At 46.8% G+C, this 72,089-nt stretch overlaps 1 protein-coding gene and 1 long non-coding RNA gene across 2 annotated transcripts; both read left to right on the forward strand.

The window, feature by feature from the left end:
• Nucleotides 1-10,608: 10,608 nt before the first annotated feature.
• Nucleotides 10,609-11,573, forward strand: LOC135390026 (uncharacterized). The gene is made up of 3 exons (XR_010421666.1): nt 10,609-10,931; nt 11,011-11,203; nt 11,428-11,573. It is a non-coding gene; the product is annotated as an uncharacterized LOC135390026 (long non-coding RNA).
• Nucleotides 11,574-11,586: 13 nt separating this feature from the next.
• On the forward strand, nt 11,587-18,123 carry LOC135390027 (uncharacterized). The gene is made up of 5 exons (XM_064620051.1): nt 11,587-11,631; nt 11,691-11,729; nt 17,585-17,659; nt 17,796-17,855; nt 17,973-18,123. The coding sequence occupies exons 1-5, from the start codon at nt 11,587-11,589 to the stop codon at nt 18,096-18,098; spliced, it is 345 nt and encodes a 114-aa protein (XP_064476121.1). The 3' UTR covers nt 18,099-18,123.
• Nucleotides 18,124-72,089: the final 53,966 nt, after the last annotated feature.

Genomic DNA, 72,089 nt, shown 5'->3' on the forward strand with positions numbered 1-72,089 from the left:
TTTGCTTTCGTGCACTATGCGGATCGCGAGAATCGAGTGCGGATGAAGCATTCCACTTTGCGTGCCTGACGTGGCTATGCAAGTAAGTACGCATAAGCCTCAATAAGTGTGCAGTAAGTGCGCACACGCACAGCGGATCCGGGGTGACAAAAAAAGCTCATCAGCGCATACTCCAACCTCCGCATTTTATGGTTACAAAGCACTTCCAAACATGCAAAGGGCTTTGATGCACTTAGCATCCAGTGAGGATACCGGCTGTCGTTACACAAATACCGGTGGACAAGCGAAGCCCCTCCCAAGATCACCGAACAGGAACTTTTTCCTTCTGCAGTTTTAATCTTGGCCATCGTGCGACCACCGTCGAAATGCGTGCTTGACCTGCCTGTTCTGACCCCTGGTGGTGGAATGGAGCAGTTCGTGCAGATGGCGTATCTCAACGACGCAACGGTAGATCGCCTCCATCGCACGAGCCATTGTTTTCCACTCCAGTGGCGATCCGAGAGGCTGTTCGCCTCGTTGTAACATTATGCGATGCTAATCGCCGGGCTCAACTTCCGCGGATTTTTGCTTTCCTCGCTCGACTTTCCCGCCGATCGTGAACAAAAGGCGTCGTGGTCCTGAGAAAATGGCGGTGAGATGGAGGGTGACGAATCAATCATGCATCTTGCTTTTGGAGCCGATTGAAAAGGTTCTGGATGGCGTGTCAGGGTTTCGAGGAGGAAAGCTGCCAGGCAACAAGCATAGATCAGTTCCGTGCCTTCTGAAAAAGTGAAGTGCTGAAAGACGTACTTATACGAGCTTGGTACCAAGGACATATCATCCTGACGGTTGAATACATCGTGCGGTAAAGAAAAAAAAATCGTTTTTTCTTCCTTTTTTTTTTTTTTTTTTTTTGCATACACGTTGTTCCAAAAGTCACGCGTCATCACCCTGCGATGTTTTGTTCTTGTGGGGGGTTTCGGAGGTTTTGTCTTAGCAGCAGGCCCTCCTGCATACAAAAATGACAGCTTTATTCCGAAACGTCATGAAAAAAAGAAAAAAAAAAGAATCGTATTTCAACCTATATTACATTTGTGGTTCAGGTTACCGTCGGTACCACGAGGGGGCCACTATGTGCTGTTTTGGCGCTGTGTTACTAATTTTTGCATTTTGTCGTTTCATTTCTGCTACATGTTTGTACAGTGGTAATGTCTTCCGCGACTAGTGCATTTCACTTCAAACAACGCTCCTTCAAGAGAGTGCGTTCGAAATTCTTGTATATGACCGAAGTTATCTTTATTTTGCTGTGAGAGCTTGCAGCGCTGGCAGATCCACAGAGAGGATTTGAAATTTCCCAATATGGCGATGTGTGCGACCACTTGTGGCACTGCAGTCGCCTCGCTGTAATGTCACAGATAGGATGGGTGCGGAGCACGGAGCCTGTAGCCGTTTGAAAATGGTGTTATATTGCTTTGTTCCAAGGTGTAAAACCTACGCTCGCGCAAAAAGACGTTGGTTTCCACTATACCATACGTCACTACTACATCCTACAAAAGGCCTCGGAAGGCATTACTAATCAAATTAAATGTTGGGAAATAATTACATTAGAAGTAGACAGACAAAAATTGAATCATAGGTAGCACGTACGGTGCGACCAGCTGTTTCATGTCGCTTGATGTGTGAAAGCATTGCGTGATTTAAAAAAATACTTCGGCATGTATTTCCTTGAGGTAATTCGCCAGGGCACACAGCGTAGGTTGTTGGTGCTGCTTTGGCCAGCTCCCCAGTACCTCCTCAACAGGTCTTCTACCTTCTCTAAAGGTCTGTTGTCAAGTTTACCAAGGGCGTTCTTCAGTGCTCGTCGACTAGAGTCGAAGCGTTCAATCACTTTGTTCTTTGTAGCAAGCACGTCAATATAAGGAGGCTTCGAGTATGCAGTCGACAGTAAAATGTTCGGTGGCATATCTGCCTGTGGTAGCGACACAATGTTTCCTGTGCATGTGCAGCAGCATAGCAACTATGTGCTTAAATCAGTAATTTCTAGGAAAGGTAGGGGCACAGGGAATCTAAGGGCAACCCCTAGCATTATCATGCAAAACCCAACAGCAACAACAAATAAATCGTGACTATGACCTGGCGTGATTCACCACTGGTGAGCAGTACACTACCCCATTACACGCCAAACATTAGATGCGAGACATGAGAATGAAGTTAAAGATATGTGCAAGTACAACAATTGAGCTCTCCTCTACTGGCTGCGCTGTGCTACGTCACAAAAAGGAAGGTGAAAAAAAAGAACACACATAACCCAAACTTCTATTGCCCGTGGGGAAACAATTTAGAACAAAACGTTGCCGTGTACTGTATTATGGTTTTGTAAGTATGCACTGCCTTCAATAGACGGGGGGGGGGGGATATGTTTATTCACAGAATAGACTACGTTGTGCTTCTTGAGTTAATCGAAATTAAGACAGCAGTTTCAGGGCCCGACAGAGACTACAGATTTCACCACTTTGGCGGTTCACACAACAAAATGCACTTTACAAAGAAGATTTAAAAAAAAAAAAGCAGTTTGATTCATCGACAAGACATTTGTGAATCACCGGATAATCAAAAGTCTTTCAGAAAGCACGAATGTGAGGCACGCCCCACACCAGCTTATTTTGCAATGTTGACGCTCCGATACTGTCTCCCAGGTATTACCCTGCTTGCACGTACGTTCGCCATTGACCTGCACCAAGCATTCTCGCGACACCTTTCGTGTGTACTGTGGTGCACTGTTCCTAAGGCTAGCGGAGCCATAAAAATACGGAACAAGTAAAGTACTTTTTGTGCGAGCACTTCCGAGCATCACTCTCGTCTAAAGGAAGGCCCCCGCGGACGCAGCACAACAGTTGCCTGCCCGCAACTTCCTAAAATCACTCGTGGAACTCTTCCGGGTCGACAACTTTACGGACTCCTAGAGTCGCTATCACGTTTCTCATCTCGGTGAACACCGTAAACAAAGACACTTTTTTTCTCTCTCTCTTGCGTTTTTAGCAGGCTGTCTAGCTGCCCTTGTTATTTGTGCCTCTTTTGAAAACCGAAAGTGGCGCCTTTCCACAGTGCACACCCTTTCACGCTTCGCTGCGGCAGCACTGCAGAAAGAAGAAGCAACTCGGTGAGAGACCCGAAGAGCGCGATTGTTGAGAAAGTCACGTTCTTTTTCGTTTCTTCCGCTCGATAAAAGAGGGCGTGCTTGCATGCAGATGCACGTTTTAAGCGCACTGCCGCCAGGGAACTAATCTGGCGATCGGTTTTTGGAGAATATTCTGAGAACGCCCATTTGCTTTTGTGGCTTCTCTTCTGCGGAGAAAGGATGTTATACGAAGTGCCTGGCTGGCCAACTCTTAGAAGAGAGAATTTAAGTACACGTGGGGGCGTGCAAAAGCCCAGTGTGACTTGAAACCGTGCGAGAGTTATATTGTGCACGCTTTGAGGAGTTCCGATGCTTCGGCTCTCAATGTTCGTAGGATTTCCTCTGAATGCGTGATCGTCCGGAAGCGGATGAAGCGGTATAGTACTGTGACGAGAGGGTAAAAGCCTTTTGCATCCAGCCGATAGAATGTACGGATGTGTCCAGGGAAGTGAAATGTGATGCATACAATGGAGTTATCCCATATACACCTTCTAGATAGCAGAGAAGGTCTCTGCACTCTTTCAATTGACGTCTCGGACCTGCCCCTTACTGTAGCTGTGTGCGATAGATAGGGACGAGGAGGCACTTTTCCAACACTCTGGGCATGTGCAAAGTATTACAGGAAAGGTGCATAGGCCTTTCGTTTTCACAAAACAGTCACAGGAAACGCCGGTTGGGGTTGGGTGCATTTTGCGGCTTTTTTCACAAAATCGCCAGCGCCAATACCTGTGTTTAGAGGGTGCACACTTTAAGAACTGAACTTCACCATATACCACGCTCATAGCCGACTGACACTGAGTGAAATCGTTTTCTCCCTCCTGATTTGTTAAAAATTTAATATCTAGATGTCTCCTTGGCACTTTGTATTCAAGGTAACTGTCCCGAAATTGTGTAGGCGCCGCTCTGTCCTAGAGCCACAACGCTGGTATTCTGCGCGGTTGTTTCCCTTGAACGTGCCATGTAGTGACGTTCTCTTTTTAGAGTGTCGGTACAGATCACGGTAGAGTACGTGTTACTTACGGTGCCATCCACGTCAAAGAACTTTCTGTGTATTCGCACGCGCCACAACCCCACGAAATATTCGATCTTGTGGAAGAAAAAGCGAAAAACCGCTCATGGGGTAAGAAGTTCCGCCTCGTCTTACGTTGAACATTCACGCGGCACCGGAATATCAGCAATGGTGGCGTACCGCGTTCATAGCAGACGACACCATCTGCCCTGTCGTCTGCTACGAAATATCTTGAGGCTGAGTCGCAGGATATCCCCCATGGTTAGAACGTATTGTCGAGCACTCTCACCGTCAGGTAGTAGCGGGAAGCTATGACATTTTGCACGCTGGAAGATTCTGTGGAAAGTCGCTCTTGTGAAATGCACGGTTTGTCACTAGTTCTCCACATCAGAAACAGATCTGACCCTCACGAGCAAACGTTCAACATTTTCCACGCCCCGCCCGTCCTCTATAACTTCCCTGCAATGAAATCCCTCAGCGTGAATAGTGAAACGCCAATGCTGTACAGTGCACTGCGTAACGCATGATAGCCACAGCGTCTTCGTTACTGGGCAGGGACCCCTTATGAAAGAAGCGCGCCTAGTATATTAAACGCGCGTGTGTAATGACCGGAACGCACGCGCAAGAAGGCCGACCTCATGCTGCTTTGTTGTGTGCAAGGCCGCGGCTAAACGCTTCAGGGGTGATGCATATGAGTATTCGCCGCACGAACAATGTTGCACGTAGCCGAAGGGATCATTGCACAAAGCGTTCTGGTTACTCAGGGATGCCCTTGTAGTTGGACAAAACAGAATTCCTACACAGGGTACACGTTTCGTTATTTAATTTAATTATCGTGTCTTCCCACGGAATCGTTCCCGGTGGACCAGCGGATAATAAAGCGTTTTATCTGCGTTCTCATCCTAAGGCCACGGTTTCGAACCTGGATGAGGATGGCAGCATCTTTGTGGCCCGAACAAGTTGCTCAGACGTGTGGGGTGCCGACAACCTTGCGTACGCAAACAAACAGCGGTTCCACGCTCCACATGCGCAGAACATATATGCGCATAGCGCGTATATACGCAATGTGAACACGTCGATACCTCCTAGCGTACGCTACGACTAAATCTGTCTGATGACAGAACCTCATTAGACTCTCACAAGCCATAGCCAGAGAGAGATATATATATATGATGACGATGATATGGGGATGTCATAGCCAGACTTGTGCCCATTGCTCCAAAAAAGTAATTCATTACCTTACTCGTCCGGCAAACGTAATTGATTAACGTTACAAATTACTCGACTCAAAATGTAATTGAGTAAGGAGTATAAAAGGAACGCGTTACTCGGGTCATTACTTTTAATTTATGCAAAAATTAGCGTCTTGTATGCTTGGCAGAAAAAAGTAGAGACCTAACTCCCAAGAGATTACAACAGCTCAAATAGCGCGAAAGACTCGCGCGTGAGAAGAAAGCAATAATATTTTGCATGTATCAACAAATGAGTCACATTAGGTTGCTATTTCCGCACTAGCACAGTCACTTCTCAAATTTTTCGCCTTTCATTTTGTCGTGTTTTCTTATTAAGATAGCAGCGGCGACACTGAAGACCCACTTCACAGTAGCTCTTGATAGAAGGGCTGGTGTTGTACCTGAACAACACTTACCGTCTAATCGAGTACGTGGTGAGAACTGACAAGGAAGCGTTGCCGCCTCTGGGTACAGCAACACAACACCGTAACTGTAAGCAGCCGACCGTACGACTGCCGTGTTTATGCCCTGTCAAGACCCTTTGAGTTGACGTTCTCAAGCTGACGATGAGCTGTCAAGACGTTCACCCTTTGAGGCGTCACCAATAGAAAACCTAAGCGACTGACAACTAGTAGGTCACTAGGAAGTTGCACATGACTCACTAGAATTCCGGAAGATCACCTATGTGACACAGCACACTAGGGAAGAAGGTGTAGGGAGATTAGGAGAAGGGGCCATAGAATTTCAGAAAGCTATTACGATTGTTTCCGCTTATACACTAGAATAGCCCAATAGAGACATGCAGGAAATTTGACACAAAGCATTGGTATTATGAGTTATGCTTTACTTCAAAAGTAACTTACTGATTACTCAAAATTGTAATCGGATTATTCGAAAAATTACTTGTTCCAAAATGTAACTGATTACTCGAAAAATTACTAAAAAAAAGTAGAGATGGGACGAATCCAGAATTTTCAGAATCTGAATCCAAAAAAGGTTCTGCGAATCCACCAGTCTTACGAATCTCGAATCTCTCGAATCCTTTCTTATAACAGAGTTTAAAAAGCCAGAAAAAAAAAACTTCTACTGAAAAATGTTTTGAAACGGAATTTGATACATTTGTTTAATGAAACACAAATTAAAGAATAGTTCACTTTCAGGGGAAAACATACTGATATACTTTTTCTTCAGTGTAATTCATTTAGCATGTTGTTCATGGACTACATGAAATACATAAACTCTCGAATCTGTATTCTTTCCATAAAACTAAGAAACAATCAAAAACAAAATCATGTTACCTTTAAAGTTGTAATGTTAGAGTTCCTGACGGAACTTTTTCGTACCAGATCAATGTAAACAAACAAACAAGAAAACACAGTTGAGAGTTTTAAATTAATGTAGATTTTTGTTCAAGGACACTAGCACTCCCACACGCTCAGGGTCTAGCCTACTGCGTTTTTTTATCAGCTATGACACCCAATGTGTTGAGGACTCTTTCTGACATTACTGTCGAGGGGGGTGTGATCAGGAATTTTTCGACAGTTTCCTCAAATAGGGATATCGGGATATATTTTTGGTTGTCTCTTCAGTACTTGAAGATGTCCACAGAGGCGAATCAGGCTTTCGGCGGACTCCGAAGGCGCCAATTTTAAAAAGGAAGAAACAAACGTTGTTGGTGGATTCGAAAGATTCGATTCGCTATTTTGGGAACTGGGATTCGGATTCCCGAATCTCGAATCCCTCCCTAGGAGTGTAGGATTCGCGAATTCGGTTGGCCCATCCCTACAATAAACTAATTAATTACAGGTAACGCTATCACTTGTAACAGGTTACGTACAAGTGTGGTCATAGCCAATCACACAAAATAATATCGTGCTCTCTATTGATTTCTTGAAAATGAGAGGTGTATGCTCCTTTTTGTGAAACTTCGCATCTATGTTGTTGGCCACGAAGACACGTACGCCAAGCTCTTTCCTCAAGCCATGCGATACACCTGATATCATCGTCATCATCACCATCACCACCTTCTTATACGCTTATGGTGACTTGTAAGTTGCACATGTGACTAAGATTCGTAAAAACCATGTTCATATACATTAGCTGTCGGCCTATAGTCGGAATCGTATACCATATGGGAAGGCGCCCACTTCACAGCAAGACATCGAAGCACGCTTAACATATAGGTGCGCTTACAGTTTTCTAAACTTTAGAGTATCGTAAGCGCACCCATGAGTACAGTGTTCGAGAGCACATATGTATGCGAGCAACGAATGAAGTACATAAAATGGAACTCACGTTCGATAAATCACCGACGAGCACCTCCACAATGTTTTGCGGCTCGCAGTTAGTAGTCCGCAGTTCGGCGAGCGCAGTGCAACACCAGAAGTCGCACTGAGAGGAGGTTTCAGTTTTTCGCTGACCAGCCTCTTGCAAATTTTGTACGAATGGGTATCATCACTACCATAGCGTGTGTGATGCAATAAAGAAACCGTTCATTTTGGATTTCTTTGCGTCAGTATGAAAAGCGAGCTCATGAAACTTTGTTTTGTTTTGTATTTGTTGTTTTGTTTTTGTTCGTTTGTTTGTTTGTTTTTGATTTGATTTTTACCATGCATTGGCTTCCCGGTGACTCTGCCTGCTGCTCCAGAAGACCTCTACAGGCCTTTGTGGATTGTAGGTTCAGTTCTGAATCAGTTGCCTGGTCAGCATGCGCGGCATGAATCCGTAGTCTACTTTTATTTTTCCCCACGTTACCGACATCACCTATTGGCCAGTCCTGTTTCGTGCGCAATTATCATTCAGATTAAATGCGCACACGTATTAGCCGGAACACCGTCGCATAATATAGCAAGAAGGTCGGCCTTGCATCTATGTTTAGCGCAAAGCCGTCACGAATGGGTTCGGAGCAGATGAGCAGCTCATAACAGCGGGAACGGATGCACAGATGGGCTCATTTGCTGTTCGTTCTCGCGCATTTCTGGTCTTTTGTTCCGTGGTTACTCGACGCGTGGCTGAGCACATTGTACACGGTTCGATACGTCTGCAAGAGTAATTTGTTCACACGTTCGTTATTTTTCTGCTTGTTTCCTTTCCGTGTAATTACTGAAGCAGTCGATTCACATGTTGTCGGAAGAGCCAAGCACTTATCCTTCCTTTCACAGCATAGTTGTTTGTTTGTATCTCATCGCATTCGCATGTTTGAGTTAATCCCTTTCGCTCATGCGGTGCGCTAACGGTATCCCAGGCGATCAACGAGGAGAGGAATCGACTCAGAACGTAATCCTCCGGTTAGACAGTGGCTAAAACCGTTCTAGCCCAGTTTAAGCCGTGTCTTCCCATTTCGCCTAATGCTTCTTAGTGGATTATCTTGCCGTCCCTTAGCAAGTTCACCGGCCTTGAACTGCAGGGGGGTCGCATTTGGCCTAATGTATGCTGCAGACAGTCCGACTTCGCCTACTAATCCATGTCACGTGAAGAGAGAAGGTGGTCCCCTGACATATCGCCAAATGTCACTTTCGCATATTCATATAACTCTACAACCATGTTTACCTTACTCAAGCATAGCCTTGAGTTGACTCTTTTTTAGTTCTTACAGAAAAGTCAATGTGGGAAATTCGTTATTCTATATAGGAACGTCAAAGTTAATTACGCATCTCCACATAACAACTTTGCTTGCCTGCTCCGTCTGCTCCACCTTGATTGCCTGCTCCTCAACCCTTTGCTTTCAAGCTCGTGGTAATCATGGACGATGAACTTGTAACGGAAATACTTTTTCGATACCGATTTAGAAAAAATATCGCTATCCGTTCTCCGGTACCGAAAAAGCATTGTTACGGCTGTACGGTACGGATTACCGAACGGATTACTGTAACGGATTATTGACGTGGCCTTTTTTCTCGTAAGTTAGGTGTCGTAATTGTGGCACAGTATAAATAAATAAATGTTTGCCACAGGAGGGCATACCTTGTTGTGGCTTGACGGGGGGGGGGGGGGCGACTGTTGCGAACGGAGAGACATCAAATTTATGCGTCATGTTTCCAATAGCACTGAGGGATCCCAGACGAATCCAGGACGAAGACGAAATGACGATAGACGTTGAACCACTGCAGTGGTTCATCGTCTATGTCTACGCAGGGGGCGCGCAGATAATCCCTGTGGTTGTGTCGTGAAAATCTGGAGCCAAAATTATTGGAGCCTTGAAATGATTTTCTTAATACGGCTACTGCGAGGAATGGAAACTCCCTGGTAGGTGAACGTTAGAAAGGTGTTTGGATACTTCATAACTCAGTTTCCTCCTTTCTTGAAAATCAGTACCGCACAAATGCCGACCAAATTTGGTGTTCAGTACCTCCAAACAACAAAGAAAAGCGTGCTGTGGCCACGGCTATAAAGGGCCAAAACGACTGACAGCATTTAAGATTGTAATAAAATGCGTTATCGAAGCCATTACTTCCACCACAGGAAGACCGAAACTGATTTATATATATATATATATCGGCTGTCGGACGATGCTGTCTTTCTAAACTGTTCGAAAAATAAAATTGATCTGGAAAATACAACGCTTACTATAATTCACTATTTCACACAGAGGGAAACGATGAAGATAAATTATGAAACTGTCCGGGTGGGCTCATGGTAAAATAAAAGGGGGTGAGCAAATGTGCGGTCTCAGCTCGTAACTGGTGAGCAAACGTCCGGTGGGCAATTGTCCGCTTTCCATCGTGCAAACCTTCATTTGCAAATGTAAAAGGTCATTCTTTTGGGCAAAGTAAGGTTGTTGTTGGACGAGCGCATTCATTTCTTACAGACCTCACCATTGGGAAGGGACGTGTAAGTAACGCCCACTTCCAGACAGTCCCGTTTCGCCTAATGAGATTGCATGGCAGTCCTATTTCGCCTAACGCCTGTCGCCCTTCCGGCCTGTTTAATTCGATAATCCGGATTAGGCGAAATGGGAATAGGCGAAGTGGGATGTAACTGTTTAAACGGGAGTGAGACACCCTTCTGTAAGTATGTAACTTTTGTCCGGTTGGCACGTGGCACGCGAAAGCGCAAGCGTTCTCGCACAAAAACAGTGACAATGATCGTAGACTACCCTAAGCTGTGGCCTCAACTCCGTCTGAGAGCGCCGTAAGAGAATGAGTGAGGTTGACGTCACGGATCATGAGGTTGACGCTGTGTGCGCGTTGGGAACACAGGGGGGCCAGAAAGCCGCCATTTTTGTAACTACCCCCAAGCGGTCGCTTTCCGCAAAATCGCCATCTTGTCGTGTTCAACGTCACGGAACTATCGCCCAATCACATCTCGGCTTGGCTTGTTTTCTTTATTATGTTTTGTTTCTCCGTCTCAGCTGATCCGTGTCATCTGCTTCGCCGCTTTCGACGTCCGCTTTGACTTCGCGTGTTTGGCTATTGAATTGCGTTTGCTTGCCACACATGCCACTTCTGTGACAGGCCATGGTAGTGTGTTGTTATTCCGGTTGCGCTAATCGTTCAGAGTTTGCAAGTAAAGAATCTGGCATAACGTACCACCAGTAAGTATATATCCCTGTGCTCTCGGTTTCGATTCGTCTCATTATGTTGCCTTTGTTTGTTCTCGGCGGTACGTTTTAGCTTTCCCCGAGACGAGTCCTTACGATTGCAATGGGTGAATGCGATCGGGAGACCGGATTGGGTGCCAACGAAGTACAGCCGAGTGTGCTCAAAACACTTCAGGAACGAGGACTTCGACAGAACGTCGCTAACACGCGTGCGCCTGCGGGAGGGTTCCGTTCCTGTCGCACATCCGTCGGTTCAAGTTCACCAGGTACGTTTCGCCATAATTATGGTCGATAATCAATTGCATATAGCCACACTATGGGCCCAGAGCTTGGGTACAAAGGGAATTAATGCAAGGGACATGTTAGCGGTCAAATTTGCCAAGTATTTGCTCGAGGTCAGGCCCTTTGACCACAAAATACGTTCACCAGTTCTTTTGTGTCTTTGGTGTTTAAAAGTCTGGTAAATACAACTCGTTCGTTGTCACGTCAGGAGGAGCATGACTTGCCAGCCAGACGGGAACCTAGCGGGCAAGAACCAATAGGCGTGTGCACGCCTGAACCCGGCACGAGCAACGTGAGCCTGCCTGAGCCTGACACACAGGAGGAGATTGAAGTGAGCATGGCGTCTGGATCTGACACTCGAGAGCCAATGGATGTGGGCCTGCTCGAACCAAAGACACCAGAGCGAATCCATGTGAGCACATATTTGAAAGCCTTTCAAATGTGATGCCGAACAATAGTATGCCGTTACAGGTAGACAGAACTACAAGCACACCTCTTGCGTCTGCTGTGGTAGGTATCATTTTTTTAGCATTAACCGCACAGTTTGTTTCACGAGTAAATCTTTATGGGTTTGTGCTGCCTTCATGTTTTTATTTGTTTTATACGATACATCAATTTGTCAGTCTTGCTTACTTAGTGGAGTGAAAGATGAACTGTATCGCATGCTAGTCCTTGAGTTGGTTAGCAAGCTTCCTATTCATTGTCATCCCCAGTTGACCATTAGGTCTTACTCAGAATTGAGCCACTTGCTCTGTGGCAGTGGTTGCCCAAACACTGGCCTCCCTTTCTCTTCTCCAAGTGTGTCATGGTTCGGTTTTTCAGGCTGTACAGAAGTTAGACCCAAGGTGTTATGCTCTTACTCATAATCGTGTGTAGGGAATCAACAGCTCAGGCTTCACTACTAAGCCACCTACCACAACTTCAATGTGAAGCCTCAGCAGCACAAACAAATGAACCACAGATGCATTGTGCCTGTCATGCACTTACACATTCGGTGCCTGGCTTGCATGTCACATGTATGTTTCGTGTCCTTATAGGACGTTTATTGAACTGTATAACTGGTTGATTACATTGCTGCGTACAGAGAGAGAGGTACACTTGCGTGCACACTATATATATATTTGTGGAGCGTACAGAGGGCGTCTGAGCAGGGGTGTTATATGATGCGCCCGTGAGGAGTGATGCCATCTGGCTTATACATCTCTAAACATCCTCCCCTTTGAAAGAAATCGCTTGTCTTCTTTAAATAAATGCAACATAACTGCAAGCTTAGTGAAACAGAAAGTCCTTGAAACGGCGGGGCGGTCTTCGATCTCTTGTAGGCCGGTGCTGATCCTCCTCTTGTATTGTGGGAGGGGTGTTGCAAGCGTTGTCTTCTGTGTCCAGCAGGTCATTGTGGTCCAACAGGGGTTGGTTCGGTCGACTGCATCTTTGAGAGATGGATATTGGTTCATTGTGCTTCTTCTCGTGGTGAGGGATTTCACGTAGATGTACGCGATTGCGTCTGAGAAGTTGGCCCTCGCTGCGAACTTCGTATGAACGTGGTCCACATTTTCTCGTTATTGTCCCGAGCTTCCATTTGCTCGTGCTTGCCACTGGTTGTACTCGTACAGTCTGTCCTGGTTGTAGCTCACTGAGCTGCTTCGCACTTTTGTTGTAGTAAGTGGCACTTCGTCTTTGTTGTGCTTGCTTTGCTGTTTGTGGTGTCCCATATCTCGGCTGCAAGAGGACCTCCGTTGTAGGTAGTGTGGTTCGCGTTCTGCGCCCTAGAAATGCTTGTGCGGGCGACATTTGTGTTCCTTGCTGGGGTGTGTTCCTGTAGTCAAGGAAAGCTAGCTGTGGTTCTCGCCCACTCTCGAGTGCTTTCGTTATTAGTTTCTTCGCCGTTTTCACTGCAGACTCCACCATGCCGTTTGATTGCGGGTAGTGTGGGCTGCTCGTGTGATGCCTAAAGTCCCATTCATTCGCGAACTGGGCGAACTGCTGGCTGGCAAATTGGGGTCCATTATCCGTGAACACCTTTAGCGGAATGCCATATCTGCCGAAGTGAGCTTTCAGCTTTCTGATAACTGCGTCACTCGTTGTGGAACGGAGTTCGTCCACTTCCCAGAAGTTGCTGAGGTAGTCGACCGTGACGAGAAAATGACGTCCTGCGCATTCCATTAAGTCCACGCCTATTTTCTCCCAGGGATTTGCTGGAACAGGGTGGGACATCAGCGGTTCCTTTTGTTGTTTTGTCATGTGTGCCTGGCAAATGTCACACGCTCGTACAAGTTCTTTCAGTTCAGCGCTGATTCCCGGCCAGTATACACATTCTCTTGCTCGACGGAGACAACTTTCAATGCCCATGTGGGACGCGTGAAGCTTCTGTATGATCTCCGTTCGTATTTCCTTTGGTATTACCAGCCTTTGTCCTCGGTATAGTAGTCCGTCTTCCACACTCAGCTCTTCGCGAAACGTAAAGTATGGTAACGCTTCCGGTGGGACCTTCGCTTTATCGTCTGGCCATCCCGTTGTTATCATTTCCGCAAGTACTTGGGATGTCGCGTCGCCTGCTGTGGCTTTGCGCACCTTTTCCAGCGTTGCCGGACGTACGGGTATGTGTGTGATAACATTCACAATGGGCGCTTCCTCATTTTCAGTGTCTTGTTCGAGGTATGCTCGTGAGAGGGTATCTGCAATGACGACCATCTTTCCTGGTTGGTAGACAATGTCTACGTTGTACCTTTGTACCTGAAGCATCATTCCTTGTAGTCGTCGGGGCATTTGTGCGAGCGACTTTTGTTTGATTGCTTGTAGAGGCTTGTGGTCAGTAATGACCGTTGTCTTTCTTCCATAAGTGTATTGGTGAAACCTCTGCAGGGCGAATTTGATTGCGAGCATCTCCTTCTCAATCTGAGCATATCTGGTCTCTGGTTGGCTTAGAGCTCTGCTTGCAAATTCCAATGGATGTCCTTCCTGTAGCAGGACTGCGCCTAGTCCGTCTTTGCTGGCGTCGCATTGTATAGTCAACTCCTTTTTATTGTCGTAGTATGCAAGCACTGGGGTTTGCGTAACCATGCTCTTGACCTTGTTGAAGGCTGCATCTTGCTCAGCTCCCCATATCCATGGCGTATCTTTCATGGTTAGTCTCCGCAACGGTTCTAGTTCGCTGGACAGACGTGGCATATAGCGCGAAAGATAGTTAGCCATGCCGCAGAATCGTTGCACTCCTTGCACATCTTGGGGTGGTAGCATCCCTGTAATTGCCTTCACCTTGTCTGTGTCTACTGCAAGACCTTCCTTTGTAAGTCTGTGTCCCAAAAAGAGAGTTTCTGCCTTGTTAAGCTCACATTTCCTTTTGTTGAGTTTGATGCCCTCTTGACGGCATCGATTTAGCAGCTTTTCAACCTTATTATTGTGGTCTTCTTGCGCTTGTCCTTGAGTGGAACCTACGCCGTAGACTAGAATGTCGTCGGCCACACAGACTACACCAGGCATGTCCCGTAGTGCCATTTGAAGATGCTTCTGAAATATTTCGCTGCTGACCTTCAACCCGAATGGCAGTCTGAGCCATCTCTTTCTTCCAAATGGCGTTTGAAAAGTTGTCAGCAAACTTGATTCTTCGTCGAGTTCGCAGTGCCAGTATCCGTTTCTGAGATCAAACCTGGAGAACACTTTTGCCTCTGCAAGATCTGGCAAGAGGTCATCAAGCACTGGCAGAGGATGAACCTCTCTTTGCAATGCTTTGTTTAAGGCTTGTGGATCTATGCAGATGCGCATTTCTCCCGACTTCTTTTCTGCAATGACCATTCTGTTCACCCACGGGGTCGGCTCATCTACAGAGGTGATTACACCGTTAGCTTCGAGTTTGTCAAGTAGCTTTTTGACTTCAGCCTTAATGTTCACCGGCACTCTGCTGGTGGTGCATAGTTGTGGTTGTACAGTTGGGTCCACGGTCAGATGTACCTTTCCTGACAAATGTCCAAGTTCTTCATTAAACACATCGTTGTGCTTGTCAAAGATAGCTGTCTCCTCATATACTTGTGACACGAGGTCATAGTTAAAAGTGAGAAGACCCATTTTTTCGGACACATCCTTGCCGAGTAGAGGTGTGTAATCTTCTTTTACCACAACAAATTCAACGAGAGAGCGAGTCTTTCGTTGCTTAACATTCCTTATCCAGAGTTGGCAGGTCCCGACTGGTGTAACCGTACTCCTATTCCAAGCTCTCAGAGCTGTTGTTGTTGGGCTCAGCTTCCTGCCTTCAACGAACTTAGCAGGAATCACGTTCAAGGTTGCTCCGCTGTCTACCTGGAATTTCACTGCGCTGCCATCTTCAAGTAGCATAGTTGCGAATATACGTTTCTTGTCATTATTTGTGGATACGTGAAGCACTTCCTCCTCAGAACTAATGGGACTGTCTTCTTGCAAACCGTGAACTTTGCCCCCTTTGCATACTTTTGCAAAATGATTCTTTTTACCGCACTTTGCACAATTTTTAGTCCAAGCTGGGCATTCACTTCTCAGCCGCTTATGTCGTCCCCCACAATAGCGACAGTTCTGCACTTCCTTCTTGTTTTCGTTGCTACCTGTCTGAGTTGGCTTCGTTTTGGAACGCTGTTCTTTGCATCGTATGGCGTTAATGACACTCTCGGTTAGTTTCGCAGGTGAGTTGTCTTGGAATGCCTTCAGTTGCGTTGCCGCTGATTCATGTGCAAGACATATTTTAACTACGTTGTCAAGGGTTGGATCCACGTGCTTTAAAATGTCTGTTCGTAGAGCGTTACTTTCAACCCCGAAGACAACTTGGTCTCGTATCATTTTGTCAGTTTGTGCTTGAAAATTACATGCTTTGGCACGCAGCTTCAAGTCCGTTAAGAACGTATCAAAGGCCTCATCAGTGCCCTGAACTCGGCAGCGAAAGGAGTACCGTGCTTGGATTTCGTTTTCCTTAGGCGCAAAATACTTGTCAAGCTTCTCTATAACCGTGTTCCACACTAAATCTGGCTCTGGTGTTGCCTCGGTTGCCTCTCCGAAGTCAAGCGTGTTATAGACATCAATGAGAGCTGTGCCTCCAAGCGATAAGAATAAGGCAACCTTCTCTGCATCCGATTTTTTACTGCCTCCTGTTGCTAGTAAGTATAGTTTGAAGCGTTGTTTGAAAGACTTCCATTCTGTGGCGATATCACCTTTAAAGCACATTCCTTGCGGCGTTTCAACTTTGGCCATCGCCATTCCGAAACTATATGACAGGCCTACCTTGCTGGGCGGGCGCGCGAGATCAAAGGCGTCTTCAAAACGTCGTGCTCACGATCGGCACTCGAACTTCTGTTCTGTCGGAAAGCCGCTGTTGTTACACCTTGCTAGATGAGGTGATGCAGGTGACATCCCACTTCTGACACCATGTTTCGTGTCCTTATAGGACGTTTATTGAACTGTATAACTGGTTGATTACATTGCTGCGTACAGAGAGAGAGGTACACTTGCGTGCACACTATATATATATTTGTGGAGCGTACAGAGGGCGTCTGAGCAGGGGTGTTATATGATGCGCCCGTGAGGAGTGATGCCATCTGGCTTATACATCTCTAAACAATGTATATAGTGTGCGACATTAAAAACTGATCAGAGCTCTTCATGAAGAGAGCAATAATCCTAAACCAGAGAGTATCTATGTTGCACATGAGTTACAACCAGGTGCTACTTTTGATGTGACACCTGTTTGTAACCCAAGTACCACAAAGGTAGCCTCCGGTTTCCGTTTATCAGTCTCACTGTGATGCACTCTGATCAGTTCTTAATGATGCACCCTGTATACCAGCACCCTGCAATATATCTATGGCATGACGATCACACAGAAGAGCAAAAATCATGAGAACACAGTATGATTTAGTTCGGGCAACTATATTTGAAAAGCATTTCCAACGACCATAAAACCACATAAAACCCACTTCCTCACAGGTACCCCAAACAGATCTTGTACAGATTTAAACATGCCCTACGCATGAAAAAAACACTGTTCACTTTAATGCCCATCCAATCGCATTTTCCATTAAAATTTCGCACACTGGGTCACTGCTTCGAAGACTACTCCCGCACGGTGTAAACCGAGGTTGTCCGCTACCCCCTCATATCTTGGCTTTAACATGGTGTTCAATGGACCAATCCCAGCATGCGCCTGGCATTTGTCCATACTGGATCCCAGCCGCGAATAATCCTGGATCCGCCCATGCTTTCCACGACACAGCACCAAACTCCATCTACAAGTGCTGCAGGACTTTTGAATCTTTATTTGGAAGTTTTCGTTTTGTTCTGATTATCAAGGGGCCCTGAATGAAACAGTGTTTTAATGATAATGGTTCTTGCGTGCACTCTCCTTCCAGTCCAGCCCCACACCAGCCAAGGCTTCCAGCAGTATCAGTTCCGACACACCAGGGCGATTTGAACAGTCGCGCACGGTAAGCCTTCGGAAGTATTGACACTAGGGGCTTCTCTCATTCTCTCTCCACTGCAAATCAAATGTAGCCTTCCTCTTTGCCTCTGAGTATTGGGACTTTACACCGCGGTTGTGTACTTAATTTAATTTCTTTTCAGGGCTCTTCCGCTTGTCTGTTCACAAGCTTGACTCCGAACACTAGCAGGCCTGACCCCATGGTAAGGATTGTGCTCTCAGTGGAAAGACTAGGATGTACATAACTAACGCACAGGGGTTATGATCATACTGAACATCCTATGTATTACATTTGTACTGCTATTTCCACGTCTTTCCAGGACACAACCCCCAGTGGCTCAACTCCAAGCACCAGCAGATGTGAACCTTTGGTAAGAATTATACTCGACGTGGAAAAGAATTGCATGTTCATAACTAATACGTTAAGATTCCACTGTAGGTGCTGACTGCACCATTCAAGTATATGTTCCAGGAGCAGGCTTTCAAATACCTTATTTCGTACAGTACAGGTGCATAAGGGAAAACCAGTTAGACTTGAGCATACAGTTTAAACATATTATTGCCCCTTTCACGGCTACATTTCAGTACAGTGCAGTGCCGTTAGTTGCAGCCTGTTGTATAGTTACTGGCCCGAGGAAACATTTCTCAAATTATCTGTTGCCAGCACTTATTGGTGTTAGCAATGGGTATGAGGGTAGTCTGAGTGAACTAAGAGGGACAGTCTTTCTGACAAAACTGATCTGTCTCTGCTGCAGCGATGCTGGCAACACTTGTAGCCTAATAGTTATAGTTACAAAGCTCAGAGAGTGCTCTATATCATGTAGGGAATTCCCAGCTTGGTATGCATGCTGCTGATTATTACTAACCCCAATACTTGTCACAATGAATTGTACTGTTTGAATCAATAAAGATGGATTTGATCAAGCGCAATGGCGTGGAGAAACTTCTGTGATCTGCATGGCTGACTTTTTGTCATCTACTGTGACCACTGCAATGTGGATCTCTCCTCTAGTGAGTATATGCACAGTGTGTCAAAAAAGGAGCAGTGTTGTGCTACTGTGTCTCGTGATACTAGGTCCTAATTCACAAAGATATAAGGGTGCGATTGCTTCCATTCAGTGCTAGGTAAATACGTCAAGAGTGCTCATAGTAAACAGTTAAATTCGAGACATCCAAGGTCTGTTTATCTGTACGAGTGATACGCTGAGAGCTGGCAGCTCACTATAGGCAGGCTAACTGCCGCATCAGATGTTTTTTTTAAATTTTAGTAAACATAATGTTAGGACAGTAACTGTAGACCTTCATACTTTCTTCGAATAGCCACCATATGAGTAGGTCCTGTACCAGACAGGCAATCATGCTGTGTTGTAAAGGAACTCTGAGCAAGCAGCTCCTACATGTATCTGACCAGAAGCACAACCTGTGCATGACTGCATGGCCTTGCATGTGGCTGCCACGTACTATCTAAATTGTTCACAGCTGAGTATTAATGAGGTTATTGGTACCTGTTGTCTCAGGCGACATCCTCTGAAGACACGCCAGTAAAGGCCTTCCTCAAAAAGGAAGTCAAACGTATAGGCAACCTGCATACCCTCAGCAAAAAACGAATCAAGGCCTTGCAGCAGGCACAAAGACGCATCAAACAGAAAGTTGCAAAGCTACAGCATGTGATATCCCATCTCACATCTCAGAACATTTTACTTCAAGAACACGCAAGCTGCCTCGAAAACATTGCCGGTGCAAACAAGGACTTGCTGATGAGGCAGTCAGCAAAAAGTAAGGGGACAAGCTTGCCTCATAAGTACAGCCCAGAGTTACGAGCGTTTGCACTTACCTTACATTTCTATTCGCCACGTGCATATAACTATGTAAGGCAGGTCTTTGACACGTGTCTACCCCACCCACGTACGATACGGAAGTGGTACCAGTCAGTCGAAGGTGAGCCAGGGTACTCAAAAGAAGCGCTGTTAGCCCTGCAGATGCGTGTTACGGACAACAACCAGAAAGCACTGTCAACTGTATGCAGTCTTATGGTTGATGAGATGGCGATTAGGAGGCATGTCGAGTGGGATGGGAAAAGGACTTATGGCTTCGCAACCGTTGGGCCAACCTCGGAGGATTCTTGTGCTGTAGCAAAGGAGGCATTTGTCATCCTACTTGTTTCGTTACATGAGCAGTGGAAGCTGCCGATAGGATACTTCCTTGTAGATGGAATAACTGGCGAGCAAAGAAGTAACCTTGTCCTTCAAGGCTTGTCTCTTGTACACAATGTTGGAGTGAAGGTTGTATCTGTTACCTGCGACGGTGCTGCAGCAAACTTGTCAATGTTGCATAACTTAGGATGCTCGCTGCAGTTTGAAAATCTACGGACCAGCTTTCCCCATCCTGACACAGCCGAGCCCATAAGCGTATTTCTTGACGCTTGCCACATGCTGAAGTTAATACGAAATGCATTTTCTCACTTCAAGTCCTTCATTGATGAAGATGGCAAGGAAATATCATGGGACTACATAGAGGCACTCCACTCACTTCAACAGAAAGAGGGGCTCCATGCCGCAAATAAACTAAGGAGGGCGCATGTTCAGTGGCAGCGGCAGCCCATGAAAGTCAATCTTGCTGCAGAGCTTTTAAGCATGAGCATTGCAGATGCCATACATGAGTGTCGTGATCTAGGTGTATCAGGGTTTGAGGACTCGGAGGCAACTGAGAGGTTCCTGAGAGTTATCAATAATGTGTTCGATGTGTTGAACTCCGTCAATATGCACCAGAAGTCATGGAAGAGGCCGCTCTGTCCGGAAAACATCGAAAGGGCACGCACAATGTTTCAAATAGCCACAACATACATTTGCAGTCTACGGAGGAGCAACTCTGGGCCACTTCTTGTGCAGACTAACCGGAAAACTGGGTTTCTTGGTTTCATCACATGCTGCAAGAGTGCCATCGAGCTCTATGACTTTCTCCACTCTAAGAACCTTGTGACATACTTCCCAACACATCGCGTCAGTCAAGATCATCTGGAACTGTTCTTTGGTTTAGTACGTTCGCATGGAGGATACAACAATAATCCTACTGCAAGGCAGTTTGCAGCAGCATACAAAAGATTGATCATTAACACCGAAGTGGAAGCCTCTCAAAAAGGAAATTGTTTACCACTCGAAAATGTCTCCATACTGCACGTCAGCAGCGCTAGACAGCCCCTATCGGAAGACATAATTAACTGGACATCAAGAGGAAGAAGCATACCTGCAGAAGAAGTGACTCTACAGGAGGATCTACGTGAGCATAACTACTTCTCAGACCCAACGGAGCCATCAACTTTTGGTGAAAGAGTGATAGTGTACATTGCAGGACGTATAGTGTGCTACCTATGCGAGTATCTGAAATGTGACATCTGCATCTCCCACCTGACAGTCCGTACACCTTCCCTCTACCATTCACTAATACAACAAAAGGATTACTTTCACAGACTTCCCTATCCATCTGATGATGTGATCACCATTTGCAGGAAATCCGAGAAGCTGCTGCGTGCAGCTCTTTTCCAGGAGGGCATATCATCGGCAACACTTCTGCAAAGGTTAATCTTACAAGTGCTGGAGTCTATGATGGACAGGGGTGTGTTCAGCTCCATACGTAATGACCACATGCTCGAACAGACGTCACTTGAAAATCACTACTTTCATCTAATACGATCTATTGCTCACAAATACTTAAGCATACGCATTCATCACGCTTGCAGACTACGTACAGAAGAGTTGCACAAGATTAGATGCCGGCAAATGTACACTAAGCTTACCCAGTTCAAAGGACAATAGTTGCCTTAGGAGCCAAAGTACATGCCACTGTGATTTGTTATTATATTTGCCCTAATAAGTTGTTGTTCCCAATGATAAATGTGTACTAATTGGGCCATAATACTGTCATCTGCATTCATATTCCAATACTATACCCAGACGTTGCCCCAGTCCTGAAGCAGTGTCAGCTAAAAGGATTTCTTAGCACGACAGGAGAGAGCAGCCTTACAGCTATAATTACAGGAGAAACGCAAGTACTGCAGCTGATAGACTGGAACAAACGCTGGCAGGCTGCTTGAGGAATGATTGTGTGTGCGCATGAAAGTGAGATTTCGGTGTGCAGGTAAAAATTTTCGAGCACAGTGAGAATGCAATTTATTGCTTAGAACGTTTTGTCAGTTGCAAAAATGCAGAAGTCACACTGCCTCCTTCCTTTGGTTGTATACTCAGCCCGGCTTTTGCAAGCAAAACAAAGCAGTCTGTTGAGAAATCAGCTTTACAGGCACAGTATGAGGTGACAGAAATCAGCAGACCTAGCGTGAAACAATGCGCGCAGGCTGCATTTCAGGTACTACGGTAATTCTTCAAATGTATTATCAGTGATTGTGCCTTATAAATAATGTGAGGTGAATGGAGGAATTACAGTTTTACCCAACAAGTAAAGTGGCACAAGTAACAAGCTCTCCTACAGCATTATTTCGTTTTTCAGACATCCCACTGTCTTCTAATTGTATTACACTTGGAGACCTACTTTTCTACTACAACGCGACAGTAATAACCAAGGCTGGATGATCTTATAAAATGAAACGGACAAAAACAAACGAACGGCGTTACAATGTTTACATCGACCCAGGTCGCGGTTCGTGGGCGCCGCCATGTTTATGGTCACGTGTGAACACGACAAGATGGCGCCTACTGGCACGCTCTCGTGTATGGGCGATTGCATTGAAGGGCCGCCCTGTGGTTGGGAATGCCGACCCGATGGCTCTCTCACTGCCGCTCGCTGAGATGCCGTTACGTCACGCTGCACTCCTTGCGTCACCGCAGCAGCCATCCAAGGTCACGCCGCTCCGAAGAAGGCTGATTTTCCATGGTATTTCGAGTGAGTGAGTTGTACACGCTGTGCAGGTACTGTACTGCTTATAAAGAAGCGTGGTCTGAAAACGTCCAATGCGCGAAACTTGTCGTCACCCGTCCGAACGCTTCACTCGCATGCCGTCCTTGCTGTCGTATCGTGCCGCTTCAATAGGGAGTTTTAGAGAGTCGTTTGTGCCCGAACCAAACGACCGATTCTGCCCATTCGAAAAGCTTAGGGGACGCGAACTACAGAGAGTTTCACCAAATCGGAAGAATCGTTCATCCCTAAATGCTTCCCAGATGGATTTGTGAAGCTACTGGATCGTTGTGTATCATTCAGATGTTTACTTAGGAGGCAGTTTAGCTTTGAAAAGGGTTAATCATCCACGTGCAAACCTCTCTCGGTAGTTAGACCAAACAGGGAACGGCACAGAAATAAGCACTTTGCATAGCTGTAATGCGCCTTGCATATATACACAAACTTTCTCACACGGATCACATGTTTTATTGCCACAACGGCTGATGCGTGTTAAATGCTCTACTGAACACGTCGTTACATTCAACAACTTACCGCAGATGATACATACCGTCGGTAGCAGTAAACATCTTGTAGTCTCACTGTAACTTCGCCACTCCAAACGGCCGCCATCTTGTTTCGCGACGTGAATCGGTCGTGCTCGTCGAATACGAAACGAATACGAAAAGACTCAGAGCGAGTGGGTCGTTCGTACGAAATTGCGCTTCTTACGACTCGCTGACCCACTCGTACAGCGCATGCGTGGCGTTCGAGTCGGTCGTTTCGGTCAGAGGAAATCGACGCTGTAGAACTCCCTATTGTCTTCCGTCGCAGTTAGCGATATATAAAAGCGCCTACATCACGGTCTTGTAGCTGCTGATAGGAGTGAAGTTTTTGGATGTAACTTGCCCTGTCTGACTCGGCTAAACACCTCAATAGGAATACGTTACATTCTAACAGAGCGTGTCAAACTCGCGTTCCATCAAGAGATCTGGGGGCTTAATCACTTCCATCGCTCGCGAACCAACGAGGGGCGGTGCTCTCGTTAACACGAACACGTGACGCGTGATGCGCTTTTTTCGTTAGCGAGACAAAAGCGTAATCTCTCGCTCGCGTAACGACCAACGGTGTCGTCTGCCTAACGAATGTGTTCACGTGCTCACTTGCTTCATCGCCTACATGGCTCATAATCTAACGAAGCGCGAGGCACTCGTGAACTCGAGCACGTGGTGTATGACGCGCTCTTTTCGTTCACATGACGAGGGCGTAATCTCTCGGTTACGACAGAAGGAGATCGTTTGCCTGTGTTACACATGTTAAACATCTTCGTTTGGAGATTTGCAGAAACAGAATTTCTATAGAAACGGATATATATTGCTACACGACTGTGTACAAAAAGACATCGTGTCCCTTTCTGGTATTCACACCAGTGGTTTCACCGGGGGGGGGGGGGGGAGATATTCTCGAGAAGATGCAGATCAAGACGAGAAAGAAGCCGAAGAAGTGACAACGACAAGCCATACACAAACCATAGACAAACCATGCGAGCTATCCAAACAAAATTAAACAACCCAATTGGTCGGAAAGATTGCAGCCTCGTTGGCAGCTGTAGTTCGTTCAGGGCGGTGACATCACAGCACGTAAGGGCTCGTAACGAGCACGATAGCCTCAACGAAGAAGCTAAACGGGGAGCAGAGATTGTGCCTCAGCAGAGCGTCGATAAGGTTCTTCGTTTCGTTATTCCTTATGACTCGCTGACGTTGAAGCTGCCAAAGAAAGATGTCGGAAGGATTCTTCGCTTGGGTGATCACACAAGCGGCTAACTGTGCCCCATGGACGTGATGGCGTCAGGATGCCTTTCAACTGGACGAGACAGATTTTGTAAAGTTGTTCCGTCTGCCAAGAAACGCTGTCCGCACCGTTTGTGGGGACATGCGACCGTATACTTCACGCCGTCTTGATAGCTAAGGGTGTTGTGATGCACAACAAAGGCGAAATGGCAATAGTTGTTTTCGAATCGTTCCCTTTAATAGTACATTGCGGACAGAGTGTTGATGTTGTGATGAATGTGAAGGGCAAAGCGTTCTGTACATTTTCTGAGGTAGAGTGTCTTGAATAGTTCCATAACATTCTCTTGCTTCGCAGAGCTAACACGAAATTAAAACAGTTCACTAACGTTCTGTTCAAGCTCATTAGAAAAACGTTTTATTGCGCTGCATTTCTTTACGTCTACTGCTTATGAAGCATGACAGTAAGGCTGCGTGTTGTACTTCCATCCTTGAAGGAAAAATTTACATAAAGGTACTCAAATAAGTCTATACGTCGTGGAGAAATGGCAGCCCCCCCCCCCCTTTCTTCCTTTGATACTTCTGATACCACTACGTCTTCCCTTTCTGGCCTCGGACTTCCATGTGCCCCAGAACTCAGCACACACTACTCCTCGTGTCATACTTAAGACCATTCTCACCCGACACCATCGTCAGGGCAGGAATATGATTTACAATTTTTTGCGTATTGCTCGACGATTATCCTTACAGTGACGTACTTGTTTGTTCATTATTTTAACACGACTAGCGAGCCATATATTGAGAGGGAAAGAAAAAGAAGATGATGATGAACGAGCATGGAAACGAACATTGGAATGGAACGAGCATGTATGTGAGCACGAGAATGTGAGCTATCGGAACAAATGGAACTGTCCTATTGGTCGGAGAAAATGCAGCCTCGCTGCCAACCTGCTCTTCGCTCAGGGCGGTGACATCACAACACGTGAGCGCTCGCAACCACAAAGAAGAAGCTTAACGAGGAGCACAGATTGGGACCACAGCAAAGCATCGATAAAGTTTCTCGTTTCGCTAGCCCGAACGACTAGCTCAGCTGGCTCGTGCCGTTAGGTTGGACGTGTGAAACGATTAAGGCCCCTGATGCGTGAAGTGGACCCTGTGCTTCACCGTGCCCCCTCGTATGCCACCGTTTTGCATCGCTGGTGCACAGGCTTCGTCTCGGGGTTTCGTTCACCCCCCATGTCAAGCATCTGATCGACCGCTCCGACTCTATGCTATGCTCTCGCTGTGCTGTTTTGGCGGATACCAAGCATGTGCTTCTCGACTGCCATCTGTACACCTCCCAAAGAGCAGCTTCGCAGTGTCGCCTGGAATCGATCGCGGCCGCACCATTCCCATTGGCAACCGTCCTCGGCCCTTGGTCTAACCAGATCGACCATCGCCAAGCTCTTGAGTTCTTCCAGATTTTTCTCCGGGGCACCGGTCTCCTCTCTACCCTACACTTTTAGAAATGAACTTCGCCATAATGCAGACTCCTAGCCAACCTTCATCCCGAATGACAACGTTCTCGCAGCGATTCGTTGAAAGCGGGAGCCTTACCGTGCCGTGCATAATGGGACAAAATAGGCTCTGTCTCCCGTTTTCAACAAATCACGGACGAGAATGTTGTCATTCGGGATGGTGGTTGGCTAGGAGCGGGTTATGTGGTGAAGTTCACGGGATCTGCGTTCACGACCTCGCAACTGTTCAAGATCGGCTCCAGGGAGGACTCCAGTTGTGGTCACTGTAATCATCCGGAGACTATCGCACGTATCCCCTGACAGAATGCCGTGCATACCATGCTATGCGGGAAACTCATCTTCCCCACGCCAGGCCTGGAACACTGACGGACATCCTCTTCCCCGAAGATTCTTATGCAGAACGACTTTCAAAAACTCGCGACCTCGTGCGCTTTCTTCAAGAAACGGGCCTCGCGGAAAGACCACTCTAGCGCACCTCTCATCTGCAGTGTGCTTCCGTCGCATGAGTATCGGTCATCCTGCCTATGCCTCACTTTGAAATCGTCAACTCCCCTCTCCCCCCTCCCTTTTTTCTTTTTTTGCTATAGTCGTGACGATGCCCACTTGAGTGCGGCCAACAACGGCGAGCTACCTCGACACCCCCCTCATTTTTAAGAGTGATATATATGATATGCCTGCTTACCTGTGTAGGTTTTTGTGTGTTGTATTTTTTCCTAGCGTTATTGTGATGTTGTCTCGCTGACGCCACTCACTATCGCCCCTATTCAGCGTCGTTCATCATCTCATCATCAGGACATATCTCATCCTGTCCATTTGTGCCTTGGGGTAGTGGGCCACACCTCATGTCGCGAATTTCCCCATTCATAAGCATTAATTTATCTGTTGTTGTTGTTGTGTCAAAAACGAGGGTTAGGCCTACATTCGGCGTCTCGTATTGGCCCATTATCAACACTGGACATCCATCGGTGGGCGTACTATGAACCAGCATTAACTACACCGAGAATTTTCTGTTATGCTGGTGGGTGGCCATTGTCTGGCCACCTGCAGTCTGGAAGCCTCTGTTTTCACGTATCGCTTGCCTTTGACGTCTTCGCTCAGTTCAAAACAAACTTTATTTTGATGATAATGACAGGGATGTTGCATCGTCACAAACGGTACTCTACCCCACTGGTGGTGCGGTAGTCGGCGAATATAAAACGATTAGCTTCGCTGTGTCAGGACGCAGGTGTCACGCACAGGTGCCACAGTACCACAGGGGCCCAGGAGGGCAGCGCGCTGGTGAGGTGGAATTCGGATTCTGCAACCAAGTATTTGCGTCATAGTGAGAGGGTTTGAGCCTAGCATGTGTTCTAGGCTCTAACTTTCGCAGCCACCGCTATGACGTCATCATGGATAGTCCACTCGTCGCAAGCGGTAAGGCCACTGAGCAGTAAAAGCGACACCGATTATCGCATCCTTACCAATTATTGCAACGTCCTGACATGGCGTTCGAAACAAAATATCGGTTCATTCTTTCAAACGCCGATCGTGTTGCCTTCGCTATTACATAATTACGAACCCGTAACCTTGACGTCATGAGTCGAACGATGGTACCTCGATACCATCATTAAACCGATTACTGCGCGTAGTGTATATAGGATATAGATGTCGCCCTTGACCCATAGCAGGTCCCCGGTGCCCTCTTCCAAGGCGATGCGTCTTCCATCACATCCGGTGCTGGCTGGCCGAGCAACGCTCAGAGCGAGCCCCAATTAATTACGCCATTTCCCATCGTCCAATTATAGCGACGTCTACTCGCAGGGGAGCGTGACCGAGTCACGAGCTCTAAAAGCGCCGTCATGCGCTTCGGGATTCTCCTGTTGTCTTCCGGCCGTCCACCCACCTCATCGGTAGTCTTCGTGTGTACGGCGTATATACAGCGTATGAAGAACCAGGGGGTCGTGCGAAATAAATCGTGGCTGGACGATAGTGACGCAGTGTCATTGATCGCTGTCGAGCGAGGTGCGTTAAAAGATTGAGTCCGTCCGCTCTTCGATAACATCGCATGTTGCGTTCCTCGTTTCCCGTTGTTTCAACCTAAACAGGATGTGGGCGGTTAGAGCAAGGTTGTTTACTTCGTAGGTTGTTTTGTGAAATGAAGCGCCGCCCTAGAACACCTGTCCACCACCACCCTTGTACAACCACCGTCATGCTTAACCGCAACATGTGAGTGAGTGACTCTCCAACGCCGCGGAATGATATCTTCTAGGTTTCAGACTGCGTGTGTCCAAGTCATGGGTCCGTCACTGGTTGAATCATGCACCGCATCCCGACAGCGGCTTGGCATGCTGAGTTGGGCGGTGATCGCACCCACACTCAGACCCTCTGCTTCCCACACACGCTCACCACCGGCTGTGCTTCACGCGAGTGTCGACCTAGTCTCAAACTCAATGACCAACATTCCTTGGCGCTACTGTCTGCGCAGTCCAAGCGCTAACCCGTTACGGTTTGTTCAGAGGACTGTGGTTCTACTTGATCTTTCTGTACATTGCCGTGCTTATAGGGACGCTCAGTTCGCTTTGTTCTTCAAGTTCATGCGTCCCTGGTGGTGGTGATGGTATAAAACAGACAGCGAGGCGGTGATTATGACTGTCTCATCACACGGAACGGCTACTCTATGTAGAAAGGGATAAAAGCGGGCTCTTTGGTAGTTCATGTTAAAAGCTATAAAATACCCCAGTGCAGGGGACACAAAGAAGAGACGATCACGAAGACTGACAAACCAAAAATTGAATTTCGCCGTTTCTGTATAGAGGCGTGGGCTTTTGGCAAATAAAGTTTTGGTTTGTCAGTTTGTGCTTTTCGTGATCATCTCTCCATTGTGTCCACTGCACTGGGGTATTTTATCGCTTTTAAATGCTCTGTGTACGCTGTTAAAAATGGCGTAACTCACTCCAAAGACGGAACTTCAGTACGTAACATGCTCCTAGTAAACCGTCATTCTGAATTATGATTCGCTCTCTCCACAGTAGAGCTCCCCGTGTTATGTAAACATTGCAGCGACTGAAGCGTCACAGTGGTGGGTATCGGCCACCCTTGGAACTATTCGCGTGTTCCGGCGTATATGACCACGCGTGTTTGTTTCGCCCAGCAGCGGGCAGATCACGTGACAATTACGTAGTTCTCTGGGAACTCTATTCAGGGACGATAAGGGTACCACTCTGTGCTGTAGTTGTGGTCATGTTATGAGGTGACGTTCCGTTTATACGTGCACAATGTATTGTGATCTCACCGCTTCTCTTACTTTTGCGCCTTGTTAAGATGCAAATCAGAGATAAAGCAAATATCACATATCACCATACCTTAGATTACCTCACCACCTTTAGGTCTCAGCCATACCCGGTTTGAATTTCTGGTGAGATGATTTTCTGAGCGCGCTAAGCGTGGACAATGTCACACAAAAAATATAGAGAAGAAGAAAACGAAGATCGCACATCAGGTGACTTCCTTGTCACAGCGACATGAAGAGCACCCAAGTTCATCGAATGACTGCCATTAAATGTTAATTCGTTAACTAAACGATTTCGATCGTGCACCTTAAATAAATCAGCGAAACAAAACCACCCTCACGCATGAATAGCAACGTTGTTCCATCCAGAATCTAAGCTGGCATGCAAAGCGTTCGTTCACACAGCCGCAGGCGTCCAGTCGTTTTTTGTTTTTTTCATGACTAATGTCCGTGTTGGATGCACACCCAATTCTCCTTACATGTACCCTTTCACATACCCACTTCTCCCGGCCTCCGACCAGCATTATGTGGACTGTACACAGCTACGTCCAAGAACATGAGTCTCGTAAAAAAATAATAATAATAAAAACGAAAATATGCCGAACGTGATTCACTATTAAGCGGTCAAGTATATGGGGGAGCAGCAGCTCTTTAGATGAAGGAACCAACACCTGCATGTTCAGGTTTCTACCTCCCCCGTCCACCCACCATTCGCAACGTAATATTTTTCCTTCTGTGCCACCGTATCGAAGCAAGAGCGTGTCCATCACTGTCAAACTAGTTGGCTGTCTCTATATACTGAAATAAACGTCCATCGTACCACTTCCCGCTTGGATGTTAGGAAAACGGATTACACCTCTTTCCGTCCAACCCTTTCTCTCTTCTTATCACACTGTTTACAGACTACACTAATCCTATCCTGCGTATCTACGCAATAATAGGCTAGTAACGCCCCTCTTCCGTTTCCTGCCTAAGCTGCGGCAGTTCCGCTGCCAGACCTCCTGTTGTTCTTCAGCCTTTTCCTATTGGCCTGCTGAGACGTGTCTGCAGTTCTGTCACCGTTATTTTGCTGTCGTCTGCGAAGTTAGAGCCGTTCTAACGGCGTCTCGCTAAGTTGCTACCCCGAAACAGTCGTAAATCTTTGTAAGTTACTATAAAGGCCTCTTGTTGCTTGTTTGGGAATGCTATTACGCCCGGGCCCCTCAAGATACAGTAGCACCTTTGTAATGAAACGAAAGCAAAACGAAAAAGGAAGCTAATCAGAAACTACACCTTACGTTCGGGGACGTGCGTGCGGCACGCCTAAAGTAAACATGAACATCCTCCTCATCTTCTGGTTCGATAAGTCGTGAAAATTGAAGTTTGAACGTTAGACTTTAAACTTGAGAACTCAAATCGCATTGCGGGGGTCCGTCCGCGTGCGGTGTCCAGTTTACCGGCGCCATAAAGGCATCAGCTGAGTGTCACCACCGGGAGCAGCGACAATGCAACGGACTATAGCAGACTGCAAGCAGACTACAGATTTTATTCACGGATTCAGGTTCAGCATCGCATAGTCCCTTTTGAGACAGGGTAGGTATCTTGGGGATACCACATGCGAGAAAAGTCTAGACATTGTCTTGACCAAAGGAAAGACGGGGGCAACGGATCCCTGGTTCGGCGCTGGGGTTGGTGCTTCTGGAGCTTCCGGCGCTCCCGGCGGTGTCTCCGGCCGAGGTGCTTGGCTTGGATTGGCGGCTGACTTTGCTCTCCGTTGGGATTCTCGGCTGATGTTCCGGTTCCGGTTTCGGTTTCGGAGATTGCTTCTCACTCGTCTCTTCCAGTTCGCTAGGTGTCTTTTGCACTTTTCGATTATGTCGCTTGTGTCTTCTGCATTTGATGGGTTTTCTAGTCCGAATGCTATTGCGATGTGACAGACTTCTGGCCTCCAGAGGGCACTAGCTTCGAAAAGGCGAAGTCGCCGCCACGATGTAGGTCCCTGGAAGTTTAGTTCCGGTTTTCGTTCGCTGCCATGTGCTATTTTTTTAGAGGGCTATATTCACGTTGAAAACATGGAAATTACTTGCATTTGCTGCAAATAACATTCACACAGCATAATAACTTTGAGACACCAAATCTGCCGTGAATGCGATGTGAGTGAAGTCTTGGACAGTCAAAACCTGAGGGACCAACATTATGGCGGCAGATCTGCTAGCGACAGTGGCGCTCTACTGCGGATGACGTCATGTGTCACTCACATGTGTGCCACATGTCATGTGACGACACTCGCACAACGAATAGAAGGTGCCGCACCGCCTGAACTCGTTCAGGGAGTGCAGCCGAATCGAAGAGACCTATACAGGGTGTTTGCTCTAACATGTCCAGAAATTATATTTAAAGCGAGCGATAAAAGAAAAGCAAGTGGTACTTTTCTGCTACTTGAGTAAGAAACAAGTACTGCTTCACTAGTAGCACCTGGTACTTAGTCAAGTAGATGAAAAGTAGCGCTCGTTTCTCTTTTATCGCTCGCTTTAAATAAAATGTATGGACACGTTAGAGCAAACACCATGTATATTTCTTAGTACACTGTCGTTCTTTCGAAATAGCACGTCATTTTCCTGCGACAGAAATATATTCTACTTATTATATTATCGTGTCAAAAATTAATCGGTTAATTGCAGCTAACTGCATGTTTCTAAAACAATTGCAACTTTTTTTTCTTTTTTGTTTCTTCTAATCGTGATATCAAGGAACATAAACGTGTTTGAAAGGAAAGGGGCAGTGGGGCGCCTAAAAGCTGGTTCGAGATGTGTCACGTGACAAACTTAAGAACATTCCAGACGCTTACTCATCGGGTGCTCAACCAGGAGTCATATTTATCCATCCTACTCAGCGCCCACTTTTACGCACCCCCTTGAAAACAGTAGTGCCGGATCCAGAGCCTTGGTCGTTCCAGCGAGCAACATGCTGTCATCACTCAAAAGTACGTTGTCTCTCGTCCTTCTGTCTGTACGCACTCAAGAATGGCGCTGACACTGAATGGGCCACCAGAAGCTATAGGCTGCACCCCCTCGCGTGGGAAAATAATCCTCACCCCTGGGGTTCAAGTGTTAAAATGTGCGCGCTTTTTCACTCCTACTTGTTTTAGTTTGTATGTGAGAAAACATCAAGCTGGAGAGAGCAGCCGGTGTGTGTGTGTGTGTGTGTGTGTGTGTGTGTGTGTGTGTTCGTGTTCGTGGCCTTGTGTGACTCTGTTTACTCTTCGCGGGGGACATGTGTGTGTGTGGTTGCCGGGTGCAGTTCTCTAAGTGTGGTGTCACCGTTGGCGCTTGCTCTTGCTAGTCGAATGATTGATAGGTGGATTGGTGGTTTAGATATGTTTTGGTGCACGAGCAACGGTACGGTATACATATGAGCGTCATAGATTCCATGACATCAGCGCGTCAAAGGCTGAAAGAAAAGAGAGATCAAAGTTTGTTTGATTTCTAATAGCGGCAAACTGAAGCACACTGTGTCAGACTCGTTGCACATGGCTAAAATAGAATCGGCTTCTTTGTGAGGGCTAGTGAAGAGGGGAATAACCTAGCGTCTTTCGAAAAATAAAGAGAGGAAAGGCGATTCAACACTCCCTTTCAGTTCGCGGTCTTCCTTTTGAAAAACCCACAATATAGTCACAAGTCCCCGAAAAAATCCGTCCAACATATTTCGATATGAAAACAGGGAAATAAGGTAAATGTTGCTTATGCATGTTATAGCTCGTAATTTTTGGCGACCATCTAAGAAATATTTCATGTAAATGCATAAGGACAGGGTACATTTTGTGCAGGGCGATAAGCGCCATTGTAGTGTTGTCTAGTGTAGTCTTGAACTATTATCTCGTTCATTCGACTCGCTAGTTGGCCCATGTTTTCTTTTGCTTTTTTTTTGTGTGTGTGTGCGTGCGTATCTTTTAGACACCTTGGGGTTAAATTTATTTTTAAATTTAAATTTATTTTTGTTTCAGTACCTTCCCTAAGTAGTTGTATACCAGAGTAGAGTACTTTAAGTGTACTGCAGTAGCCTATAGCTGTACCGACTTTCTCGGGACTCACGCAGACGTGTTCTTCTTTATTCAATCGATCAATCAATAAATCAATAGTCTTATGCAGTAGTTCGCCCCTGCTTGTTTTCTTTCCTTTCTTTCTTTTCTCTTTTTTTATGTCTTTTGGTGGCCATCTTGGGGTTGCATTTCTTTTGCTTCCGTATCTTCTCTGTAATAGCTGCAGAGTAGAGCAGAGCAGTGTAGTCTACGTGTACCGAGGTAGCCTGTCCCGACTTTGTTGGGGCTCACCTTTCCATATTTTTCTTTTTCAATCAACCAATCATATGAAAGCGGTTTTAAAAATGTATGGGGAATGGAGGGTGTCGTGCCCCCCTAAAAATGTTCAACAAGCGCATCTGGACTTTCTTTTTTTTTTTTTTTTCCTAACCTGACCGCCCTACCGCGCGATATGAAGTAAAAGTACAGCACAGAACAGCCTCGCGCGAAGAATTGCAAGTGCAAGGAGGTTCGCGGAGGAATTCCGCCGGGAGCATATTCCTCGCAGTCCTTCAGGTTCACCTGGGTGGTCTCCCCATTTGCGTCGGACGCGTGAGCCTTGACGCTGATGTGACGTTCCGCCTGCTGCCCCACGAAAGAAAGAGGCACGATGTGGACAGCGTTGCACCTGTTGCCGTTCTTTGTCGTCTCCGAGCGTCTTGGCGGAAACCACGTATCGTTGCAGTTGCTTCACTCGGCGGCAATACATAATGTAGTAGATTTTTGGGGGGGAAATATTCCCGGGAACGGAAGATGTAGTAGAAGAGGACGTTGGGATTTCGCTCCATTCCACGCCAGTGGCGTATCTCTGAAACATTGGCAGCCAGACGTTGGGTCAAAAGTCTCCTGAGCCGGTGAAAAGATCTAGCTAATTTATCGGAGCATAAGAACAATGGACTAGTTTGCCAAAGAAGAAAAACGTGGGGGGGGGGGGGGGGAGAACAAAGCGTGAAAATAGCGTTTCGTGAGTAGAGGTCTTCTTCATATATAAAAAAAAGACAGATAAGCAGCTTATCGGGTAAGATGTTATGCAGGACGCCCAGACCGCTAGGGGGCTTACACGTGTATTTGTCAGAGTTGCGGAATGGGGTCTCCCATTCCGAGGAATGGAGATTTGCGATAAATACATTCCTTTCAATTCCTCGGAATGAAAAGGTAGGGTCAGTTCCCACTTGTGAAGTTATTGCCTCCCACGGACTTTCCCCATTGTGGACTTCTGACGAATCTTGGAGTGGTCTGTTTTAGCGGCGACTCAAGGTCACTCTCGTTCGGGAGCAGTGGGAAGAAAAGGGGGGCTGTTAAGTTGTCCCCATTCCCACTGCTCGATAACTCAAGAAAATCTCCGTTGTTTCTGGCCTAGTGACACTTTACTCTTGGAACAAAGGGGCAGGAAAAAAAAACTCTTGGTGTCGCCTTCGTAAAAAAAAAGAAAAGGACGCTTATTCCCCGAAATGAGTCGGCTGGTAACCGCGGGGGACCCTGTGCTTGTGTGGGAGGGTCTGTAACGTGACCTCGGACCGATGTGTTGCGGAAAGGAAAACTGGACAGGCGAGGCACTCAGGACATGCCACTCGAGAGGGACACTTGTCTCCTCGTTGTAAATAAAACTTGTATAGTGTACCTCTAGTTCACGTCTGCTTCCTGCTCCGCCGTCAAAGGCACGGACGAACACCGAACATATCTCCCCGGTCAATACCATCGGCTGGGGCAAAACTCTACTCCACTCCTGGAATGGCTTGGCAACACAATTCCATTCCGTTAATTCCCTTAATAAAAGAGAAGGACCGGTAACCATACTGGCAAGTCCAGCAGTGCTAGAGGAGATTGACATTATCAAGCACGGAAAAAAGCACAAAGACTAAGGTTATTTCACTTTTGACCCTGTGCAGGTGCGGTGCAAAGGGTACGAGGGCAAAAACCAGCACATTGAAACCAAAACTGCCACCGGGGCACCCAGACCATTCCATTCCAATTCCTAGGACAGTTTCCGCCATTCCAATTCCATTCCGGGCTCTGCTAAATCTGGAATGATTCCGGAATCATTCCAACTTCGGAGAGGCAACTCCCCAACCCTGGTATTTGTAAACAAGAAATGCTTGTACAACAGTGTACGTTATGTTATGATTATGATTCTGCATCTGTCCTTCGGGGCACGATCGAGAAGCGAAGAAAGCCAACCAGAGTCCACCGCAGTTCCGTTTTGTCGTCCTCGTCCTTTCGTGCAACGAGGACGACGAGCTTCCACGCGTGATATCAGGAGTCTTCAGAGTCTTCAGATCAGTCAACAGATACGCGCCTTCTTTCGGTTTACTTGAGCCTCAGCAATTGTCACCTAGTTCTGTTTCTTGGTGACCTATGGCTATAGCCTACGGGCGCAATAATACGCGTTACTCTCCTGGAGTTATTGTCGGGCGTCGGAAAAGAACGTGCTGAGTGCGGGAAGAGCAACGTCAGAGTTAGTCGAGTAAACGTGACAATTTGGGCCTTATACGTCACGTCTTCTCGGGTATTTCCTTCGCCTCGTGAAGGTCTGTCCCCTCGCCAGAGAGAGAATCCCTTGTTCTGCTTCTAGGCTGCTTGCAGTGTTGCCAACTCTAGGGAAATTTCGCTAGATATAGGTAATTTGAAGTCTGCCTGGGGAAAAAAGAATTCCTTCGAGATCTGGGGAATTTTACTTCCGTGACACTTGTATCGAAAATTTCATGAGTTTTTGTTCTCTCGTATTTGTTCTCGACGTCGTCGCCGGTAGTTCAATGAGTATATGACATGCCGCCGGACAGACTCGCAGTCTATGGAAACCTGGGAAAATTTTTCGTCCAATCCAATGAAAAAATGCGAATGTATGTTGGCAACACTGGCTGCTTGTGTCGTCCTTAGTGTCTGCTGGCAGCATATCGGCTTGAGCGCCCTTTGTCGCGTTTTCTCGCACTTCTTCTTCCGTGATATCTTCTGGGTACCGTGCTTTCCCGTGCCTTAGTGGCTATACAGTCATGGCATCCCACGCCGAGATGGGAGGTGAACCGGGTTCGACCAGCTCCCGTAGCTCAGTGGTTAGCGTGCTGGCCATGTCACGTCGAGACTGGGAGGTACCCGGGTTCGAATCCCGGTGCTGGCTGTGCTGTCTGGGGTTTTTCCTGGGTTTTCCTCAGACGCTTTCAGACATATGTCGGCACAGTTCCCTTAGAAGTCGGCCCAGGACGCACATTCCCCCAGGGCGTCAGTCGTGACGTTGCCCACCTACGTGAGGCCGACAACGGCAAGCCCTTTCACCACCCACCACCACCACCGGGTTCGAATCCGGGCGCCGGCTGTGCCGTCTGCGTGTTTTCCCTGGGCGGAGTCGGCCCACGACGTACGATACCTCCCCCCCACCACCACCCAGTTGTGATCACATTTTTCACAACAAGAACGGTAGAAAAATGATAATTCAATCCGCCATTTTCACGCGATCGCTGTGCGCATGCGCATCCCGCGTCTTCTGCGCTTCTGGTTGAAAACAGTGGAACCATAGCTGGAACCATAGCTGGAACCATAGCTGAGACCATGGCTGAAAACAGCCGTAGCCATTACTACGTTAACGCTGCTATACACAATTTTCCCGTTCCTGGATTGCTTCCGTCAATGAGTGAGGCTACGCTTCTCGGCACCAGAAATGTATGAAAGGCCCAGGAACGATAACGAATAGCTTTAGTGCTGGATGACTGCACTGCACTCAACAAGCGCCAAGAATCTTCTTCTTCCTCTTCTTCAAAAGAGTTGGGCACAGCTTATTGGTCTGGCATGGAATGACACGGACACGGTTTGCTCCAGGGTCATGTTGCATACATCAAACTGACAGTTACATTTTGTACAGGGAGAAGCAGCAGGAATAGGCCTCGAAGCCTAAGATAGATACTCAAAAAGTGAATGCACGAAGTATGCTGAAACGAAGGACACAGAAAACCGCAGCGCTCCTCACTCCATTTGTTTTCAGCCAGTAGCAGACGACATTCGAGAGGGCGCCATGTCTCAGGAAAATGGTCCATTCCTCCCCTTCGACTACTTCGACTACAACTTCTTCTTCATCTTCTTCAACGTCTTCTTCCACGACAGGTCACCGCGCAAATACTGCGCCAATAAAACTCGCATTGCTTCACTGCGCTTCGCTTAACCAATCGCCCTTATTTAGCATCGGAAATCCACATACACTACCATTCAAATCGCGCATTTCTATCCATCCTGCAATCATGCTGGTTGCAATCAACATGCACTGCCCCACAATATCCATATACTGCGTGGCCCTATGTGTCGTGTCCATAAAACCCGTAGCGTATTCGTATAATTTCCTCCCCATAGTTTGTAGGGTGAGCCCGCATCCACCTCGCAGGGTTGCTCTCCTGTGATCAGCGACAGGGAAGATGGCGACTGACGAGAGATATCGGCCGTGAAAGTTTTGGGGGGCTTACAGTGCCCGGATGCTGCGAGGCAGCCGAGCATGTTTGCGAGCGACGAACCGTCACTGTGTCGGGCCTGATTTGATGAGGAAGGTTTATTTCTACGACATAAAAGGGCCGATTATAGCATGTGCATGTCAATATAGTTGGAAAGAAAATGCTTTGGATATGGATATGATTCTCCTCTCTACGTCCTTTGATCATCTAGAATGAGTCATCGAAGGCGTTTATACCGCTGAGCAAGTCAGGCGTTGCGTCGTCCGCGATTTACAGGATGTCCTGTACTAATACTACTGTAATGAGGAGGATCGACTTCTAATCATGGGCCAGAAAACGGGGACGTCGGAAGATGGAGGCAAGGGTGGCAGGTACCAGCGGCATGACCGTGTGGGTAAAAGTCATCTGCTCGTTGGTGGTATAGTCGTGCCGAGGACTGACATGCGGTGGGTTCGAGTCCTTAAACCGGCTGTGCTGTCTTTGGGTTTCCCTGGGTCTTCGAGTGGCTTTCCAGACGAATGTCGACGCAGCTCCCCCTGAAGTCGGTCCAGGAGGTACACTAACCCCCCGTCCTGCACTCCTTCCTGCTGTCCTCCCTTTATCAGTCCACGTCTGTGCGCCGCTCATAGCCAAAGTTGCTTCGCGGCGCTATCACAGGGTAAAATCAATAAATAGGCGTACGTATATTTAGGACTACATTATTCACACAGAGATAACCATTGCCTGATTAACCGAAAGCCGTCCGTATAAGTGAACGCTATGTAACATATCTGGTGTCAGTCTGCGCCGCGTCTAGTTTGTGCTGCACCCTTTGTACGCAGAAAGCTTTTGATGTACTGCTTCTTGAAACTTCAGTATTGAGCAACTCGAAAAGTTTCCTTGCCCTACGAGCCGGGTACAGATCGTTGTCATCAGGCGACTGAAGGGCTGTTTAGTGTCACTAGTTCCGCAACGCCTTTGCACTCACTGGGAGCTCTTCTGCTTCTGCACCTGGTGACCTGGTTTTACCAGTTGAATTATAGTGATAATATGGCATAAGTTCAAACGAACTCGTGGAGAAACTTTGTACTGAAGAACCTGAATCTGACCAGCCTGCTTGCAAAATGCCTGCAAAGACACAGTTGAATTACAACAGTGCAACACATACACTCTTTGAAATGAACTTCACCGCATAGCACGCCCCTAGCCAACCATAATCTCGAATGATATCGTTATATGCCCTGATTTGTTGAAAACGGCAGGCGTACGTCTTTTCTGTGACAATTATGAACAGCATAAGTGTCACAAAAAGGCGTACGCCTCCCGTTCTCAGCTTCAGGAACATCTTTCGTGGATGACCTCTCGTACGGCGGACGCAAAGAACATCCATCCAGTGCTTTGTTTCATTTGAGAGAAGTTCTCGAGAAGAAGGAATATCGATTCCTTGCAAAGGTCGTTGCTATCGCTTTCTTTTCAATTGTGTGTCCTTGACGCCGTGGGGAGAAAAAGAAGAAAACCAGAAAAACGGAACCGCCCGCACTTGCTGTGTCAGCACAGTCGATAACGTCCATAAAAACTGTGGAACGATCTCTTCTTCCTCCCATCTCGAAAGATACACGCAAACACGGCCGTCTGGGAAGAGGGAAAAAGCCAACCGTAATTCTGGCCCCGATACTCTACGCGAAGGACACCTCTCATTTTACGACACCTCCATCGTATGCTTACTACTTTCCCCCTCCCTTCTTTTACACTGTGCACGGGGAGAGGAGCAAAGAGACACGAGGTTTTATGTCCCCCCTCCTTCCCTCCCATACTTTATTACGGAGGGTCCGCATTTTTATATTCTCGGATTTTTGTTTATTTGTATTTATGCGTCTCTCTCTTTCTATTTTATTCCTTGAACCTGCACTCCAATCTTCCGAGTTTTATTCTGTCCCGTATTTGTTCCGAGAGCACCAGGTGGATGTTTTTCTTTATTTCTTTTCTTTTTTTTTTACATCATTATTTGGCGGCAGGTACTCGAAGACCCTTATCTGGGAATTGGTTGTCACGCTCTGCGTGTCTTATTTCAGCCTCCTAAACTCGTTTAATGGCGATGGGCGATCCAATGTGTAGCAGACATTTTTCTTTTCTTTTCTTTTTTTGAATTCTTCCTTTAACAATCACGATGAGTTGTGGCAGGTGCGGATGTCCCCGTGCGTCGGGCCATTCCTGGTGCAGAGATCGAAACGTTTTCAACGGCATTTGTCTGGATTCGTGGCGGAAGGGTGATGTCCTTTCTGCCAATAACGGCAAATCTATTTTCACATTACCCATTACCATTACATTTGCCCATTCTTCTAGGATTCATGCCACCCGCACGCGAAAAACATTCATTCACACGTTTTTGGAGCAAATGGCTTGTCCTATGGTACACATCTTTGCGACGTAGAGTACTGAGTGGCGGGCGGCTCGAATATTACCACCAGCTGTGCTGCATGAGGTTTTACCTGGGATTGCCGGCACACTTTGCACACAGCAGACCATTAATATCCCTGGGACACCCCTACAAGGGCGCGAACGTCCGGAATATCTGGACATGCACATGATATATATGGAATATCCCACAATGAAATTCGCGTTTTGGTCTTTTCAACAGACAACAGATATCCTAGGTACGTATGCAGGATATCGTGCTCAGGATATTTTAAATGTCTTAGAAAGCAGGGATATCCATCGGAGATCGAGGAGAGCAGGATTTGGGCACTGATTGAACGTCACAGAAACGACAAAAAGATGTCGTCTAGAGATACGCAGATGTATGTAGGACGTTTATAAAATATTGTTCCGAATATCAATTTAATTGTAACTTTCCATAGTGCTGGCAGCAAGAAAAAATAACTTGTCTGAGCGTGAGATATATGATGAACAAGTAAAAGCTTGTAAACAATAAGTAACAGCAATGTATGTAAATAGCACTCTTCGAGCAACAGAGGAAACATATTTGTTTAACAGATCCACTCAGCAGGTAATCATATTATAGAGACGATCACATGAATTAAAAACAGTATTTGACAGGAAGGGATGTTTGGAATGTTCTTGGGTATACTTTGGCTCGATGAGATGCACGGGAATCGCGATGGCGCTTCCTCGTCACCGTCACAAGCCTTTTACGCCCCACTATATATTAACAGGCGCGCCCCAACAATTTGTATTTCAGTATATGCCTCATCCCATTCGCAAATGAAGGTAACTGCGGTTCCCCCAGTCCCCAAGGCATTTTATGCAAGCATAGTGCAAGGTACGGGACGTATGCTGGTCACACAGTGTTGCTGTACTGGGATGAACCTTCTATTTCCACAAATATAGCCATAATGTAGAGCGACAAAAGCATTTATCTCGTCAGAACGTGTGGCATCGCATTGGATAGCAGTGAGGCATCTCTGAAAGAACACAATTATATTAATTAAAATCAAGGATTTGAGAACATAATGCGAATATCCAAATATCCCGAAGTTTCATCTCTGGGACGTTTGTGGGATGTGGAAAACGTGGGACAACCCATAGTTGCCAGGACGTACACGCGACGTCTACGGGCTCTCTGCAATGAACCATGGGACATTCGAACATTCATTTTGTGATACCAGTTGGACATCCCCAGGACGTCTATGGGTTACTGGGCCGTCTGGGACGTCTATGGTTTGCAGTGTCGACACCCGTCTGCAGACGGGTGTCGGCACTGTTCCCCCTGAAGTCGGCCCAGCACTCATACTGGTCCCCCTGTCTCCCCACTTCTTCCTCCTGTCCTCTCTCCGTCAATTTGCGTCTCTATGCCGCTAATAGACACATTTGCTTCGGAGCGCTGACACGGATCAAAGATTACAGAAGCGTGTTTTGTAAAACAAACTTCTAAATGGCATGTTGTACATAAAGTAACATTTCGATGAGTATATTCTACCGAAAACCCATTACGGGGGGAGGGGGAAGTATTCCATTTTAAACACTGTTTCAGATGTTTTTGAAACACCTCTTTCAATACTGTTATTACACCTTTCAATTGAGCCTGCGGAACAAAAAGGCTGTTTATTTACACCCCTTTTACTCACAGAAATGTTTTTTTAAAAAAACTACTGTGTAAGTGCAACACGGACGACATATATTGGCTCCAATGTCTTTCTGCTTAATCGGTTCGCCATAATACATCCGCCCTTGCAATGCATACCCTTCTCCTCACTATTTACGTAGAGAAATTTGTTACTAATCTTACTTTGCATAAAACCACTTTATACTGCATAAAAAAGTGGTTTCATTTTTCCCTACATAACTATCATTTCACGAAAGAAACATTCGAGCTGTTTGAATTTCCACAGACAAAACAAAAAGACGCACACGAGTGAGTGAGTGAATGAAAAAGAAAAAAAGAAATTTCAATGACGGGTGTAACTGTTTTGTGAGTTGACAACCCATGCTGAAAGCTCCTCGAATTGTCGAATGCGGTGGGAGCTAAATCTTACTGAGGCACACACAGATAAACGCAACACACGCCTCAATAAACCGCATCTTCCGAGGCTTCAAACGACCAATGCCTTCGTGAGTCACAATCTGGCCAATCACGAAAAGACTGAATCCTAAACCTCGAATTCAGACAGAGAACAAACAACAGCTCTAACCGGTGTACACTCTTAAAAATGAACTTCACCGCATAGCACGCTCCTAGCCAACCATCATCTCGAATGATATCGTTATCTGCCCTAATTTGTTGAAAACGGGAGGCGTACGCCTTTTTGCGACACTTATGCTGTTCATAATTGTTACAAAAAAGGCGTACGCTTCCCGTTTTCAACAAATCACGGCAGATAACGATATCATCCCTCTTCCCCGAAGGTTCTTGTGCGGAACGACTTTCAAAAACTCGCGACCTCGTGCGTTTTCTTCAAGCAACGGGCCTAGCGGAGAGACCACTCTAGTGCACCTCTCACCTGCAGTGTGCTTCCGTCCCATCAGTACCGGTCATCCTGCCTCTACATCACTTTGAAGTCCTCAACTCCCCTTTCTCCCACTTTCTTTTCCTTTTTTTTTTTTTTGCTATAGTCGTGACGATGCCCACTTGAGTGCGGCCAACAACGGCAAGCTACCTCGACACCCCCCCCCCCCTCATTTTTAAGAGTGTAACGTTCACTCCTGCGAGTACCTGTGACATTGAACGTACATTGCTTACAGCTGACTCAGCCTGTCTGGGTTACTAACCCACCCGTCCGCCCACGTGTGTATTTGCATGCAAAGAATTCGCAATCGTGGAGGGCGTTTTCCCCTCGATAAAGGAACATTTCATAAATGCGAGGACCGTGTGATTGAATGCTACATAGCCAGGCTGTCGTGTCTGCCTAGTGCAAAGTGGTTGCACCTGCACAGGAAAATCCCAGTGCGTGCTATGTGGGAGCTTCACCTCCACTGTTCGTGCGGGCGTGTGCAGCTCCTGCAGAGGTTCGTGCGCTACGCTGTTTGCTCTCTAATAAAAACGTTGGCACGCGTTCTTTTTCGTTTCGGGGAAGCGTGAAGGACGCAGCTCACATAAGGGTGCTCCTGCCACCGGCTGTGCTGTCCCGGAGGTTTTCCCTGGGTTTTCCGTAGACTTTCCCGACGAATGTCGGCACAATTCCCCCTGAAGTCGGCCCAGGACGCGTACTAACCCCCCCCCCCTCTGTCCCCCACTCCTTCCTGCTGTGCTCTCTCGATATGTCCACATCCGTACACCGCTCATAGCCACAGTTGTTTCGCGGCGCTAACACAAAATATTAAAAAAAAGAAACATAAGGGTGCAGTGAAGGTAGAAGGTATGATGCGGCGATCTGAGAGTCCACCTATATGCTATACAGTGGGGTCATTTCACAGTGCCTACACTGGACGCGGACGCCGGGGCCCTCGGGGTTAGTCGGACAGAAGGTACCACGAGTAGCGGAGACAAATAAGCAATCTTCACTATGTGAATGAGCGGTCGAGAGTCTGGACCTGTGGCTTATCCGGGGAACACCTCGCACGTAGACCCAGTGGCAGGAGTAGCTCTCCTCGCAGACACCGCAATGACAGCACCCAAGGAACAATCCGAGACAGCGACAGGAATCCGATGAGTAGACCGGCAGCCGGAACCAAGCACCGGGAACCACGCCGGAGTACCAGCAGGCACCAAGAAGCAGGCGGCAGTACTCGAAGCGGATGCAGAGTCAGCTCGAAGAACCCCAATTGCCCGTGCGCCTCAATCTGTACGCGCAGCTTACGTCACACAACGCACGTTTCTTCCCGGAGCTTCTTCACCCAGGAGTGACCGGCATCATGACAGAAGGAGGGCTCGCAGGTGTAATTTTTTAATTTAGTATTCTGTGTTAACGAAAAAAAAACGTCGATCGTGCGTGCTACACAGTTATCATTTTGTCCTCAGTTCCTAAACATCCAGGAATGAGTAGGAGTTGAACATTTTCCGTTCCCTTCCCATTACAACGGTTGATATATTTCGTCCTTTCTTCCCTGAGGATAGCACACACGATTAATTGCAACGAAATTGTGTTCGAACACTGTAAGAAGCAAAAAAAAAAAAAAAGCAGTAAAACGGAGGATGATTACAGCTTCTGCTCCCCTAGATCGCGATTGCTTCCAGTTTTAATCCCCTGAGGCTGAAATTTACTCCCCATATAGAAAAGCAAAAAAAATTATAAAGCTCAAGACGCACCGGGACTTCAAAGAAATTGAAGAAAAATACACTGTCAGACGTTGGATGAACAGACGTCCTAAGCAGTTTCTGCACAGAATCTGCGCAAAAAAGGCAATTGATCTTCATCGTTCATATTCGGCTAGTTATCCCGAAGGGTTGTTGCGATATGTTTAATACAAAGAAAAGGAAAAGGGAAAGGTCAGCCAGGCTTGCTATTCAAAAAAGAAAGAAAGACCGTGCGTTAGCCCGGACTCGTTGAGGAAGGCAACTAGAACAGAGGTTGCTTGATCCGAGGATTATCTTAGGGACCCAAATGTTTACCGAGAGAAGCGGGGCAAACTGTCACACCCAAAACACCATCCAGACGATCCTCTTTCTCGTGCAAACCGTTGGCACTCTAGCAAGATTTGGTTGACATCGTGCACTGCAACACACGTGTGCACTTTGGAGAGTCCACGAGGCCGTTCCGAAAAGCAAACATCAGCAAAATGGGACACCACTACGAAGACGATGCTTGAACTCCCCCGCGCAGAAGCTTCGGTTAAGCTACGGTAAGATAAGCTTCGGTCCGTGCTAATGGATGTGACAATGCCATCTAAACTTTAAGAAGGAAAAAAATAATTTTTGGTCCTTTTGCGGACTAGGTGCAATGCTCATGGGTAATGTTTAAGAACCGGGGGACTCAAGTGAATATATTGGGAGTCACGGGATATCACGGGTCACAATCATCCCCATCGCTCTGACCATCGCGCGAGACCGCGCCCAATTCATTCGGGACTCGGCTTCCATCCTTTCCGGCTGTCATTAAAAACCCCTCCTCCATTGGCTACACCTGTCTCAGCTTTCTGCTTAACAATATTGTATAATTGTAATCTAAGAGAGTAGAAGCTCCCCAATTTGCTTTTTTTCCTTTTTAGTTACTGCGTAGTAACCAAAGGAAGTAAAACGCTGTTGGGCGGTACTTCTTCCATATGCTATCCATCATCATTCATGTAGTTGTTGTATACAGTACTATGACGTGAAGCTCTGCACACTCTTACGTTGCGGCGGCTATGTGCCACAGACAGGTATTCACTGTCTCTACGTGTGTGCCTTGTGGCGATTGTAGCGCGCACTTCACGTAAGACTGTATCTCCTTTGTCCGCTCAGCAATTTCTGACGAAAGCTTAGGCGAGCACGCATTTTCTGCAACATTTGCTCAGCGCCAATTTTGCATTGCGCTGGCCCCTGTGTTTTCAAGGTGGGAGTGAAAACAAAATCAGGTTTCTTATTATTTAAAGCAACCTACCTTATTCGTGGCTTCCAAATCTGCCGAATCCCAACTCGCCGAATGCATTCAATGACAGCCGGCAGACAGCCAAAATTCTTTACAAACCGGCCGAATGGCCAATACGTCATTACCAATTCGCCGAAGTTACCTTGCTATTAAGTTACCGTGGAATATAGTGCCTGTAAGATCATCGCGTTCCCCATCGAAATTGGGAGGTGACCCATCTGCGTTGACTTGGCGTTTTCCTTGGTTTCTCCTGGGTTCTCGACACTGCAAGAGTTCTTTTTCTCTTACTCTAAATGAACAAATTACAAAACAAAATACATATTGTTAATGAAAGAATAGTGAGATAACATGCTAGACGATGGCAAGAATTCAATAAGAAAAACCCCTGAGACCAGTGAATGCAGAAAGATCACGCACCCAAACAAAAACACATATGAGAAGTTTGATACAGATTCGGCTCCCTTTTTACTCTTGCTGCGGGTAAATTTGTCGATTAAAGTCCTCCACCTGTGTTTCAGGCCTTGTTTTCGCGTGCTCTTGCTAGGTTCCCTATAGCTACAGCAGGATTTCTCGTCATAAATTTTGTTACTGACATTGTGATTTATATATGTCACGAAACTATATTGGCAGATCGTTCCATTGGCCGAAGTGTGCCGTGTGCATGTGTCACCTTTCAACACCAATTATAGGTTTCCGGCTATAGTTCACTAAGTCCTATACCACATCATCATCCCATTTATGTCTGCCTGTGTCTACATTCTACAGAATGCTTGGAATTCATACTTTGCCTCTAACACACCAGCTCCGGTGGCGCAGCGGTAACGCGTGCGCTTGGAGACTGGGAGGTCCGCGGTTCGAATCCGCGGGCCGGCTGTGCCGTCTGGGGTTTTTCCTGGGTTTCCCTCAGATGTGTAATAGGCGTATGCCGGCACAGTTCCCCTGAAGTCGGCCCATGGACGCAGCTATCCTCCCCCCGAGCGGATTCCGCTCGGTCTTCCACTTCACCCTTTCCTCTCCTCCTCTCCACCACCTTTCCCTTCCCGAGAAACATGCCGCCTAATCAGGCAGGCAGATCTCTCGGGTTCCTCCCAACGACACTCCTCCTCATCGCCTCTAACACATGTAACAACAATATATTGTCGTATCGTTCCATTGGCAGAAGTAAGCTATGTGCATGTGTCATCTTTCAACACCATAGTCTGTAATATAGTTTGTCGGCTATATGTTGACTAAGTGATAATTCAGCATCAGCCGTTGGTCATTCCCTCATCTTGTATTTCCTCATCCGCTGTCACATATTTTGGGTCATTTCCCACCATACTCAGCTCGCTGAAAAGCTCTTCATCCTTTCCCAGCTTGCTGAAAGAGGTTGGACCTCCCCCTTTACAGATAATCCGCTTAACAGCATTCGGTGATCAGGAATTCGGCACATTGGGATGTGACCTCGTTATCTGTCTCATAATGCAACTTCAATTCAAATTCACAATTGTCTGCAGCGTGTAAAGGAATTAGACGGTGCAACATTAAGCGAAATATAAACGCTGAAAACACTGTAGCAGAGGTAAAGATAAAAGTGAAGACAGATAATGTGAAACGTAGAAAGGTTCCCTTAAGTAGCACCGTTGACAATAGTCGGGGGACAGTTGACGTAAATTAAATGACGCGGGACCACAAATTGCTTTGTCGTAAGTTAATTGCGGTTAACGCGTTCCTGGCACTTAGGTGCGGAAACTGTCGACCAAGAATTGCTGACGGCACGTCTTGTGGGAATGCCGAAGTCGGCACACGTTTCTCCTCATAAGTGTTTACGATTTTCCGTCTATAGCATTGCACAGGTCTCCGTTTCTTTAACGCTGTGAAAGATACCAGACGCAAAGAAAGTGTCGAAGTGTGTTTTCGTCAGTGATGCATAATCTGCACAAAAACCATGTCGGTATTCTCGAGGTTGCAAATGCATTTCTGTAGACTAAAAAACCGAAAAGGCGAAGCAATGTAGACAGGTCCCTTCTAAAAAGTGCCATAAACCCGTCCTGCCGTACTTGGAGCTTGTCGCTTAGAAATCAATAGAACGAAGATGTGAAACGACAAACGTGCATGTTACATTTCAATTTCTTAAAAAGCAACAAAATAAATGCCACGCTGACTTTTACGCTGCCGTGACACTAACTGAACCATCACACTACACGCAAGGCCTAGCATCTGATTTGAACGGAACAGTATATGATCCTTTTTAGCTTCATTACAAGTGCCGTATTTTGGTCTTGGTAGGCCCTGTACTTTGTGGACCTAACGTTCCAGTAGTAGCTTAGTAACCATCCTCATAATCCTCATAGGGTATAGGCATAAAGATAGACATGCACACATGGGAATATAGTCTAGTCAGTGACCGCAAAGACTGCGGGCAACACGGTAGATAACTCGCGTAATATGTACTGCCGTCGAATACTTTCACTGGAACAGCTTGTCATCAATTCACATCTGGACGACGTCCAATATGCAGGATACATTTTAAGGATGATTTATGCGTGTAGCTACCATAGATTCTTCTACACACGGGAATGACACGGCAAAGAGCAGGTGTGTAGTCTGCCTCGAAACTACGTCGTGAGAGGGCGCTCAACGCAGAAAAGTGCACCGTCACTCTTCCTTCTCAGGTGATGTAAAATGAAATCACTTCAGGTTCCCACTAGGCGCGCCAGTCATATCCACAACGCTGCAGGCGAAATCTTCTACTGGATCTGTCTCGGTGGCCCCTCTGTGTGCTATGTTTACATATGGAGTTGCTCCTTCCACGGGTTTCTATATGTAATTCCATTTCTTCCACCACGCTCCTATAAAGTCATCATAAACGTAACACAAACTGCAAATCGCGACCTACGATAGAGCGAAGCTTCGATACATATTTAATTGTGCTTTCTATACGGAAGTTGCGCTCTGATGTGATGACATCCCTTCATATAGCACCAACCTGTTTTCCCCACCCCGAACTCATAAACGCAAAGTGTACCATATACCCGAGCTCATAAATACCATTACACGGTGCCATATACACCCTTGTTTCCACAGAAGCCCTGCAGGCACATCGTACATTATTGAACAATATAGCGAGAAGGAGGGAAAGGAGACCATCTCCCCACAATCCCGGGAGACCGTCCCCAAAGCCTCCCCATGAGGTTGTCCTCGGGCCAACTCCCGGCCCTTATGTCCACAAGACGTGCGATCACGCCTGCCAGGTACTCTACCGCGTTCCCCGATCGGGGATCAGCGCCTATATCACTCTTTCCCCCTCCCCCATAAAAAAAAGTCCTTTCTGTGAAACGACGTTGATGTTTTAACGCCACTTGACGTGCATGCAGTGAGCCTGCTTTCCACGAACTTCGGTCCACGTGCATTATGCTTCTTCCTTTTGGACCCATGGGTTTCCATTAGTGTAATGCCTTGTGCGAGCTGCAGCGGCGTATGTATAAGAGCTCTTTAAGCGACGTATAGAACGCACACCATTTGTTTTTCAGTGCCATCCACCAAGATATCAACCGCAGAGCTCCGCAATCTCGAGTTCAACAGAAACTCAGCAGATGGGTTGAGTTCACGTTTTCTCCACCTGCAGGTGACCAAAGTCATTATCTAGTACGTCATCCGAACGCTACAATTTTGTAAAAAGGTTATGATTAAAAGTAACTTTCAAAGGTATCGGGAGATGGGACTGACATACAAAGGGGAATAGGCAGAGAAAGAGAGAGAGAGGTCTTGTCCGAGTCGCCCTAAGATATGAACGCGAAGACTGCTCATTTCCCCAGCAGTCATTAATATTAATTAACACATAATATTAATTAACGGCATCTTTCAATCTTCGAGGAGAAATTTTCGCAGTATAGTGTCCCTTTTAACTGCCAGTCGTCACGCACCACTCGCGCATAGAAGCCCAACAGCTAAAATATAACTTCCAGCTCACAACTGCGCGTGCGCAGTAGCTTCAGAAACATCCGTGCCTGGCTTCGCGCGATGGCGTTCCATAGCACGTTAACGGTATTATTTGGATTGCGATATTCGCGCCGAGACTGGGATGTGACACGGGTTCGAATCCCGCCACGTACGAGCTCTGCTGTCTGAGAGTTTTTCTCCAAGCAGTGGTTCCTGTGAAGTCGTCCCAGGAGGAACGATCCCCCCCCCCCTCGAGCAACATGCTGTCATGCCAGCGGGCAGAAAACTCGGCAGCATAAAATGGCACAATCAATCATCCAATCGAGCTAAGTTTTTAGGTTTGAGGTACTTGCAGTTAACACTGATGCAGCCTAATGGAGAGCGTTGCACCCCTGCCCCACGGGCACAAAAAAAAATGACATTAAGTGTGTTGTCAGTGAAGTCTTAATGTCATTCGTGCAGTTCTATACGGAGATATTTAATGATATTCGTCTGAATGGCAGTTTCCGCGTAATGAGATCGCCACAACTCATTCACTCACGAGATATGCCAACCCTCGCTCCCATTGTCTGCGCACAAGAGCATAACTTAAAATTCCACTCTGTACTAGGCGACGCCCAATTATTTTGTAAATTACACGAAAGCAAGTATTATGTTGGGCAAAATAGCTGGCGTTGTTAACGGTCGTTAACGTGAAAAACAAATAAGTACACAACGCCGGTACTTTCCTTCTTCGTCTGTTGTTGTGTCGAGAATAAGACTCAACAGGTTCCCGGCATAGTACAGACCATGAATTTTGAAATAAAGCGAATTTTGTCATTTCGTAAGGTATTATAGGTATTTTCAATCTATTCGAACACGTTTACGCTCTTTGTACGCTTTGTTACGCTGAAGTACTCTTGCGCGGCTATAGTGGGAGACCCATCATCGACATAATCGCGTTTGATGTCATTCCAATCTGACGTGTACCGCGACTATCATAAGAAATGGCATTCGGGACTCGACTGACATTACACGCTGATGTCCTTTTTTTCTGAGTTAAGGCGGAGATTTGGGCAAGTTGGTACATAACTACGTAAAAAAGCGCTCTGAGTGTATACACTTGTTTCTTCTTCGTGTCTCGTCTCTGCGCTGTTTTTACGTAGTCATTTTTTCTGCTCGGGTATTAGTTCACTAGATATGACGGGATGTGAAAAAAGGCAAAATAGCACGTAAGCGTCCTTCGATGTTTTTGTGAATGCAATAAAACAACGAATTGCAAAAGCTAGGTCGTCTGCGACGAGTTTGCTTTCGTAGTTCCCGCGGTATTTCACGGTGTACCTCCTCCAAAGCCCTCGACATTACTGCAGTGAAGTCAACCAGCGAAATCGTATGCGTTTGTTCCGCACTGGCCGAATACAAATACCAAAAATATCGGGAATGTGTTTGTCTTGTGCTGCACCTCATCCCATAATCACTCATGTTGTTGTTGTTGTGCCGCGTGTCCCTCTGTGTCGTCTTGTTCTGTTTTTTTTAAACATCTATAACCGGCTACCCTGCGTCCTATGCCTTCTTCGTGTACAAATGCGGCGTCGGATATAGTGAACCTGCTGGGGGGGGGGGCACCACCATGCTAAGCCTAACGGTGGCCAAAAACCTCGTTTTTATTCACGACACTGACTTCTACTGACGTCAAAATCACGCAATTTTGCGAGGTTTGTCAGTAATGTGTATTATTCAATACTATCACTCCGCCATTCTTCATATTTATTTATTTTATTTCTTGTTTTCACCCTACTGGGCGCAGGGGCCTAGGTAGAAAAGCCTTCAGGCTTGGAGAGCACCTCGACCCCTCAGCACCAGCGGCTACATATACATTCGCATGCACTTCACTACATGTACATTCAATTGCACAACACATTATATAGACAAATAAGTGCACATGTGTAGTTCTTCACGCAGGCCTACTCTTATGTTTACAGGGCAAACAACGAGGAAGAAAGATAGAAAACGAACAGGAGAGAAGTTGACACATAAAGATATCATAAAAGGAACGCAGGCTTGGTGATGAGAACGCGAGCTTGAGGGTCAAACAATACAGAACGTATTGTCACGCATCGTCTTCTTAAGGTTTCGAAAAGATGTGGTTCGCACATTTACATCATGATTATGAGGGATATTTAGTAGACGCGGTATGGTGACTTGCAGTCTCTAAGTACCATATCCCGAGCGGGAGAAGGGTACAAAAAAAAGGGTCAGGGGATCGGGTATGATAGGGTCTTGTGTTTTCGCGGACTAGATCTAACAGATCGTTCTCGGCTATGAGTGACTGTTTGTAACACAGTGCAAGGCGATAGGCATAGAGCTGAAAGACAGGCAGAATGCGGTACGTATTTGCTGAATAGGGGCGTGGCAGAAGCATCGTATGGTACGCCTTCAATTATCCGGAGAGCACGCTTTTGCAGGACATACAGCTGCTGAAGGTACGTCCTGGATGCAGATCCCCACACAAGAGCACAATAATTCAGCCGAGACTGAATTAGGGCCTGATAGAGCAGCAATTTGGCCGGGGCGGGAAGCAAGTATTTGTACTTCCGCAAAGATCCGAGCGTCACACTGATTTGCGATGGAATGGATGAAATATGATCGTGCCAGCGCAACTTCTTGTCAAAAATGACTCACAGAATTTTTACGCTGTCGGCAAGCCTAATTTTGGAGTCACCGATGAATATGTCCTGTTCAGGTACTCTGCACGGAGTAGGTGGAGTAAACAGTGTAGCGACTGTTTTTTGGATATTTATTTTTAGGCGGTTGTGCGAGGCCCAAGAGCCTACGTCACGGAGGATAACGTTTGCTGTCATGGCTGCGCTAACGGGTGTAGTGCCGCTGATTAAAAGGGAGGCGTCATCAGCATAAATAGTGATGTCAGAATGTATAATGCACGTTGATGGTCGTTGATATATAGTAAAAATAACAGGGGACCTAATATGCTCCCTTGCGGAACCCCTGCTGTGATGTGCAATGTGCAGGATTCATTGTTTGAGTCCAAGGAAATGTACTGACAACGATTTGATAGGTACGATTGAAAGAGTGATAGGCTGTGACCGCGGATGCCGTAGTGGTTCATTTTAGCCAAGAGTATAGAGTGGTCAAGCATGTCGAAGGCCTTAGGAAAGTCAATATATACACCTAAAGTGGCGACCTTTGATTCGAAATTATGCAGTATGAGCTCTTTTTGCCGGAGTAGGGCAAGTTCAGTTGACCTATTTCGCCTAAAGCTGTACTCCCTTGGAGAAAGAACTTTATATCTTTCTAGGTATAGTCGAGCAATCTCTTGTAGATAATTCTTTCTAACACTTTTTGGGAAGTGCGGCAGAATAGATATTGGTCTATAGTTGGAAAGAGCGTGACGGTCACCCTTCTTAAAGATCGGAATCACCCTGGCAAGTTTCATTTTGGCAGGAAATTTTCCATGTTCGATGCTGAGGTTGCACACATGGGAAAGTACGGGGAGCGATGATATGGGCTACATGTTTAATGCTCTTAATGTCAAAACCGAAGCAATCTAGGCTACTACTGTTCTTCATCGTAGTGATAGCGGTCAGTACCTCGCCCGCGTCCGTAGGAGCAAGGAAAAGTGAAGATGTTGTTGGCATACCATACATGACAGCAGGTGCATGGGGAGCTGTGCAATCTGCACAACTGATAAAGTGCTCATTAAAAGCGTCAGCAAGGTTGTGGCCACTAACGTTGCAACCATTCTTATTTAGCATAAAGCTTTAAATATTTAAGCTTTAATTTAGAAATCTGGGATTTTGGACGGTGGAGATCTTAGTTGTCTCGCAACGTCGACCCCCAATTACTATCATTTAAACGGTGGATTCTTAACGGTGGAATGTCGTGGCATTCTACTGGGGGAGGGGGGCACTCTGAAAGTTGGCTACACCTGCTGTTCTATGTGCACTGGGGAGAAGTATACGTCATCGCCCGTTCTCGCCACGTCGTTAGACGACGTAGTGAGGACCCCTTTTTCATATTCGATGTTGTCCAAACCGCATTAAAGTGGAGCTTGACAGGGGTATCCTAAGGGAGACGGGAACTTGAGAATAGTTAGTGAATAAGTATAGTCGTGAATTTGGAAAGATATCTTCCCAAAGTGTAAAGTGGACTCCACCGAACTTTCGCATACCTGTAAGAAAGTTCGTAAATTTAGACGGGGATAACTGTACAAAGATCAGTACTCTGTTCAGTATAAAAGTATTTTGCTTGCATGTCATTGTAACAAACAAAAAATTCCAACACCGAAACTTTCAACTTACTTTATGCTTCCTTGTAGCAGACTACGTTTCTCCTGAAGAAATGTAGTCTGCTACAAGTCAGCTTGCGTCATTAAACAAGTTGAAAGCTTCAGTGTTGCGTTCTTGCACTGTTTGCGCCTTCCGTGGACACTGATGGGATTCCTCATCATTCTTGGTGCTTCTTCTGCCGTTGTAGTTTGTTGTCCGCCTACACATCCCAAGGTTTCGGGTTCGAACCCAGCCAAGGACGTCAGCAACTTAGTGGCAGGGTTCAAGTTGCTTAGACATGCCGTCTTCTGCAAAGAACGATAGGTGTGCAGAGGGGTGGGATTTGTTGAAGTCACGCGCGTTAAAATCCCTCATGTGGCTATAGTTCGCACACTGCGCTGTTAGTGGGCGTGGAGATAAACAAATAAATAAATAGCTAATCCATAGACTGAGAACTGTGCCGTCACGCATTATCATAACTGTCCTGCGAAGTGAAGCAACGAATTATCATTATTGCACTTCGTGGTTATCATTATTTGTAATTTGCTGCAATCAACTGGACCACATATCACACATCGCGTAATCGCTACTTCTGTGTCTCATCACTCTACATTTCGCAATCACATTCCCCACGCCTGTGCTTCCCCCGGACAAATAGATATCCAACGTTATCTCGTAGCATATCACGTGATCATTTTCCACTCTTCCGCGCACGTCTCTCCCATTTTGTTAGCTTTCCTCAGACAGACCTACGCCTTATTTCCCCATTTACTGTCACGCGACCGGTGTTTCTTTTATTCGGTGCGTCTGACGGTACCTTTTTTTCTTTTTTGTAGCTTTCTCTCATAGTGACGAATTCCTGCCTATACTTATACGTCTTGCTCCCCCATGCCGACAACAGAGAATTCTTCACGCACCAATGCACAGTCTCCCCATAAATTTTCGCCCCGCTACTTTATTTCCTCTTTTTTATTTTTTTCTCTCGCTCTGTCTGCTCTTGTTTCTGTTCTGTACGGCGGCTGCTTCCCTGTGTTACGATGTCCCTCTCGCAGGCACACCGGTACTTCTGCTTACTTTGAGAAACAATAAGAAAGCGGATAGAAGATAAAGCACGAAAGCACGGTGACGCGCTTCCACAGGGAAGTGTCAGCAAGGCGTATGCACACGTGAATGCAAAATATCTGCAAGGATGTGTCGAATGTAGAAGCTCATCTTAGTTGCAAACCTTCCGCTCTGTCCGGAATATATGGGAGGTGCGGTTTATCCTTTAGGGAGTGTACCTTTGTTCGTTCGTGCAAGCCATGTGTGAGCTAGTGCGCGTGAGCTTCATCAATATCATTCATATCTCACTCATACCGTAATCCACATGGAATGCAGTACGCTCCTAAAAATGAAGGGGGGGGGGGGGGGTAATGGCAGGACCATCTCGCCGTTGTTGGTCACACAGCAGTGGGCGTCGTCACGACTATAGCAAAAAAGAGAAACGGATAGAGGATGAAGGGTGGAGATGCGTAGGGGGTGCATGAGCTCGTCGGGGAGAGCCAAGTGTTAAAGAGGTCGTTGAGCAGGACCCGCATTCTGCAGAAAGAGAAAACACGCACACACCTACACACTTAAAAATGAACTTCACCGCACAGCACGCTCCTAGCCAACCACCATCTCGAATGACATCGTTCTCGCCCGTGATTTGTTGAAAAGGGGAGGTGTACACCTCGTTGTAGCAATTAATTGGTGATATGCGGTGAGGTTCGTTTTTAAGTGATAGTTTACCGCAGTCGCAGGGGCGAAAAATTTGACATTGACAGTGGCATATGCTCTGCGTACGTACGCCTCAAGTGCTTAGAGAATACGGTGTTTCAGTGTTTCAATGTTTGATGTCATGTCACGCAGCTCACAAGGTTTTTGGTCTCTTCATTGCAGGAATGCTCTAATGTGGAACACCTTTCAAAGATTCCCAGCGCTGACCGTTGAGCCATTGTAACAGGTAAGTGGACGTTGACACTTGTTTCAATTTCCGAATATATTTTATATATCTCAGAATACATTGCAGGCCTGAGCATCTCACGCGAATTTTCGCGCCTACTGGGATTTTCCTTTATCTGCCTGTGTTCAGTAAGAACTTCATTTCTGCTCTTACGCGAGATAGAGCGAGCGCACGTACCGTGTATTCACGTAGCAGACGACACAATCGGCCGTGTCGTCTGCTACGGAATATGTTGCGGCTGAACCTAAGGGTGACGATGATCACGTGACAGCGCGTAACTGTGACGTTTTGCGAGTCTTTCGCTGGGCTAAACTATGGGATGTCGCCGGGTGTGAATACACATAGAGCCTGTGCACGGATAATGTAATAAAAGGAACGGGCACAGTAGGACTTACCATTTTCGGATAAGCCTCAAGTTTCCCCGTTATATACCTCACAAATCCAATTCGGTCCGTGCGGAACAAACAGAAATATTGCTGGAATTATAGCTTCCGATTTTGCAACTCATGTGGAAAAGAGAGTGTACGTGATACACAGGCAGCACATCATCTTGGCACCGCGCCTTTAGACATTCTTACTTTTTTTTCGAACACGAATAAAGCTATGGCTGGAATTTGCGCTGAAGCTCAAGGTAGTGTGTGTGTTGTCATCAAGCAGGAGAACTACCTATGGAGGTAGTCCACTTTGATTGATTGATTGCACTGACACTAACTGCACGTGACAATCGCTAGATAACAAAACTCTCTAGGGGAACAAGAGAGAAACTGATGTTCTGAGGCTGGAATAACATAGAAGGGACAGATACAAACAAACAAGCAAGCCTCAAATTGCCTAAGAAGATGTGGGTTCGATCCCTACAGCTGGCTAACCTTTTCAGTGACTTTCATCTTTCATCGTTGATCTCTAGGGGAGTTTGCTTTTCGTACTGATCATACTATGCGAACAATCCACACACGGGAGAGTCGCTGCGGAGGACAGTACAGTCCTAGCAAGCTGGCTAGACTATGACTTGCCACTCACCCTAAACATGACGGAAAAATCGAGCAGACATCAGCCAGCGGCGAGAGCACTCCAGAAGGTCGTACAGTGTTTCTGCACGGACGATGTGGCTACGGAGACCTGCCCTGACAGCCTGAAATATAGCTGCATCTCCGAAGTCTGCATGGGCCACCGAAAGCCAGCCGGCAACGACATATCCAAATTTGAAAGTTTATCTCCGTAATTAATAGAGCCAATTGTTTACGCTGAGTGCGCGGAACCGCGAACCGCAGAACCGAGAACCGCGGAACCGCGGTTCTAGGCCGGTATGACGCTCTCGAAATTCACGTTCGAAACAAGAAAAATCAGAATGTTCGATTGCTTCGTAAGACGAAATGCCGTGTTTTAAAACACGACATCACTATTTAACCGCTCAAATTCACGAGTTTTCGAGCTTGTCCAAGTCGTTTTGATGAATAAAGGCCACATTTTAGCAGCCGTTAGGCTTCGCAGGGCGAATACGACGGAGCAGCACATTGGCTAGTTTATTATCAGGTTAGTCGAAGTTCGGTGTGCATTTTGATGTCCCGGGGTTAGTCTAAGTTTGCTGTTGGCAGTTTCCCGCGCGACTGCGCATTTTATGATCAGTTAACATTTATTTACAGCAGTTTATTTTGCAACGGGTAATTTCGATCACTTTATTTCGAGGTGCACCCCACCAGCGCTACCATGCACCGCAGCTTGAGACTTCCACGGAGACAGGTCGTGCATTGCCGAGGAAGATTCACAACGGGCGACGATATGTTAAGTTATGTTTATCTGAGTAATTATACGGCTCCCTTCGAGGAAAAGTCCTCTATGTCAATCGTAAAATTCTCGGAAGGCATCCGGGGAAAATTCCCACACGGGGTTTAACTGAATACCTGCACGCGACGAAAATATTGACGCTACTAGGTCTTTACACGAAACTGAAACACTGTATTTCCTTCGCGTGTGATGACCCTATTTATCATATTTTATATCTGTGGAGGCTAATATTTCCTGAGAGGAGCATTAGCGTCCTATGCTGTTGCCGTATAGATTAATTTACTGGATATATACAGGAAGACAGGTCCTGTTTCGTCTTTTTTCATCGTTAGGCAAGGGCGGCACGTGTTGTTGGTTTTGCAGGTCGTAACTGCTTTCGTGTTGCTGATAGTGGGCAAATTAGAGCCGATAAATGTATATCAGGTTACACGCTTTCATCCAGCTTCAATCGATATTAATTTGCTTTGGAGTCGTCGAGCAGAGCGGAGGCTGCAAGATTGTGTCGTACAACGCATATACGCCTGTTCGAAATCGTAATTTTAATCATATTCCATATTTCGGACTGGATACAATCTGGGTGAAAAATAATATGGAGATTGTGACGTCACCATTTCGCCTAATACGATTTTAGGATTAACAGGGCGAGGGTGGTGCCCGCCATTATGCGAAATGGGAATGCCAACAAGTGGGCCCAGCACGGAATGGCTCGGCCACTGTGTGCAGTCTGCACGCCTCACAAAGTTCTAAACAAGCGTTGCGGGAAAAGCAGGGTGTCCATAAGGACGGAGTGATGCGGTTCTGCATCAGAGCCGGGCCCGCGGCGCTTGTGGCTCAACAACTAGTCTACGAACTCGTCTTCGAACGACACATCAGGGCTTATTGTCATTTTCACCAAGCCTCGTGAATGACGTTGCGAAAAATATAGTACTTCTCAGTATTTTCCGACTCGGCACTTCAAATAAAAAAAATTTAAAATATCATGTGTCTTCCCAGTGGTATCAGCCTCTGGTTGCATTTTTGCTCAACTGTGCGAACGTTTTTCTGAGACCCGCGGTACACTCTTAAAAATGAACTTCACCACATAGCACGCTCCTAGCCAACCATCACCCCGAATGACAACGTTCTCGCCCTAGATTTGTTGAAAACGGGAGGAGGAGCCTATTTTGTGCCGTGCATAATAGCACAAAATAGGCTCCTCCTCCCGTTTTCAACAAATCAGGGGCGAGAACGTTGTCGTTCGGGATGATGGTTGGCTAAGAGCGTGCTATGTGGTGAAGTTCATTTCTAAGAGTGTAGAATAACGCTGCAGCTGTGGCTGCCCCTTCTACATCAACTCGCAACTTGGACTCTTGGCTTTCGACTGGCAAGCTGAGTGACCAAGCTGTGGCCATCGATGTTACTAAGCTGTTCATCTTCAGTTCTATTTGCTCGTAGTCATCAACGAGTGAGCAAGGGGTGTCGTTTTTGACAACGCGGCAAGGAGGCAATCAACTTGAATCGGCAAACGAAGGCTCATCTCCTGTCCAACATCTGATGCACCTTAACGTTTTCAAATTCCGTATTAGCACCGCGAAGCAACTGTGGCTACGAGCGGCGTACAGATGCGGACAGATAACGGGCGCCGTCTAGTGGGAAATAATCCCCAGTTCGTCAGATAACATTTACGTATGTTCCCTGTAGTTCCAAACTGATTTGCTGCTCCTGACGGCTATACGTAGCAGACCTTATTTCGTTTTAGCCCCAGTGTTATGCGCATGCAATTTAGATTTGCCGCTGTACTTGATGGGCAATGCGCAGTTGGTGACTACTTCGGCACAGTGTTGCCGGCAGTTTTCAATTTTAATTTTCTAAAGAAAAACTGTGAGTGCGATTGGGACAGAGATTGTGACGTAAGCGTACTAAGGACTCAGGCTATCATATACGCTGGTCGAGGCTGAGGGACGGAACGTTATTGCGCTTCAAATTGCTAGCGAAAAAAAAGTACAAAGAAGGAAAGAGAGAATGAAAAGAGTCGAAGATGTATATTTTGGTGGTCGTCAACATCTTCTTCTTTTCTTTTTTTTTTTTTTTTTGTCTGTCACCAAAATACAGCATTAATCTGGTGGCCTTTTTCTTCTGTTATTGTGTGTTGTGTATATGAGGGGCAAGCCACCTGCTAATGTGAAAGCCAGTTCACTCAGGTGAAGTGTCCAAGGCGGAAATACTTTTCCCTGGGTTTTCCAAAGACGTTCCAGAAGAATGTCGGCACTGTTCCCCCCGAAGTCGGCCCAGGAGGCATACTAACCCACCTGTCGCCCTCTCCTTCCTGCTGTCCTCTCTCCATCTGTCCACATCTGTACGCCGCTCATAGCCACAGTTGCTTCGCGGCGCTAACACGGAACCATAAATTTAAAAAAAAGGCAGAAATAATATACCCTTCCTGCTTGCCTCAGAGGCCAACTTCTCCGATTTGCAGACCGATTGTTTGTTGTTTGTTTTTCCCATGTTATGTTTTGGCTTCGGTGCCGCCTTCCATGACGCATGCCTACTTGGAAATCCCGAGGTATTATATTCAGGAAGCACACCCTAATCTTCCAACTACTCTCGCCATCCAATTTACGAGCTCCCACATCACCTTGCTCGCGTGCCGCAAATTCCTCTTTCGGGCGTGATTCGAGCGATTTGTGTGTGTTGCGGAATTCAGAGTTTACGTTCCTCCACCCTTTGGTGTCGCCGCTGCAGGGAGGAGGGAAAGGCTGCCTTCAGACGTCCTTGGGCGTCCTTGAACGACCTCGCTCGCGAAGGCTTCTTCCGGCACGACGACTCCCATTGCGTCTCTCGCAATAATCGCCCACCTTTGTAGGTCACCGGACGAGATTGCTCGCCAAAATGCAAATGCGTTCGTCCAGGTGCAGAAGTCGTGCAGGTTTGTTCAACCCTCCTTTGGAGAGCTTCAGCGAGTACGCATCGCCCAACAAAGGGAGGCGTCATGTGTAAACCACAACGACAGAGGGTGTTGTGGCACACTGACACTCTCGGTTGTGCATATTTTACTCCTGACTCTGACTTTTACTTTGACATATTTGACTGCGTGTCAGAGTGCATGATTTACTTTCATTTTTCCTTACTGTGCGTACAGTCACAGTTGCTTCTGCGCCGTAAGAAGTCCAACCGTGAATCATCATCATTTATACACTTTAAGGATCCTCACAGGGGGCGCTACGTACGCTCTAAGAAAGAAAAATGAGCAAAATGGGGAGTAATTGCAGCTTCTAGTTCGCTAGATTGCAATCACTCCCCATTTTAGTCCCCTAACCTCGACATTTACTCCCCAGGGCTGCAAATAGTCACTGAACTTCGCAAATGGTCTTCTGGATGCAACAGGCTACGTAAATATGCGCTTCTTGGTCAATTTGATGGCATAAGGCTGCATAACTTAGCTAACTTAGCAATTTTCTAGCCACACGGAGTAAGAAACAGTTGGCGCTTCTTTCTTCGCAAATTTTGCCCTATATGCGTGCCGCGAGATTTTATGTCCCTCGATATATCAGGGTTGACGGTTTGATTCAAAGCATTTTCATGCATGCACACGAATTATGTGACGGGTATATACTCTTAGAACAGAGCGTGAAATGTAGTCTCCACTCTGTGACATTCATTTACTCCGTGCATTTACTCCCGAAAAGGACTATTTTTTTTGTGGCAATGCATTGATTCCCCAAAATTATTTTTGTGCGTGTCGTTTGTTCTCGTTGTCAACCCCAAAACAATCTTCGGTGTCGACATCTAAGTGTGTGTCGGTGTCGACCTCGGAAGTAACGTGCTGCGTACGTAGCAGACGACACCGGCGGTCCCGTCGTCTGCTACGAAATATATTATGGCTGAGCCGCAGGATATTCGCTATAATTAGGAGGGCGCGAAAAAATATGACGTCGAGCGCTTGCGGTCACGTGGTCGCAGAAAGCGATAACGTTTTGCGCATCTTCCGCTTGATTATTCTGGGAAATATCGCGCATGCACTCTAAGGACGGAACTTCACCGCATAGCACGCTGTGCGGCATGGCAACCATTGCTACGAGTGATAGTGTTATCGCTTCTGATTGGAAGATGGAGGGAGGCGAACGTCTTTTTTGTTAATTTGGATATATGATAATTGCCAAAAAAAAAAAGGCGTACGCTCTCTTCGAATCACGAGCCATAGCCCTACACTCTTAAAAAATGAAGTTCACCGCATAGCACGTTCCTAGCCAACCATCATCCCGAATGACACCGTTCTCGCCCCCGATTTGCAGAAATCGGGAGGCGTACGCCTTTTTGTACCAATTATGTACTGCAGGATGATGGTTGGCTAAGAGCGTGCTATGCGGTGAAGTTCCTTTTTAAGCGTGTGTGAATACACGGTTTACAAACGTTGTCGTCTCGCATACGGGTTCTTCTCTCGTTTCCTTAAATCCCACTTTTCAGCATTTCAAGCACTGTACTGACCACTTTTACCACTGTACTCCACCTCATGTGGGGCTGCGATGCGCGATCTCTTTTGGCCATTCATCGAGCCTTGGTGCGTGGTCCGCTCCTATACAGCCTTCCAGTATTACACGGGATTTCGCCATCCTCCGAGTCCAAGCTTCAGTGTCTTTTGGCACGTAGCCTTCGTGTGTGCCTGGGCGTGCCAAGAACAACGGATACTTGTTTAGTCATGGCAGAAGCGAGAGAGACTCCGCTTGCTATCCAGCGCTTTAATGAGACGAGCCGTCACTATCTCCGTTTGTTGGCTCATCACCGGCACCACCCTTTACTGCTGAAGCTTTCCCGTCGCAGGAATAACAAGTTCAGGCCCTGCATTGAACAGCTAAAGCCTCACCTGCCACGTTTTCAAGTTGAACCCCAGGCGCGTTCAACACCACCTTGGACCCTCCCTCTGCCATCTGCTTCACTATCCGTTCCCGGGCTGCAGAGAAAGGATGATGTCGCTGCAGGTGTGTCCAAGGCGCTCACACTGGATATGATGAGCGAGCTGTATGCAGGCTTTACTCCTGTTTTTACGGATGGCTCGTCCACAAAATCCAGCTCTGCATGCGCCTATATTATTCCGTCCGAAGACATAACTGGTATCTTCCGTCTCTCGCATCTGACGTCGTCAACATGTGCTGAGCTACATGCTTTGCTCTTTGCCATGCGCAAGATCCTGCAGTGTTCATCTCGGCCATGGGTCTTCTACACAGACTCGAAAGCTGCTATCCAATGCCTCGCAACAATGGGCATTCGAGGTCCTCTCGCGTCCATTGTTGCTGACGTGCTTGAAACTTACAAGGAGCTGCTAGACCTGGGCCACTGCGTAGTATTACAGTGGGTACCTGGTCATGTCGGCGTACCCGGCAATGAAGAGGCCGACCGGGCGGCCCTGCGGGGTCATCATATAGCTTCAGCCCACTCTATCATCTTGCCCAAAGGTGATCGTCAGGCCCTCGTCCGTGCTCTCTCTGCAGACAAGACAAGATCACAGTGGCTGCATGACATTACACCCTACTCTCTGCTCCACGCAGTGGATCCTTCTCTTTCACTGTCGCTTCCTCATCGCCTTCCGCGACACTACGCATCCCTGCTTCACCGCATGCGGCTGAATGTTGCATTTACACCAGTTATGAGGCAGCGTCTTGGCCGTGCGCCCTCGGACCTTTGTGCAGCATGCAGTGTGCGTGCAGACCTGCACCACCTACTTATGGACTGCCCGGACTACCAGCGGGAGCGTGCGATATTGCAGCACGAACTGCATGCGATCGATCATCGCCCCTTTACCATAGGCAAGGTGCTGGGCCCATGGTCCAGTCCAGCTCATACACGCCAAGGTCTGCGTCACCTCTGGGACTTCTTGTCATCAACAGGCCTCTCCACCCTGCTTTGATTACCGGACCCCTTATCATAATCATCATCATCTCTCATCACGTACAAGTGGCACTGGGGCAGCGCCCAGCCTGCTGGCCGGCATCAGCCCCATCTCATCATCGTCTCTCTATTTGTGTGTGTGTGTGTGACCACTTTTATTCGTGTCAACGAATCAATCGTAGCTCTTTTCCTCGTCAGCTTTACTTCACTTCTGCTCTTCTGATCTTTCTTTGCTTTTGTGTTGTAGACCGAAAGATATCTGCGCCACGCCCAAATTTCGAGCTCATTTCACGCTCTGGTTAGCGTCTTTACCGCAGAGTCGTGGAGCGCTGCGGGAAAACAAACTCCACGTATATACGTAACATCTTCGCCATGTATTCCTTGCCATCAAAAGCCCGGGTAATGCAGCTGAAGCCCACAGAGAAGTTTTGAGGACGGTGCGCCTCTTGAAGCGAGTTGGACGTTAGGCCCTAAAAGTAACCTACGAAACAAAATGAAAACGTGCACGAACAGGGATATTCTCAGGATTTTCATCTGTGGGGGCGGGTGGATGATGGCTATATTTGCTGGCCATTTGTGGCGTTTCTCTCCTATTTGCCCATTTTGAGGGATGTTGCAAGATAAGATTTCGTGGGTGGGGGGGGGGGGGTACTGGGAAAATCCCTATGCACGAAGAATCATCTATATCGTTTCTGGTTGCTTTAATGTGAGGCTTACTATGAGCTGGAATTTGTTTTAATGGCGTTGAACATTAGTCTTACCAGGGACATCGACACTTTTGTTTTCCCTTGGCAGTTTCCTTGAGAGGAGCTATCCTGCCTGACGTCACCCGATCGCCATTACTGCAGTGTGGGGGCGTCATGGCTGCGCCCGGTGATATTGCACCGAAACCAACGTATAGGAGGGGTGTTCATTATGAAAGTAGCAGCAGAGTACGTTTCTTATCATGACTGACGGTGTGTCACATGAATACCGTCTCCACACCGCACATCATCAACGTCGGCTGAGCTACATGCTATCCTGTCGTTTCTACGTAAGATGCCCTGTGACGATCCGTGGGCCTGGGTCTTCTACTCAGGTTCAAAGGCTGCTCTTCAATGTATAGCCAACATGGGGATTCGTGGACAACTCGCCCCAGTTGTCACATATATACTCCATCAAATTCAGCGTCTAAGCGATCACGGTCATCATATATTCCTGCAGTGGGTCCCGGGTCACTGTGGTTTGAGCGGGAACGAAGAGGTCGACAGAGCGGTAACGGCTGCCCAACAGTCACGGACTGTTGTACCAACGGTGTTATCAAGAGGAGACAGGAGATCACTTCGGAATGAGCTCATTCAGCCACTAGCTCGCCAGCAGTGGAGTCGGGACATCACTGACAGGTCTCTCATGCTTTCGGTGGATCCAACTATGTCCTTCTCAGTTCCTGACCGTTTACCACGCTATTTTACGTCCCTCCTGCACAGGCTTCGCCTCAATGTAGCCTCCACTCCCCAATTCAAGTACCGAATCGGATGCTGTGACAGCAGCCTATGCGCCAAATGTGGCGTCGTAGCGAGCATTGAGCACGTCCTAATAGAATGTAAGCTCTACGAAACGGAGAGGCGGCAACTCTCTGCTCAGCTGAGTGGTGCTAGCCGAGAGACGTTCAGCCTGGCTGCAATTCTTGGCCCATGTCAGAGCAATGTGCAACACCGTCGAGGTCTTCTGATGTTCTTGGACTTCCTCTTGGCTACCGGTTTGCTCCAGACGCTGTAGGGTCCTCCCCTGCATCTCAAGGACCATTGGCGCTTCTTTCATGTGTTTATTTCTTCCTTTTGTGTGACGTAGCGCTGCGCAGCCAGTGGAGGGGAGTTCAAGAGTTGTACTTGCACATAACTTCATTTTCATATTTCACATCTCATGTTTCGCGTGTAATGGGGTAGTGTACTGTTCTCAAGCGGTGAATCACCCCGCAGGCCATAGTCATGATTTATTTGTTGTTGTTGTTGTTGGTTTATCATGAATGCAATTTCTCAATTTTTTAACCCTTAAATCTATCATCAATCAATCAGTTTGAGTAAACAACCCGTTTTGGGTTAATTGTAAGCGTGTGAGTACATATGGTATGGTATACGGCGGCACTAGAATGGGAGCAGCTGTGGGTGACCTGTCACGTTCTCACTAATTTTGTTTCGTATCAGAACAAAAGCAGACAAACACACGGTGATTATCTGAGCGCACGGAAGAACAACGACGACAAGTAAATTGTGACTATAACATGGGGTGATTCACCGCGGGAGAGTATTACGGAAGGCGTGCAAGATGCCATGGAATTTGTACCGAACGTAGCATATTCTGAACGTTTTCGTGCGTTCTGATTGTAGAGCTTTTGTGACAAATGTGGTCTCTTTTAAGCAACGTAAATAACAGAAATGTAATTAATTATTCGCTTTCCGGCTCCGATTCATGTACAGGGATTGTGCGCTTTACGGGGTATCACGGAATGCGATTAAGTATTTTCGTACTGATCCTATGAGCCCTTCCGGTCTATTACAGATGGAAGCAATACATCTGCAAAATACATTAAAATAGGTTGGTATTGTAGTTGTTTCTGATACAAAACCTAAGTGGCGAATTTCCTAATCACTCATCGTAGCGACATGTATTTGTTGTTGTTGCTGCTGCTGCTGTTGTTTTGATATATGTTCACATAGCTCACCTTCTAGGAATTTAATAAAACTAGGCACCTATGCGCTGTGTAATATTTTCATAGACAAAGAGTTCCTTCCCGCTAACGTTACTGAAAAAAGAAAAAGGAAAGAGATAGAAAGGAAGAAAACATGAAACAAATACACATTATAAAAAACACAGGGAAAAGAGGTTCTGGAATTTCTGGGCGTTTGAGGGTTACGTGTCTGTGTCGTCACTAGTTGTGGTCTGCCTCGGCCAGTTCTAGTTGTTTAAGTATGAAACAAATAGTATGCCCCAGATAACCCAAACGCTTTAATTCCGCCCTGAAAATTATCGTTGCATAAATTCTGTAGAGCACTACAGTAGTGACGTTCACTGTGATCCCGTATAGTCATCTGGCCACTTTTCTCGATCCGTAGTATGCTGTTATAAATCTTTGTCCCACCTATGTTGTCGGTTTTGTTATGAGCTCTGTCACCGATATCTCATTACCGTATACACCAACTATTGAACTTGCAAGTCTGTTTTTGTGGCCCTTCAACCCCGCATACATTGCGCTGTTATACTCCTGTCACACGGCAAACCGAATGTCTTACATAGAGCTACACGAAGAAACAGAATGTCATTCGCAAACAGTGTCGATAATTAAGACACCAGGGCGGAACATATGAAGCATTATACAGGTACATTAGTTATATTTTATTTCTTTTGCTCGAAACTAGCGAATCTTTAGAATATTTCACAAAATCGTTGCCTTTTAAAAGACACTGAATTGGCTAACTACCACAACCAAAGACGACTAAGAGGCCTATCTGCACCGCACTTGGTAACGTGGCGACTGGGAAAGAGGGCAGTTGTCCGGAAAACAGCGTTTTGCCTTCCTTCCTTCGCGTCAAAATTTATCAAATTCGTGATAAAATATTACAGTGCAACTTTTCATTCGTCTTTCATTTCTACAAACGGTTTATCGTTGTTGTTTTTGCTGCCTCTTTACTGCGAGGGTACGCTGTCGGTGCGAGAGGGAAAAGCGAATGAGGTCCCAAACTTGCAAGCAAACGGGATTCATTCAGTGCGAATGTCATTCGCTGGAAATGACATTCAATTAGCCGTGTGACAGGGGTATAAGCGACCACTGCCTTAACGCAGAGCCTACTATGCGCTTTTAAAGGGGCGCAAAGTCAAGGGGAATGATTTCCTAAAATGTCCCCATACCAGTTTCCGGTGCATTCTGAAACATATTCCCCCGACGCGCTGAACGGCAGCAAACTTTCCACTTGCGACCACAGTTGGATTTCAAAGTGAAACCTGCAAAAGCTCGAAGCGTCCGGGCTTAAAACAACCTGTCCGCGCAAATGAAAACAATGGGTCGCTAATTAGAGGCGCTGTCCTCTCAATTGGGACGCGCACACTGCTTTGTAAGTGCATGCTTCGCATTCATCCTTTCTGCTCATTAGTTTAACGACGCTGTTTCTCAGCTGCTAGTTAGTGCCCCCCCCTTCCTTTGTCAGTCGGAAATATAAGGTTATCGGTTCGAGTTCCGCGTTAAGCCTCCATCGCATTCGAAAAAGGGGCATTGCGATTGTCCGTAACACTACAGTATTGTAAGTACGACAGTTGAAACATAGGGGAAGTGCTCGAGGGTTGGTTGATAGCATTCAACGGTTCAGGCAGCCTGCTCAGTGTGGGAATCGAGAGTGTGGAAAAAGGGGGGATGACACGAGGGGGTTTACCTCGCAGTAAACTCTCCGAAATCCGCGCTACGAAGTGAACTCTTGAAAAGAAATGGTTTGTGATTCCAGCTCCAGAATAGTCAACAACCGCGAAATTCACGTCTTCGGATTGGACGGCAATCAGTGTGATGTCATCTCGAGGTCGCTCTGGTTGGGTCTGGACAGGAGGTGTTGGCAGCGAGTGTCAGTGACGGGACTCGAATACACACACACCTCGCTAACTACTGCGCCGACATCGCGCTCCCGAGTCACAGCAACGTACCACAGCCTCGTTCAAGGAGACACGGACACATGTTCACTGTGGTCAAATCCTCTCTTGGATTTTCTTCCATGCACGCTCACATTCACAAGCAGACAAACAAATTTGAGCAGGCGGCTTTTTTTTTTTTTTTTTAGTAACTGCATGTGATAGTTACCGTTGCTTGGAAGTTGTACGTTGTGTTTTTCATAATTGTTCACACAGCCTCTGCAATTTACGTAGCTCCTGATGAGACCAAATTTAGTAAACAATCGAATACACGGTACATCCTATATACTACAGTAACTCGTGTGTAGCTCAACGTAATGCCGCCGGACGCTTTCTATGATGTCAAACGACAACAGAATAATTTTGAACATGAATCTCTCTTTCTGAAACGCGCACCCCAAGGAACGCCTTCAGTGGCCCGAAGAGATGGAAATCGCTGGGGGCGAGGTCTGGACTGTAACTCCCAGCCAAGTTCCTGTAAGGTGCGTGTCGTGAGATGCGCGGTATGCGAGCGTGTATTGTCCTGTAGGAGGAGGACTCCTTTGGTGATGAGGCCCAGCCGCTTTTGCTTCAGCGCCTTATGCACATCCCTGAGAACGTTGCAGCAATATGCACTATTGATGGTGGTACTACTGGGCAGAAAATCAACATGAACAATGCCAGCCTTGTCCCAGGAAACCATGGCCATGACCTTACCCGCAGCAACTCTGACACTGGGCTCTGAGCTGCCCCAGCCGGGATTGTCCTGCACTGATGCACGGCCGTCTCGGAACCGTTTGCACCACTCAAACGCTATGATGCGGCTAAGTGTATCGTGGCCATACTGAGCCTGAAGTCTTCTGTGAATTTCAGATGACTTTACGCCTTCATTCACGAGAAACTTCATGACAATTCGCTGTTCGATGTGCGCGCTCACCTCGTCGTCGGACATCTTGTCCAGCACGTGTCTTCTGTTTTGCACAAACTTTGGACCGCCACGTGGTGAACGCGGAGGCCTGTCGCGTGTGAAAATGACGAAAAAGAAGTAGCACGAGCCATTTGTATACTCAGGAGACAGAAAGTCCCGGTTTGACTTGAACACCCCCGTACTTAATATCCGCGTGGATGAGGACGATGAACTATACCACCACTAATTTCAACTATAGCGAGGTCGCGGATACGGCTCTTATATGTTCGGATACCGTGGCAATGCGAATGCCGTCAACCCTCTTACACTCATACACTCTTAAAAATGAACTTCACCACATAGCACACTCCCAACCATCATTTGCTGAAAACGGGGGGCGTACGCCATGTTTGTGGCATTACGCAGGTCATAATTGCCACAAAAATGGCGTACACCCCCCCCCCTTCCCGCGGAACGGAAATCGCGGGATATCATGGAGATCGGGGGTTCATGACACTGCCGCCATGTCATGAAGCCTCTTAGATGCTGGCATGATTATAGAGGCTCACCGTGAACTCGAATCCCGTGACAATGACGTAAGTGCAGGTTTTGTGAAAGCAGGTGTCTGCAATGCACAGTGATACAGTATGCGAATAACAACAACTTTATTGTGAGATGATGAATTGGGAGTTTCATCGCCAGGGGCGATGCTCTACCTCAGTGCTGGTGGTGATGCGGGGAATGAAATAATGAGCCCCACATGGCGAATAAACTACTGATGTTGAAGTGGCGTTTCAATTATATTAATGTTTGTCAAGAACGAATTTGTGAGAATTAAGGTCGTCAAGCCAGTCGATTTGTCTTTGCGGAGCTCATATCGTCGCGAATTCCAGCGCCTATACTTTTGTATCCCCGCTTCCTATATTTAGCAAAACCTTAATTTCGCCGAAAGAGTTCGATCGCGAAATCGCGAAAATTTCTGCTTTTACAGTATGCCGAAGGTGTAAAATATGTGTATAAATGAGGTTGCTGTTATGTACGACAATATTGACTCATCTTCAGCGTCGTAAAATTACTTAGCGGCATGAGGCAATATTATTTTACTGTGTTTGAGTGACGACACGTCGTTATTGCTTTCGTTATTCACTGAATAAGAGTGGTGTCTTCCGTGTTCACGCCCTGTACTTGATGTCGTCCTGGGCGTACCCACGCTGAGACGCATATCAACTGACAAAGAGCCTATACCACACACACGCGCTCGACCGGTCCTGAGATACGAGGAGGAATGCGCTCGTGTCTTTCACTCACACGCCCGTATTCCAGGTAAATGCAGGCAGTCAAAGAATGGGAGAACTGCTATTCAGCACGGTATGGGAAAGCCACCGCAGTCAACGAACCATCGTTATATATCCACGGTTTCAAGGTTCAGACCCGTTTTTTGCGACTCGAAGATCACAAGCCACCCTAGACTACTTTGATGTATAGGTGCAATGGTAATAGATGATTTAATTTTCACTCCATCTGGGAGGGTCGTGTGCTTTGCAACGAAAACTTGACTTTAAAAAATTATACGGCTTTGATGATGTCATTACGTTTTCTACAGATAGAAACACGTTTGTTGCTGTTCAACGGATAAATTCCGTCCAAGGTGTAAGAAATTCTAGAAGTCACAGACTGTAAAAGGGGAATCTCGGAAGCCTACGTCTAGTGTAAGAGACGAGTATATTCTAGAAGAAAAGTGTAGCAGAAGAGTACCAGCTTCTGTCTCTTTTTCTTTAACGTTCTCTTGGTGGTTCTTGTGCGTTCTTCAATGTGTAATAGGAAAAGTATTGGCAGTAGAAAGTGCACTTACTCTGTATTTACTCTTTTTCCCCATTAGTGTATAGTGTTCTGTGTCTGCTATAACCAGTCCCAATATACAACAACAACAATAAATGAAGAAAAAGTTATGATGTTTCCCCGTGGTAGCCACAGGACCCTACCCCACTTCACAACAGTTATTATGAGATGATGAGTTATGGTCAACGCGAAGCGACGACACGTCGGAGTTCTGTTTAGAGCTCTTCGAAGAGACCATGCAGTGGCTTGCATGAAAGCAAAGAGGGAGCGAAGAGCCCGGCACTGATGCGCAGGCGAGCTCCATGGGACAAGTACTTTGGACAAGCTAAATGGTCTATGGTCAAGGAGCTCAAGTTGGCGTCGAAACACCTGGCGTTCACACGTGTACCGGTCATAGTCCTCGATGACATGGAGGATCGTAGCTGGGCACAGCGCCGTGTTACTGTAACGCAGCTTAACCCGGAACACAGGGGTGAAGGCGACGTTGAGTCGTAGACGCCGCAGAAGTGACGTAAAGCTGCGAGGGAAGCCACCTGGCGTCTTAAATGATAATGACGTCCAATATACACCCAATGCTTAACAACTTGGCAATCAAACGCTGTACATATTTCTCTTCCAGAAATATCGCGTTACGATTTATTACACACGACTACACCTACACAAGTCATTACTGATTACGCAGCGCTTCAATCACTCTTTCCGCAATCCAATTCAAGATTAAATTCAACCCACACACGGAGCATCCCCCACCCATATCTACCCACCTTCTGAGACGGACAAGAAGAACTCAAGGACGTCGCTTTTCTCACCGAACAATGCCATTCTCGAAGCTTCGCCTTCCAATCGGGCCCTGTCGCGCCAATCCCCTTTTTCTTGCCCCCTAATTAATCAAGTTGATTGCAGTTTGTTTCATTCCTCGCTCCTTTCCTGCGGTAACGCACAAGACATGTCCGTTCTAATTACCCGACGAGCTGTTGGAGGTCGAGTCCTGGGCGGTGGTTCTCGATTCTTTTGCCACTCCAGGAAACGCACCCCTTACTGTGTGTGCGTATGCGGTAGCTACCCCAGTAGCAGTTTGCTGCAGAACTATATGTGTTTACGGCATCGCCTTGGTGAATGGTTCTGAGGGTGACCTCGTTGTTTGAATGGTGCGGGAGGAAGGTGCGGTGTTTTTTTGTGCACCCGGCGACCGCCCAGGCCTAAGGGTTTTGTAGGGCCTGCGTGACGAAAGGGTTTTTCCTATGGGGGTGGATAGTGAATGGATCGTGGCTGCGTATTAACCTAGTTACCTACATTGATAGCTGCCAACATTCTCAATTTGGACGCATTCGATACTACGTAGAATCGGTGCAGCTTCGAAAA

The sequence above is a fragment of the Ornithodoros turicata genome, chromosome 3 (genome assembly GCF_037126465.1).
Source record: "Ornithodoros turicata isolate Travis chromosome 3, ASM3712646v1, whole genome shotgun sequence".
NCBI lineage: Eukaryota > Metazoa > Arthropoda > Arachnida > Ixodida > Argasidae > Ornithodoros > Ornithodoros turicata.

Coding starts and splice junctions, on each gene's coding strand:
- LOC135390027 (XM_064620051.1), top strand. CDS start 11,587: ATGGATGTGGGCCTGCTCGAACCAAAGACACCAGAGCGAATCCAT. Junction 11,632..11,690: donor AGACACCAGAGCGAATCCAT/GTGAGCACATAT, acceptor ATGCCGTTACAG/GTAGACAGAACTACAAGCAC. Junction 17,856..17,972: donor CTAGCAGGCCTGACCCCATG/GTAAGGATTGTG, acceptor ACGTCTTTCCAG/GACACAACCCCCAGTGGCTC.